Source organism: Pelodiscus sinensis, chromosome 1 (assembly GCF_052426305.1).
Source record: "Pelodiscus sinensis isolate ZL-2025 chromosome 1, ASM5242630v1, whole genome shotgun sequence".
NCBI lineage: Eukaryota > Metazoa > Chordata > Testudines > Trionychidae > Pelodiscus > Pelodiscus sinensis.
Window position 1 is genome coordinate 292,952,626 of NC_143052.1, and position 72,089 is coordinate 293,024,714.

The 72,089-nt window shown below is 41.3% G+C and overlaps 1 protein-coding gene across 1 annotated transcript; it reads right to left on the reverse strand.

Annotated features, from left to right (window-relative positions):
* Nucleotides 1-1,992: 1,992 nt before the first annotated feature.
* HTR2A (5-hydroxytryptamine receptor 2A) lies at nt 1,993-58,206 on the reverse strand. Its single transcript, XM_006122966.5, has 3 exons — nt 56,656-58,206; nt 52,384-52,584; nt 1,993-12,240 (listed from the first exon to the last, which is right to left on the reverse strand). The coding sequence occupies exons 1-3, from the start codon at nt 57,125-57,127 to the stop codon at nt 11,441-11,443; spliced, it is 1,473 nt and encodes a 490-aa protein (XP_006123028.3). The 5' UTR covers nt 57,128-58,206; the 3' UTR covers nt 1,993-11,440.
* Between the last annotated feature and the right edge of the window lie 13,883 nt (nt 58,207-72,089).

Consider the following 72,089-nt stretch of genomic DNA (forward strand, 5'->3'; position numbering starts at 1 on the left):
GCTTACCTTGAGTGGCTCCGGGTTAGCTGTGCAACAAGGGTGCTAAGGTAGGCTTCCTGACTGTCCTGGCACTGCAGGCCATGCTGCACCTCACAAGCAGCCAGCAGCAGGTTCTAGCCAATGGGAGGGAGGAGCTAGCGCTCAGGGCAGGAGCAGTGCACAAAGCCCTGTGAACTCTTCTGCTCCCTACCGTCACCTAGGAGCTGGTCCTGCTGCTGGCTGCTTCTGGGGAGCAGCCCAGACTGCAGTGCCAGGGGAGGCAGGAAGCTTGCCTTAGCACCCCCATTGGTCACCCTGCAGCAACGAGCCCCAGTGTCTGACATTCCAAGACCTAGTACTGTACTGAGTTGCAACCAATAGTTTGAAAACCACTGCACTAGAGGAATGTCAATGAGTTGTGAAAAAACCCCAGCAATCTCTTTCTTTAATTTTTATTCTATGCTTGCCATCACCTCATCGCTATCCTTGTAACCAAACTGTCTTCTGTTGATGAATGAGTTTCCCTGAAGACAAGATCAACTCCTAAGTTTTTTTCACAATGTCTTTGGCAGCAGTGATGAAATCTTCAAATTCATTGTCTCTCTAGGCCACAGCAAAATCAAGGCAACTTCTCAAATTAGCAGCAGTTGCAATACAGGCAGTCCCCGAGTTACGCGGATCCGACTTATGTTGGATCCGCAGTTACAAACGGGGCTTTTCTCACCCCGGAGGACGGGAGCGGCGGGACGCCCAGATGCGCCGCCCCCGTCCTCCGGGGCGAGAAAAACTGCTCCCCGTCTCCCTGGTCTGCAGGGAGACGGGGAGCAAAGCCCGGGAGCATGCCCGCAGCGGGACAGCCCGGCGCGCTTGAGCTGTCCCCCTGCGGGCATGCTCCGCGGCTTTGCTCCCCGTCTCCCGACCTGCAGACCAGGGAGACGGGGAGCAAAGCCTGGGAGCACGCCCGCAGCTCCCCGGGTTACGTACAAGATAGGGACTGTAGGTTTGTTCTTAAGTTGAATCTGTATGTAAGTCGGAACTGGCGTCAGCCGCTGCTGAAACTGATCAGTTTCAACCGCGGCTGAATCTGGATGCCAGTTCTGACTTACATACAGATTCAACTTAAGAAACCCAGGCGTCCCCAAGTCAGCTGCTGCTGAAACTGATCAGCGGCTGATTCCAGGAAGCCTGGGGCAGAGCAACTCTGCCTTGGGCTTCCTGTAGTCAGCCGCTGGTCAGTTTCAGCAATGGCTGACTTGGGGACGCCTGGGGCAAAGCAGCTGGGGTGCTGCTGGGTTGGTCCTGTAGCGCTGCACCTCGGCGCGTCTCGGCGGTCTGCTGGGGAGGGGGCGCAGCTACTTTGGGGTTCCCTCACCCCGTTCTTAAGTAGGAATCCGACGTAAGTTGGATCCACGTAACCTGGGGACTGCCTGTACTCACATGAATAAACACTGCAGGGCTAGGTACTATATACATACAACACAACAGAAATGCTACTATGCCTGGGATGGAAGGATGGAACCAACAGCATGTAAAATAATAATAAGTAGAGAAAATTCTGGAAATGGGCAAACCTCTATTCTTATGGGAAATGCTCTTTTTTTTTTTTTTTTTTTTTTTTTTTTAGTGTCCTCAAAGCAGTGAGAACCTGAATTGTAAAAGTGTTATATGAAACAATCTTCACACAGAATTGCATTGAACTAAAAATATCCACTTTAAAAAGATTAAGGTAGGCATCAACACCATTGGAATTTTAATGGGTCTGGGGCAAGTCCAGGCGTAAAAAGTGTGATACTGTGTCCTTGAAATCAATGACAGAACTCCCATTGACATCTGAAGTGCAGGGATGCACAATAAACCACTACTCCTTCTTAAGTGTGATTGCTAGGGAAAAAGTTGTGGGAGGGAAGTATTAGAGTTATCCATTATCCTTGCGGGTAACATTGTAACTAGCAGAGTGTGAATAAAAACAATCTTTTGTAGGAATGAATGAATGGGTGGCTGCCTGCCCCTTATCATGGGAGGTTATACCAATTACTAGTATTATGGCTGCAGTATTGCAAACCGAAAAGAAATTAATTAGGAGAAGAGCAGATTAAGGCCCTAATCTTTATTAGTTTACAAGCAAGCAATATGAAGTCAGATTTGAAATGATATATTGAACTATAGTGATAATGTTCTTCCTCAGCAATTAAAACAGCACATCACCATTTTAATAGAAGGCTTGTTCGACAAGTATAATTGCAAATGACTGTAAATAAAAAGGTCTAAGTGCCTGAACTTAGGTATTTCACTCCAAAGTTATGTAACATTCAAGTGTCCAGCTCTATACCTTGATTGCACTAGTTATTTTTTCTTCAGAGTGTATTTCTGAAACCTCGTTTAACAATATTTAAGCATAGTGGGTGAAGCTCTTCCTCTGTTAGGGCAGCTTTGTATCACTCTCCTTGTGTAAAGCTTCCCTAAAACCGGCTTAGCCAGTCACAGAAGCATCGCTCCATAGTAGAAATGATGGCCAGCACAATGAACTTGGTCAGGGAATGGCAGGATGGGCAGAGCATGCCTGCACTCAGATGATCCCTGGCTGCTATAACTGGGCTTTTGGGGCCATTGGTGGCTGGCACTAGTTGAATCAGATACCTGTTCCTGTTAAACACTCAGTCTGTGATCACCTAGAGGGTAATAAAGTTTTAAGCAATAACCACCTGGATTCAATCAGAATGAGTCATTCCAGACAAGCTTGATTTCCTTCTTTTTCAAGCCTACTGGATGGGGGAAGAAATAAATGTGATGTATCTTGATTTTTAATAAGGTTTATAACACAGTCCCATATGACAGTCATAACAATCCTGGGTTATTGTGGCCGAGATTAACTTACTAAAAGGTCGAGGTACAACTGGCTGCAATATCATACTCAAAGGCTAGTTATCAATAGCTCACTGTTGAATTAGGAGGACATACCTAGTAGGTTCCTAAAGGAGTAAGTCCTATGTCCAGTAGGAGTCAAAATTAATGACTTGGAGAGTATGCATATAAAATTTGCAGATGACATCAAGCTGGTCCGTTTTGTGCAAGTATATTTGACAACAGGTTTAGAATTCAAAATGACCTGGACAAAATAGGAAATTGTTTTTGAGCCAACAAGATTAAATCCAATCCAAGACACATGCAAATTACTAAGTAAGGAGAAATGAAATACACAGCTACAAAATGGAGAATAAGTCATAGAAGCATAAATGGATAGGTGATGAGCCTACTGAAAAGGATCTGGGAGTTATAACAGATCACAAATTGAAAAGGGGTCAATAAAACGATGGTAGCAAAAAAACCCTGATAACAGGACTATAATGTTTAAGAGTAATTTTCCTGCTGTACTTGGCACTGGTGAGGCCTCAGCTGGAGTATTGTGAGCCATTCTGGCTATCATACTTTAAGACCAATGTGGACAAATTGAAGGTAGTGCAGAAAAGACCAACAAAAATGAATTTATCTAAATCTTTTTAAAACTCTGTTATAGTCTTGACATTCATAGCCTCCTCAGGCAAAGAGTTCCAGAGGTTGACTCTGCATTGTAAGAAGAAATATTTCCTTTTATTGTTTTTTTAAAACCTGCTGCTTATTAATGTCATGGGGTGACCCCTAGAGCTTGTGGCATGTTAAGGATTAAATAACATTTCCTTATTCACTTTCTTCATACTAATCAAAAAATTGTAGACCTCTATCATATGCCCACTTAGTTGTCTTTTTTTCCAAGCTGAAAAGTGCTAGTAATTTTAATCTCCTCCTGTTTCCTACCTCTAATTATTTCAGTAGCCTTTCTCTATACCTTTTCCAATTCCAATATATTTGGGGTATAGGGGTGACCAGACTGCACACAATATTCAGGATGTGAGCATACCATGACTTTGTATAACAGCTTCATGATATTTTCCTGTCTTTGCTATTCCTTTCCTAATGGTTCTTAACACCCCATTAGCTTTTTTGACTGCTACTGCTCATTGTGGATGGTTTTCTGAAAATATCCACTTAATGATTCCAACTTCTTTTTCTTGAGTGGCTACTGCTAATTTAGACCCCAGCATTTTGTATCTATAGTTGGAAAACACAAACTCAATGTGCATGACTTTGCATTTATCATGCAACCCACCTTCACCTTGAGCCTCTCCTTTCATTGGTTTTGCCACCCACTTACCTCCTCCCTACATTCAAACTCCTCCCTCCCCCAATTTCAATCCTAAGGGAAAACACTGAATGGATGTTACAAATAAGTGAGCACAATGCATATATCTATAAGGCTATGTCTACACTGGTGGCTTCTTGTGCAAGAACATCTTGTGCAAGGGTTCTTGTGCAAGAACTCTTGCGCAAGAAAACGTCCACGCTACCATGTGCAAGCTGTGCTTTTGTGCAAGAGTGCCCAGGACAGTGTGGACGCTCTCTTGCACAAGAAAATTCTGATGGCCATTTTAGCCATAGGGGTTTCTTGCACAAGAAATCCCTGCCGAGTTTCCACACGGCCCTCTTGAGCAAGAGCTCCTGAGCAAGAGGGCTTACACCTAATAAAAAAGAGCATAGCGCTAGCGCAAGAAGCTCTCTCTTACCACGCCGTACTATAAATTTACTTGTGCAAGAGCAGGCAGGCAGTGTGGACACTCTGCGGATTCTTGTGCAAGAAGGGCTGTACTTGCGCAAGAAGCTGCGAATGTAGACATAGCCAAAGGGTCCTCTCTTGGGGAGGACTGCAACTCCTGATTGCTCAAGAGGCTTTGACATGACAAACCAGGCCATCCCACATCACCAAACAAGACTCCTTAAGGCTATCCTCCCTGGTCTTCATCCTCTCATCCATCCCCCTCTCCCAGGTCAGCTTAGGTCAAGGCTTTCCTGCGGTGTGGAAACCCAAACCACAATAAATAAAGGGGGTTTCCAACATTCAAATTCCACAAGATATTTCCTTCTCAGATCATCTCTTGGATGGGTCCAGCCTTCCCTCAGGGATGGCACCTTTGGTCAGCAGTGTCAGAGTCTTAGACCTCTGCTCAGCTACAGGCCTGCTCACCTCCAGCTCTGCCACCCAAATGAACTAATTCCCTGCCTTTTAATTCCTCCAGCAAAGAGGTCATTTACTGCAGGTGTGGTGGGGCAGAGCTGGCTGAACCCAAAATAATCCTTACCCCCTTGTTGTGAGGTTTATACATCCCACCACAGTATCCCATTATGTTGTAATAGCAAATATTTACATTTTATATATCCCTATAACTAAATAACCAATGGAATGAGAAAGAACCCTTGTATAATTCAAATGAAGAACTTCAATAGAAAAGTGCTAACTTTGGAGCAAGTGATCATCGTGTGTGGTCCTTAGAGACCCAAGGCCCTAATGCATTCTTCAGTCAACGTCATCCAAAGAAAAGCCCATGTGGAAGTGACTGTCAGCTTGTTTAATATGAGGAGAAGCTATAAGTGTGAATTCAGGAAAGATTCTTCATGTCTGGACTGTTTGGCTTCTAACAAGGTGGAATGACTGAAGAAAAAGTTAGAGATCCCTAAAGTTATTATAGATAGCCTGAGAGACTTTTGGGAACTGGCAGATCACTACATCTCTGCTACTCTTTGGACTGTGACTCGCTTGCGTGTAGGGGTGCTGGATTAATTTGTGTAGTGAGGGTACTGAGAGACAGTGAACCAAAGCATAAGCACTGTATACAACAGACAGAGCTGGCCTTATCATGAGGTGAACTGAGGTGGCAGCCTCAGGTGCCAGACTGTGGGGCGGTGTATGGGACTCTACTAGGACCCAGAGTGTAGAAAATTGTGTCTGCTGCTGGTGCATATGTATTCTTTCTGCTGTAGATAAAGAGCATGGGGTAGGTAGCAGAGCAGTACCATGAGAGGAGTAGAACAGGAAGAAGGCAGAATTGAGACCTTTCAAAGTTTTGGCCCAAGCAAAGGGGCATAGGGGCGTCATTTGAGCTCCCTGCCTCAGATGCCAAAATGTTGTGGGCTGGCCCTGGCAACAGAATCCACTTCAAGTCAGAGGTGAGGCAGTACCCGAGTTTTCCTAGTTCTGGCACCCATTTTTTTACCTGCTTTAACATCTCAATAACTCTCAGCCCTTTTTCTTAGATGACAAACCTTTAGGTAGTTTACTATAGAATTGGCTGCCAGCATTTTTTTGCTGTACTAATTGAGCTGGAGTGAGTGACTGGTTTTTAGGGACAAGGAGCAACCTGAATGTGGTATGATTTTTGGTGTAAGTGCCTGTTTACCACAAAGGCCAGTTTGTTTGGGAGCCCAAATAGACTGGAAACCCTCAAGGGATTGTCTGTGACGCCGTGGTAGACTGGAATTCTGATCCAGGAGTTCACATTTGTTACTGGCTTGGTGAAATCTAATTATGGAGTACATCACCAGTTGGATGTCTGCCCTGTTTTCTCCCAGTGTTGAGCCACTTCAGAGAGCATGGCACCCTTCACCAAAATGGATCCATTTGGCCCAGCTGCCTTAGGCCCCCAGAACCAATGCCGAGACCTCCGACTCTCCAGAAGTAGAATCATGCCATTTCTCAAAGCTCCAACCTTGCAGGCACTCTGGGTTTGCCAGATACCTCTTCAGAGACATAGCGGAATCAAACAGCCACTGGAATTTTGGAAAGGTTCCAAAACCAATCTTCTTTACTTTAGCCTAGGTAACACAAGAAATATTCATATTTACACAAAACAATAAAAAACCTGCATATGTTGTCTTGCATCTGTTTCCTCACTATTCTTGAGCATTCTTTGTGCTTTGGTCAGAGTCCTCCAATGCGTCCAGGATCTCCCGTCCTCCAAGTGACTTCTCCCACAAATTGTGGACTCTCCTCAGGCATTCAATGATATAGAAATTTGATAAGATCAACCAGAATCTCTATCTTCGTATGAACAAATAGGGTTGTAAAGGATGATTTACAGGTACAGTTAACCCAGTGTTGCCTCACTTTATTAAGGGGAAAGAAACCTCTTTTCCTTAGTTTGATAATTTGAGAACAACATGAGGATATATATTTTTTAACTACACATTGCATAGCCCACTGAAGGGCATTTTATTAACATGCATCCTATTTTAACACACACTACAGTTGTTAAAATCATATGTACTGTATAGAATAATGAAGAATTTGATAGTTTAGGAAGGTGTTTATTTTATGCAAACAGCAGGAAAACAAAGCATTAAATAACAGCACATTTTCATTTATGATGGTAATCGTCACTTAAAAACTACCACGAGATGGCACTGTGGTCATGCAGGTCAGGTAAAATTTATGTATATGCGAACTGCTCTTATATTGTAGTTTATTATGGCACTTAGTAATCTTAACCTTTATAATACTCCCCCGAGTCAAATGAATTTGGTAGGCTGATTAATACTGTAAGGAGCTTGTTGTCGGAGCTAAGATATTTACAGTCAGATATATATCACCCCTTCAAACAACATACATTTGTGTTGAAGAGAAATACATTCAGAAGAAAGGTAGAGTGATCATAATGGTCATGAGTTTATTAAAGGTCATAAAGTTCCTTGTGGTACTGTTTTGCTGTCTGACTCTCACAAGACATTTTAATATATTTTTCCTCTTTCAGCAAACATGGTTCTCTTAAAAATTACCAAAAACAAACAATCCCCAGCCCTTACTAGGTTAAAACAAACATCCAGTTTATGAAGGAATTGACATTTGAGTATTTCAGTATGCTTGGCCAGAAGTGGGATTTAAGAAAACAATAAAACTTTAGAGAACAATTTTACATTTAAAGTTTACAAAATACAACAAATATTCTTCTCATGTGTATTTACATAAACATATATATATTCAAAATAGAATGCATCTTACTATTAGGCACCAATTAAATATATACAGTACATGATTGGATGAACAGTGTAAAAATGGAGAATTTTTTGCTCTAGCACAGTAGTCACACACTGAGGAAATATTCTCTACAGAAGCTTAAAGTCACTGTGCATTTTTCAGATTTGGTAGAATTGTTACTGAACAGCAGCAGTTGGTTGAAACATTTTAATGAAAGAGTTTTTTTCTCCATCAAAATGCTATTAGATTGAAAATGCTTCTTATATCAGGGTGGACAATAACACAGCAGCAATTTGGGGCGGTTGCTGCTTTATTTACCTGCACCTCCACAGGTATGGCCACAGATTGGTATCCTCAGCCCATGGGAGCTGCAGGAAGCAGCATAGGGTGGAACACCACTTCCTGTAGCTCCCATTGGCCCAGAATGGCGATCCATGGCCAACGGCAACTGCAAGAGCCAAGACCTGCAGAGGTGCAGGTTAATACAGCAGCGGCAGCCTGCCAAGGGGTAACTCTGGTGAACCATGTCCAGCCTGCAGGCGGGTTATTGTCCACCAGTGTTTTAGATCCAGGATGGAAGAGAGACAGAAAGAGAGAGAGAGAGAGAAAGAGACCTTGAAGCCAGAATAGCTAACAGTTTGCTGATTAAGATCACAGAGACTTGAAATCGGGTTTCCCATATCCCAGATGAGAGCCCTAGAAGCTAAGATATGCTGCAGATAGGGGTGACACGTGTCTCTTATTTTTTCATGAAAAATGTCACGAAATCTCATGTTGCTCTGATGCATAACCAAAACGAATTTCAAAATCTCAATTTTTGTAATGAAGTGAAATAGCTTTTCCCCACAAGCACTAATAAGCAGTACTGCATTTCAGTTCAAACAGTGGCTAGATATCCTCAAGGTGCTATAAATTCTGGACTTGAAATTGCTAAATCCTGATGTGCACCAACAATATAATTTATCTTTTGTTGATATCGATTTATTAACTCCATTACTGCAAACTAGAGGTCTGTTGTCCTTACTCAGACAAAACTCATTGAAGTCTATGGGATTATTGCCAGAGTAAGGCTGCAGGATCAGATACCATAGCAATCAAATAGTCAGAGATATTTATGATGAGCCAGCGGCATTCATCTTTGTCTGTTGGGTATTCCATCATCTTTGTATGAGACACTTTTTGGACTAAAGTTGTTGATCTCTCAGCATAAACAACTACCTCAGAGCTAACAACAATAAACATCAAGAATCATATAACCATGCCTTGTACATTGCTTTCCAACAGAAATATTACTCAGAGTAATATTAATGTTAGATATTTTATTTTAATAAGTTTTGAAGTATCATATATTTAATAGGCTTCCTCTAATGAAAAGTAAAACAACTGAAAGAACTTTATAACATTTCCTATCAGTTTGCAAACTGAGCAATGTACAAGACATTGTACTAGAGTTAGTTACATACAGAAAATGAAATTTTCTAGAAAGGGTGAGTCTACTTTTGTTGGCCAATGTGAAAAGTTCAGAAAATAAAAGGTATAAATTGTGGCAATTAAATGCTCTGTTATAGCTGTTAAGCACACCCTGGTGGTAGTGATTGTATGAAGAAGCATTCACCCAATCAGGATCTTCAGAAAGTATTGTGATTCAGGTAACACCATAGCGCTCAGATCTCTCAGGTATGCACTAGCAGTGAATAATGATTGCACTGAAGTCAGTGTAGGTTGAAATGTGACATGTTCTTGACTCCCCCACCATGCACATAGTACAAGGCCATGACAGGCACTAAATTATATTTTTAGCATTGTTTCATTTTTCATCACTTATGGGAATTTGGATTGGGGCCAGATCCTAAAGTCCTCACTCAGTATTTACTCACTTCTTGTGCTGATGAAACTCAGTAACTTAATGAAGACATTAGGGTTTGGCTCATAATTTTTGACCTAATAGTGATCCTTTATTTTCAGTTGATAGGCTCTAAAACTGGACTGTACCTTGCTCTCCTTATATCTGTTTGTAAAGTCCATGTGTCTAATGTTTGGATGCAATCCTGCAGCTAGGAGCAACAGCTGTAATTTTACTCCCACACAGACATTCTGCCCATACAGAATCTAACTGTTTTCAGTGGAAATGCATACTGTACCTGGTTGTAAATGTCTGCATGATTAGGCCTTTTTATCAAAGTAGAATATTTGATGCTTTTAAAATGATCTAACTACTCTGTCATTCAATCTGGGCAGGTGAAATCCTACACTATTTTCAGAATCCCATTATTTTTAGGTGGGCTGATGGTGCCTCCGTCAACCCCGGTACTCCACGGGGTTCAAGGTGTCCCTTTGACTTCTTGCAGTGGGGATGTTGCAGAAATTTGACTTAAGGTATGTGGACTCTAGCTATGCTATTTTCATATCTGGAGTTGTGTAGCTTAGGTTGATTTTCTCACATAGTGTAGATCTGACAGTGAAAGGAGCCCAGAATTCCTGAGCAATCTTCTAACAGCAGCAAATTGTTAGGAACCATATTCTAGTAATAAAAATATTTTATTTTTAGTCTTCTAATTATTCTCTGTATGAAAACATTAAAACAAAATGAGAAAAACCCCATAGTAATGTCCTTTCTGATCAGGCAGAAATGGGGGAAATATTCTATTAAAGTCCACTCCTTACTCCTGCCAAACTACCACTGAAGTTAATTACATTTGAAACCTATGGGAGCTGTAAAGAGAAATGTCAACAGGATTAAGCCTGACATTAGTTAGCAACGTTGGGCATGATTTTCCAGGCTGTTACCTCACTGACACTGTCGTAAAAACAGTGTAATGGAGTAGAGAACCAAGCTCAATAAAGTCTTTTTGTAACAGTATATTTCAAAGTCTAAACCAGTGCATGTGAAACATTTGGAAGAGGGGGTAAAATGAAGAGAAAGTAGAGCTGAATAAAGTTTGTTGTGACAAAGGAACATTCAAATTTAATTGCTTTTGAAGAGAATTAACTTGGAGTACAGAACAAATGGCAGAAAGCCCAGCAATATTTCAGAATTGTAATTGGGAAGGAAAAATACCCATAAAACACATTTTTCACATAGTTGATCTATACATATTTTTATAGCATTTTCTTTCATATTTAATTAATTTAAAATATATATTCATAAATTAACTGACATTTTCTTTTCCTGTAAAATTCTGTAAAGTGCTCATTCAGTTAAGGATAATAAAATTACATTGTAGCAAGACAAACTAATTCAAACCTAACCAGCAAGTAAACCAAACAGTAGCTTTGTTTTCATTTGCAGAACAAAAAGAAACACATTAATTTTTTTCACAGCCCATGGTATAATAATACAATACATTGCATTTTTTCTTTAAGAAATATATTATTTAGAATACTAAAAAAATAAGTTTATTAAAGCCTGTGCTTAAAACAGCTGAAGTACCGTATGAAAAAAATGCACATTTGATAGCATTTTAACCCTGTTTGTCATCAACTGGATAACATGAGTATGTGATGTTATTGAAGTTCTCTTAGAGCTAATGTTCCTAAGCTATCAAAGCTTCTCACAGTTAGGTGAAGTTCTCTGAGTACATACCATTGGTTGCCATGGCAGCTGTTGACAGGCTGGCAGAGTCACACACAGCTAACCTTTTCACTGACTGGGCTAATACTGCCCTTTGAGGTACTATCTAAAGGATGTATTCCAATTGCAACCATAGAATAATCCTTGGCCATCATTTTAGCCTCTTTTTTTAAACTCTTCATTTGTGCTAGCTGGAGCTGGCTGGAGTTATATGCTAAAGCAGGTATAGTGTTCACTAATATCAGCTGTAAAGGCTTCTTCTCCTCCTTGTATCGACACTGAATATACCGTGAGAAAGCAGAACGGTAGGTTTTATTGAACAGTGTGTATACCAATGGGTTGACAGCTGATGAAAGGTAGCCAATCCAGACAAATACATTAAGCAGTACTCCGATGACTTTTTCATTGCAAGACTTCTTGCAAATGACTGCCATCACATTGGTGATGAAAAAGGGGCACCACATCACAACAAAGAGAAAGAAGACGATACCAAGTACCTTGGAAGCTTTTTGTTCATTACTGATAGACTGCATAGTCCTCCTTCCTGAGTTCCTCAGGTCTCTGTTCAAAGAGCGTTGAAAGAGTTTCTCTGATGACAGAGAACTTTGAGGGAAAAAACTAAATGAAGCAAACTTGGTCTTTGTGCCTAGGTCATTAATGCATAAGGTAGCTTCTTTCTGGAGTGATTTTATAGTTAAAAAATAGGTGACCACCATGATGGTTAAAGGAATGAAGAACGCCACAAACGAGCCTATTAAGACAAAGCTCTCATCAGCCAGCAGGCAGCTACATTTCTTGAACACTTTGGAATCATCTTGTAGTCCAAACACAGGGACTGGCATTGAGATACCTGAAGATTGATTAGAAAAAAGAAACAGAAAATGTCATGCACATTAATGATAATAAATAGCAAAAGTGCACATTAATTGACAAAGCATGAAGAAGCGCGGTATGCAGTTACTGAGCATAACCTATAACTGATACAAAGATGTTAAATTAAAAGACACTCTAAAACTAATTCAAGTATTTAGAAACCACTCCCCAGTGTCTCCAATTCACGTGCAACACTGCTGATCCCCTTACTGTCTCACCCTTTGCGCGAGGTCTTCAGGGGTTACCACAGGGAAATAATGCTGATTGTATGTTTGGTCTTGGAGCATGTCTTTTTTTGGGAGAGAAGCCTCAGGATGGTCGCTATTGTCCCCCAAGCTGGACACTCACCAAACTGCTGGGTTTGGGTCCCACTGTACTCAACTTTCCCATGGCCTAAGCAGGCTGCAGCACTGTCTCTTTCCCATATCTGTTCGTGGCAATAGGGCATGAGATCCCAGTTAGCTTAGGCCACCAGGACCTGTACTGACCCGCTACTGGTCTGGAGCTTGAACTTTGGGACTCTCACCAAGTCTGAGAGCTTGGTCTGGAACCTGAGCCCCAGCAACTTCATAGCAATTTTTCAGCCATGAGCCCAAATGTAGACACACTCTCAGGCTCTGTGATAAAGACCCAGTATTAAAAACTGATCTCTTAATTCTTTTGTCTGGGGATTTTCCACTCTCCCAATTCCAGTCCTCTACAAAGAAATTGGAGAAAACTGGCTTAATCTAGGCAGGAGTTGCTTTCCAGGTAAGATCTGTTTAGCTCCTGATAGACTATAGCAATTAGACTATTCATGAATAGATGTGTTACCTCCACTCCCCTTTCTCCTTAGCACAAGATAGAAGATAGTCATAAAACGTGAGGGTGCAGGCAATTTATAAAATCAAACTGGAATCCATAAATTGTATACAGATTCCCCAAATTGTCACAACTACCCTATGAAGTGGCTGCAGTTTTTACCCTACAGAGACCCGATTGAGAGGTTGGGGAGAGAGAACAGGACTTTAAAGTGATTGTTGTGTTTGCTGTCCCCCACTAGTGCTGGGGTTGGGGTGATCTTTGGCCAGATAGGGCCACATCCTCTCTTCCTGGCTGACAGATCCAATTTGGTTGTTTTTGCACCACACAACCCCCTTCATAAAACCTGTCCCTGGTGCAGGACTGAATATTGCTTCTCCTATGAACTGTGGACTTAATGGGCTTGAGGGAGGAGAAGAGGCCCAAGAGGAATGGAGTTTACAACTTGGCTCGGTACTTTATTTACATGACTGTAATTCAACATATATTTCAAGGAAAGACACCTAATGTTTGCATTTCTGTCCTTTCTTCTCAGGGGTTCTGCTGGGATATAGCAGCTTTAAATTGCTTATAGTGCTCCAAAAGAGCCCCATAGGTCTAAGGCAGTGGTTCTCCAATTTTAGTTCTAGACCCTAGTGGTCCCTTTCACATAGCAAATCTCTGAATACAACACCCTTTATAAATATATAAGTAAGTTTTTCATTTAACACCATTTTAAATGCTGGAGGGAAAGTGGGATTTGAGGTGGGGAATGACAGCTCACAACTTCCCATGTAGCAACACCTTGCAATCCTTTGGGGGGAGTGTCCTACCCCCAGTTTGAGAATCTCTGGCCAAAGGCGTCGGGGGGATGCACGAATCCAGGCTGACTTACTGTTTGCAAACCAGTGGAGCACAGTGCTTGTATCATTGATATAGATCACCCTTCTTTGATTATTACGATTATCTCTGCCAAGGTTGACTTGAACTTGAACTGTAGCAAAAACTTCAGACATTTAAAGAAAAAGACCCTCAGGCCTCCTACAAAGGACTTATCTGACCCCATGGATCGTTTGTAGCTGGGTGTTTGTAGCTTAGTCAGAAGCTATAAGCCAGAGCACTTTAAATTTCCAACTGAAAAAAGGCCCAGCTGAAGCCTGAACTCCCTATAGCAGTCCCAGAAGAAAGGGGGAGGCAATGTGGATTGTAGCTGATAAAAGCATTTAAGAGAGCAGCTGGAGATGGGCAACGGGAGATGGTGGTAATTTTGAACGTGATGACAAGAGATCCCGGGCTTCAGAAGCAGGATCACTGCTATCATTGTTGATATCAAGTCTTTTTTGACACAATTTCATACATGTAAATGTACCCTACTGTGGGTTTTCTGAAGGAGTTTAAGGGTATGTCTACTCTGCGGTGCTATTTTGGGATACTTCTGATATCCCAAAATAGCTATTTCATGTCTTTCAAAATATCTTTCATAATAATGGATGCGCCATTCCGATGTCCCTATAAACCTAGGAAGGGACATTTCGGTATAGACAGTGCCAAATTACTAAATAAGCTATTTCAAAATATACTCAAAATAAGCTACATAATTTGCATAGTGCAAATTGTGCAGCTTTTTTCGAGGTAAGGGTGCTGTGTAGATGCTGGAGGGATTTCAACCCCAAGGTGGTTGAAATTCCCAGATCCTATTGAGTTTCAATGTGATTTGTGCACCTAATTCCCCTGGGTATGTTCCACGAGGTGTACAGATAGTTCGGAATGGCTAGCTAGTTCGAACTATCTAGCCCGTGCCGCATGTAGCCGCGCGGCACGGGGTTCGCACTAGCCGGCTTTTAAAAATGGCGGTGCTGGCTTTATGCTAATGAAGCCCGGGAAATTCAAATCCCGGGCTTCATTAGCAAGTGCGGTATGCATACATTACCCCGCTAGTTCAAACTAGCGGGGTAGTGTAGACATACCCCCGGAAAGAAATCCTAGTCTCTCAACTTCTTCAAGTAGAAAAATGGAGGTAAAGAATTGTCCTGTATTTTGAGACCATTTCTGCCCCCCCTCCTCCTAGAAAAGTTCTTCTTGGCTAGCAGGTAGTGTGCTCTGTCTGCTACTCATTAGTCCCTGGATTGTTACGTTGTCCTCCCACTCGTTTGTCCAGCTAGTTATCTGTTATCCTGTGCTTACACTGCGAGTTCCTTAGTGCCATTGTAAACCACACACCTAAAGTGTGCATCTAGACTGGCAAGATTTTGTGCATAAGCACTTGCTTTTGCACAAAAACTTGCTAGCTGTCTACACTGGCCGCTTGAATTTGCGCAAGAGCACTGACGTTCTAATGTAAGAATTCAGTGCTTCTTGCGCAAATACTTTGACGTTCCCACTCAGGGATAAGCCCTCTTGCACAAGAATACTTGCGCAAGAGGGCCAGTGTAGACAGACACCTTAATTTTTTGCACAAGAAAGCCCAATGGCTAAAATGGCCATCGGAGCTTTCTTGCGCAAAAGTGCATCTATACTGGGCACAGATGCTTTTGCGCAAAAGCACTTTTTGTGCAAAAGCATCCGTGCCAATCTAGACGCTCTTTTGCGGAAATACTTTTAACTGAAAAACTTTTCCGTTAAAAGTATTTCCGCAAAATCATACCAGTCTAGATGCAGCCCTAGTGTGGTTCACTATCCCATGCAATGGCACTTAGAACACAGCAACAGTTAAGAACAAGAGATCCATTACAGCAGGGACTGAGAAGAAGTGGGCTTTTAGCTCAAAGTGTAGAGGCTCCTACACTAAGCTCTTGAAGTCCTAAGTTCAAATCTGCATGGTGGTGGTTACACCATAACAGTCTCTTTAGTTCATGTGTGTACAGTGTCTAGCACTGTGGAGCTCCGATACATGGTTTGAACATAGAGGTGCGACCACAGTCCACATTGATAATAGTATTTAACAACAGAATGTAACACATTAACATTCATTCTGTTGTTTGGAATTATCAATGCCTGTAATAACACAATCATGCTCTTTATTATGTTAATACTATAGTTATGTATTTTCTCAGCTCAAAATTGAGAGTCACAGTGACAGCATCAGCCATGTTACAAAAAAAGTGCCACTCTTATCTGTGCAGAGCAGAATTTGGTGGCCGGCTTGTGGTGTAGCCCAAACTATTTCTGTTGTTCCGTTGCAGAAACCAACACAGAGTTACTGTCAGAAACATCCACCTCCTGGAGAATTTTACATCATGGGACCAATACAATGAGAACCCCATGCAACCCAACTGAAATTACAGGCTGTGTAACCCAGAATGTATTTCTGACCCACAATCTAGTCAATTCTACACAAATAGGCATCTACTAGAAATATATTTGTATGTGATATCTGAGTAATTACGTGCCCAGATGTATGAGGTGCTGACTACCTGTTGTGAGATGCTGAGCTCTCTCAATTCCAATTGACTTCATTGGCAAACTGAATGACGGTTGAGGAAACTCAACTGCTCACTGTATTAGGCTTTAGGCATGTGCAAAAATATAACAATCAGAGCAATACCATAAGTTCCCCCAGCCAGTTCTGCCTTGTATAGATAACAGCAGTGCTCTTTTTCTCACTTGATTCAAGAAACTACTGTGAGCTGTGTAGATAAAATACAAAATGTTATCGTCAGGATAGAGTTCTTGCATTGCTACAGAGCATAATGATTCAAAAGGGCAGGAGTGCTATTAAGATGGTTAACAGTCCTAGAAAGTTGTCAATCTCAGAATAATTACAGGATTTTTCAAGTACAAAGCCAAAGTGAAACCTGTGAAAAGATAAAACATCATGAAGAAATAATCCAGTCATTCTAGGCTCCCTTAAATGAGCATCATAAAATGCCCAAGATCCACTCATGAGAACTGGGATAAAGGCACTGGTGGATATCCAGTGTTACTGTTTACTGCTTCAGTGATTGGTAAGGTATTTAATTATCCATCCATTTTGTTTGCTGTTGGTAATTTCTAGAGCATTGAGATCTTAAATTCAGATTTCTTGCTTTTAAATAACCTCATCACTGTGACTGAGTGGACACTATCTTCCGTTTTTAACTGCAGTTTTTCAATTTCATTACAATTCCCTTACCAAGTGTAATAAATAGAGTTCACAATATAGATTTGGCATTGGCAGATATAGCTGTTACATCTGTATTGTGCAAAATTGATTTTCAATTGAAATGATTCTCCAGTCAAGTGGAAAATGGTTGTGCTATGTTCTACTGTATGGGAAACCCCAAGTTTGAGTCCCAATTCTGTTCTTTTTCTTCTGCGTTGACAGAGGCTGGAATTGCTGCCAGATCTTAAGAAGCAGGAAGTCTTACATTGCTTAACAATGTGCTTTCTGGTTAATTAAAGAGTGGGAATAACAGAAACTAATTAGGCAAAGAGACCAAATTCAAAAGCAACACATTTAAAATGATTAATAAAAAGAGATTCTTTTAAAAAATACAATATATAATTAACCTGTGAAGCTTACAGCTAAGGCAATTATTTTAATAGGAGTTTGAAACAGAATTACATGTTTATATGATTAAGAATGCCATCCATGGTTACCCTAACTGGGTTATCACTATAAAGAATATCCACACTCATGATTCTGGCATGCATAAGGGATCAGCTCTGGCCTATATTTTAATTTATTTATTGATTGATATATAAAATATGCATGTGTTTAGATAAGTTAACAATCATACATTAAAAAAAAAAGAATTGATAAAAGTCAACTCAGAAATAGTTCCTTCTCCCCCCGTAGGATGCTTACTATGGAAAAGCCTGAGGAAATGGCAATGCAGCATATCCTAAAAAACAATACATTTAAACTTTTTGGAACCAAAGGGGAAGCAAATTCCAGACTTTAGGCTCCCCCTTTGAAAATGTGCCTCTGAGGCAGTGTCTCTTCAACTGTGTTTCGTGGCACACCGGTGTACTGCAAGGCAGTTGGAGGTGTGCCGCTGAGAATAACAGAGTTAAAAATGGCCACCCTTAAGGGGGCAGGCGACCTTTTTTTTCCCCCTCAATAACTTTCCCCCTGATCCTTTTTCCCCCAACCGTTCCCCCCCCAACAAAAAATACTTGGTATTCCTCATAAAAAAAATTATTGTTTGGTGTTCCTCTGTCTTAAAAAGTTTAAGAAACACTGCTCTGAGGGATGGTTAGAAAGCATATTCCAGTATGTGTTTGGACAAATAAGGATGCATCTTATTCACTGAAACCAATGGCAAAACTCCCATTGACTTAAATGGCCGTAAAGTAGCTCCTCTCCCTCCCCCCCCCCCCCCAAAAAAAAACCACAGGACTTTATAAAACTGGACTTTGAACAGGGCTTTATAGGGTTCTGCTTTCAGAAACAAATGGGCAGTCAGTGCAATAAATAAGACACAGATGATACTCCCATATGAAGAATACCCTTAAGTAAGGGCCTGATCCAAAGCCCTTTGAAATCAGTGAAAAGACTCCTATTGATGAATATTGGATCAAGCCTTAACTGGGTGACCAGATTCCATATAAACCATGGGTTCTTCAAGGATCATTCCCAGGAGTGTATGTTACAGTAATTCACACCTAGCACTGACGGAACACTTTACATGGGATCTGTATCTGATAACAAAAAGTCAACTTTATCATGCATTACAGGAACTCACTGAATTCATTCCATAGAATGAAGACCTATTTGTTTATTTCTGCTTGCCGATCCAGATGTGAAGAGCCTCACACCTTACAATGTTCTTGCTCCCATATCTTTGCTCTTGATGTCTCTGTGGCTTTATGTTAGGAGGGCATAAGGGACGTCCTGAATTTTCACATTTCAGGAGCAGAGAAATCAGTTTCAAAGCTCAAGATGTAATCACTGATATAGAAACTCTCCCAATACTACTAGCTGGCAAAGAGGGCAATCTTTTGAAAACTGAATATGTGTTATAAATAAGAGATTCTAAATGTTATACTTCCTGTGGTTTAAGGAGAATTATGTATGATTTAAACATAAGTAAAATGTGACTGTCCAAAACTCTTGATGCTTTTAACTAACCATGAAACATAACACATACACAAGCAATAAGTAATAAATCTTCAACTACATGGCACAACTTAGACCAACAAAAATACTCTTTCAATATATCATATTTAAATTACTAGAAATCAGAATAATACCAACCCTGGTGCATTTCTGCCCCAAAGCCCTTATAAAATTATTAAAGGGCTTGTTTTACTGGTTATTCTCTGATTGCTTTGAAGACACACAACAACCAGAAACCCAGTTTAAATGGACAAGTAAACTTGAGCTTATGGCTGCTTTGCAAAATCAGCATAGCACAAAGCAGCTGGAGTGTGCCTGTGAATCTCTGCTGGAATTTGCAACATGTTCTGAAGATCAGAAAATTTAAGTTATCCTGAATAAAGAGGTGGAGACTGGAGCAAATTGTAAAACCAAACTCCACTCAACATTTTGCCATCAATTACTTCCCATTTAACTCTGGGAACTCCAGCTCATGGTCCTTCTCTGCAGAACTGTTAATTGGTTTGGATACTGTACAAGGACTAATACTATAAATACGTTTTAAAATTTGGTTAAATGTTATCTATTATAAAATTTTGCCCCTTTGCTCACCTCTAAATTAAAAAAAAAAAATCACCTGCCCAAATCTTGGCCATCACCATATTTCAGACTTATTCAAGCTATGGGCCAACATGTGGTTTGGGTTGGGGACCTGCAGAATCGCACTGCCTGGAGGGACCTCAGGAAAGTAATGTTACTCAGGGAAGTGCAATCTGTCCTTCAAGTAGCTAAGGGTATGTCCACACTGAGTGGCTATTTCGGAATACCTTCAGTGGAAATAGTTACTCCACATCTTAACCAGCCGCCCGTTATTTGAAATATTTTTTGAAATAAGGAGCATGCTGTTTCGGCATGCTCAGCCAGGCTGCCGCGTGGGAGCAAGTGGTGCAAGCGACCATTTGGGCTCCGCGCTCTCCATGCAGCATGGTCCACCAAGTAAGAGGCAGGAGGGGCAGAAGAAGAGAAAGAGAGAGAGGCAGAGGAGAGCTGAGAGAGAGAGAGAGAGAGAGTAGGAGGCAGTAGGAGGAGGAGAGAGAGAGACCGGAGGCTCAGGAGAGAAGACTGACGTGGAGGAGAGACCTGAAAATCCCGTCTTATGATGGGCTAATTGGCTAGTTCACTAAGTTTTAACAAAAAAGGGCTACAGCCCATTTTTTTCCAATGACATTTTCTTCTAGTTTTCAAACTTTAAGCATTAATTTAGTTGTGTCAAAACAAAACACTACTTCACTTTTCTCCATTTCATCTCCTTTCTGTAAAGTTTATTGAAAAGCACCCCTATTTCAGGTTCATCCTATTTTTCTGGCTCATCTTGGTTGAGTCTCTTTCAATCGTTCCATTATGTGAATTTTGAGGACCGTACTTGATTTGGCATTTGTCTAATTTCTGTTTGGTTTTATGAGAAGCAGTCCCATTGCAGGCACTTCTCATTTTCTTGACACAACTAAATTCTACCATTGCTTTAAGTTATGAAAAGAGGAAGCTGTATATGGAATTTGGTAGTCCTAGCTCCTATCGTTTAGGACAGGGGTGGTAAAAAATTTTCATGGGGAGGTACTTAATGAATTTTGATATGTAGTTAGGAGCCAGTTCTACCCCCAGAAAGGGCATGGCCTAGGGTGGAAGGGCTGGGGATGAGGACTAGCTTCCCGCCCCCACCAGAGTTTTCTGGAGCCAGAGGCTTTGAATTAAAAATACAGCAAAGGGCTCCCAGCTCCTAGTCTTCTACTACTACTGCATTGGCTAGCAGCTGCCTCGGGTTGCTGCAGGTATTTAAAGAGCTCATGGCTCTGACCCCTGCCATGATAGCACTGTGATTGGGAGCCATGAACCATTTAAATAAGATCCTGCTACCTGAGTCACCACCTGGAAATGTGGTGGCATGGCAGCAGGATGTAAATAGAAAGCAGCCTGATGCAGTCTGTGGGCCGGATCAAAGTGTCAGAAAGCCTGGATCCAGCCCCCAGGCCACATCTTGCCCAGCCCTGGTTTAGGAGGAGTTGTTGGTCAGACAAACAAGCTCTCTAAAATATATAGTAGATTTAATCTCTGCACAAAAACTTCCAGTCTTATATTAACTCTAGTTCCAGCAATGCCCTTCTCTTTCTTAGAACAAAAGCATCTAGTCTAGCCTTAGAGGGCAGGGTATGCTTCAAGTCTATTCTCTGTCACACTGCACCAAATCCCACTCTGTACCAGCTAATTAATACAGCTTAACATTGACAATCACATCTCTTTGCACTTGGTTGGCAATACCTTGACATCACAGGTTCTAATCCTATTCAGGCTACTTGATCCCTCCCTCATAAAGAGCAAGTTCTACAAAGTTCATGTTTAGTTCAAACCATGAAAACTGAGGTGAAAATTTTCAAAGCTGCCTATGGGATTCTCATGGGAACTGGGTGTCCAAAATCCCTTGATGATTTGAAAATCTCCACCTGAGATTCTGTCTGATCTGTGTGAAACCTTAAACATTTTAAGGCTATTTAAGGTAAGTGTAGTGTAAATTTCTTCTGACTCACTGTGGACAGTAGTTGCCACTCTACCCTAGGAAGTGGCTATGTGTGTATGTGTGTGTATTTATTATTTCTTTCACAAATCCATAGAAAATATAATCTTTCAGATGGATTTTATATACAGCTAGTAGGACACAATTCCCAATACTATTTTCTTTTTATATTTTAATATTCAGTACAGAGACACTGGACAAGTATTCCCTGACATCCTCCCCTAAGGCATTGTCTACACAGGCATATGTACAATGCAGAACAATGTTGCATCTAAATTTTCCATATTACTCCCTGTAGTCATAACTTCTTTTTATTTACAAGTACACATGACTGGTTTTGTCTGACTGACTTGGAACATTTTATGAGTTCATATAAATCATTTAATGCAACTGACAGAGCATATTACTTTTGATTTTTCTTACCCCCTTTTACTTGCACTTAGGTAACCTGATTCCAACTGGAATATATCACATCACATAGCTACTGAAGGAACTCTTCTCATGGATACAGAAAACACTTTCAGAAAGCATATTATTTAGCCCAACAAAAGACACATACATTTACTTTTCTTTGAGGCTTGAAGAGATTGTCTTTGTTGCAATATATTGCTATATATTATGGAGCAAGTAAAGACAGAGTGTGTGTCTAAACTGCTATCAGGAAGTGAGATTGGCACACATGGGTGAAATTAGCCCATGCCACAGTTGATGCTTTCAGTGTTTTTTCTGCTATTGTTACCTAAGCTAATAAGTCTGCATGTGCTACAGTTATACCTTCAGATTGTACTGTAGACATATCTTGAGTCTCTGCCCCAAAACATTTACAGACTGTGTTTACAGTCTGTGTCAGGCAGGTACAGAAGTACTTGCATAGAGTAGTTTGTAGGACTAGGACATGTGGTAACGAAGAACAAATCAGGAGAAGATGACTGTCACAGGAGTTAGAGAAGAGCAAAGACAATTGGGATGACTAATGCATGCATTTTGCGGTTTACAATTTAAATATTCACAAATAGACTGAAGTCTATAAATCTCTTAAAGAAGGTTTGAGAAGGGATTTAAAGGAGGAGGGTTCTCTGTGAATTGGAAATAAGCACATCGCACAAACAGAGTCAGGGTCTAAATCAAACCCCAGTGACGTAATTGGAAAGACTTCTCTAGCCTTAGGGAGTTGAAATACAGAGTGCAAATATCTTCTGATATGGCCACATTAGGATTTGAGTTCAGATATATTTGGAGATATTCACAGTTATTGGCAATTTGATCGACATTCTTTGTTACTTGTCAGTATCCTTTTGAAAACTGAAGCCCTAAAGCACTTCAGTCTCTGGAGGGTTTAAAAAAAAATCATGCTACTTGGAGTTAGTAGTATGGTGACTTGTACATCTAGGGTCATTATCACCAGGTGCATAGCCCAAGTCAGAGAAATGGAAACAGTTCCCCCTTGATAAGATGCAACTGCTGAAAAAAATAGAAGGTTCCATCAAGGGGAAGGATTGCTGTGGCAATTTTCATTTTGAGGACACGTCTTTACTGGGGAGTGATTTCAAAGTAACTTCCCTTATTTTGAAATAACAAGCAGAGCATCCACATTTTGGCTACATCTAGACTACATCCCTCTGTCAGGAGAGGGATGTAAATGAAGGACTTCGAAAGTGCAAATGAAGCAGGGATTTAAATATCCCACACTTCATTTGCATAATCACGTAAGGGTGCTCTTTCGAAAAAGCACTATTTCAAAATTGAAACTGCAGTCTAAATCCTGTAAACGTCTAGGCTGTGGTTTCAATTTCGAAATGGCGCTTTTTCGAAAGAGCGCCATTACATCATTATGCAAATGAAGCACGAGATATTTAAATCCCGGCTTCATTTGCACTTTCGAAGTGCTTCATTTACATCCCTCTGCTCACAGAGGGATGTAGTCTAGACACCCTATTTTGAAATAAGGGGCTGATTATTTTGAAATAATTCCTGCTTGTGAAGAGGAATAAGCTTATTTTGAAATAGTTATTTTGGGAGTTATTATTTTGAAATAACTTATTTAAAAAAACTGGTAGTGTGACATAACCTGACATGCATTTTTGATTTCCTGCTGCTGGTTTATTACAGCACCTATTTCTGCAGATGCATAGTACATTTTCTGAATAGATATGAAGTATGATTTATCTAGCAAAATTCATCCATGGTTTCTATAAAGATTAAAATCATGTACATTGCAGTTAAGGATTTAGACCTCCCTTTTATAGTAGAAGGTACATGGATAATTTAAATTCTGCCTCCTGTAATTCCAACTCATTTGGGTTAAGGAGCATATGGGTAAAGTTTCCTCTAAGAAAAATTTCCTTGAATAAATATTTCCTTTAAGTTCCACTCTCTGTGAGGTTCTCTGTACATGTGTGGAACTTTCTTTATTACAGATATATTCCCTTTTACTAGCTGGTTCTAGTCAATTAATACTCTAGAGACTGTGAGCACTTCTTGCTCTAAGGACATTAAAGTTAATGAAACTTCTACTGTAAACATTTTTCTCAGAACAAACTTGTCTAAACTATATTGAGACAGTATTATATGGTCCTCTGGGCAGAATGGCTAATCTAATGGAAGCTTATAATGGAGGATAGGGACATAATTCAAAATGACCTTAGCAAGTTAGAGAAATGGTCAGAGGTAAACAGGATGAAGTTTAATAAAGAGAAATGCAAAGTACTCCACTTAGGAAGGAACAATCAGTTCCATACATACAAGATGGGAAGCGACTGTCTAGGAAGGAGCATGGCAGAAAGGGATCTAGGGGTCATAGTGGACCACAAGTTGAATATGAGTCAACAATGTGATGCTGTTGCAAATAAAGCAAATATGATTCTAGGTTGTATCAACAGGTGTGTTGTAAGCAAAACTCGTGAAGTCATTCTGCCGCTCTACTCTGCTCTAGTTATGCCTCAGCTGGAGTACTGTGTCCAGTTCTGGGCGCCACATTTCAAGAAAGATGTGGAGAAATTGGAAAGGGTACAGAGAAGAGCAACAAGAATGAATAAAGGTTTAGAGAACATGACCTATGAAGCCAGGCTACATGAACTGGGCTTGTTTAGTTTGGAAAAAAGAAGATTAAGGGGAGACATGATAGCGGTTTTCAAATATCTAAAAGGGTGTCACAAGGAGGAAGGAGAAAATTTGTTCCTGTTGGTTTCTGAGGACAGGACAAGGAGTAATGGGCTTAAAGTGCAGCAAGGGAGGTTTAGATTGGACATTAGGAAAAAATTCCTAACTGTCAGGGTGGTCAAATATTGGAATAAATTGCCAAGGGAGGTGGTGGAATCTCCCTCTCTGGAGATATTTAAGAACAGGTTAGATAGACATCTGTTAGGGATGGTGTAGACGGAGCTTGGTCCTCCCTTGAGGGCGGGGGGCTGGACTCGATGACCTCTCGAGGTCCCTTCCAGTCGTATGATTCTATGATTCTATGAATCACAATTAAATTCTTTATCACAGATATTGTTAAATGTTTCATAGAATCTTAGAAGTCTAGCATAAAAATGGAACTTAGTAGGTCATCTACTCCAGTCACCTGCATTCAAGACAGGACTAAGTAATAACTAATCAGTCAGCTTTTCTGAGTTAAGTAATTTACAATAATAAAAGCAGGGTAAGGCATAGTATGTGTATGATTGAGATACATTTGGGCTTAGAATAAGAGCTCCTGAATGTACTTAAAATAATCTTTCAGGGCCTTCCTTTAACAGCAGTCTGTAAAGAAACACTCTTTCCCACATTTGTTTCCCTTTAAATCACCTCTTTAAATCTGTCCCCAGCGTTGCCCCTTCTTTCCGAGGCTCTGCTCCTTCCTGGAGCATGGAGCTGGGCCCTCCCCAGCTTTGTCCAGGGGCCTGGCAAGTCTGTGGGTGCCCCTGACACCACACAACTATCACATGGTAATAACTTTCAGCCAATACTGGTCATGATTGGATTAGATTTGAAGTGGTGACAGGCTCAGTTTTTCATACCAATCCTTTGAGCCAACTAGGTGCAAAGTCTTTTTAAACTGCTTAAAGAAACAAAGGGGAGAATGATCTGCATGAGAAAAGTGGTCTTCATTCTGATAGCAGATGATACATGTAAAAAATCTGACAGGATAAAATACAATACAAAGAGAATCTGTATAGTCATGTTCCAGGCCAGTTATCTCAGAAAAATATGGGTTCAAATAGCATTGCTGCTCCTTGTAGGGAAGTACTCAAAGATACATGGGGCTAAAAATAATCAGAAGTTTGAAACAAATACACAAAAAATGAACAAAGGTTACAGATACAGTAGAATTCTTTTAAATAACTGAATTACAGATGGGTAGGAATGATGTCCCTAGCCTCTGTCTGGAAATGGGTGACGGGAGGGATCATATGAGGATTACCTGTTGTGTTCCCTCCCTCCGGGGCATCTGGTATTGGCCACTGTCGGCAGACAGGATACTGGGCTAGATGGACTTTTGCTCTGACCCAGTATGACTGTTCTTATTTTCAGATACTGTATTCTTGATTAGTAGTCATCTGTTGGCTCTTTTACTACTTAAATCAGACTTATTCCTACAACAGCCCTTGAAATGATTAAAAATGATTAGCTTTCCCTTCAGGACCGCATAGGTCAGAGGCTGGCAACTTTCACCTTCAGTTTGACAATAGTTTGACACATTTACCCAATCAATAGTTTTAGCCAGTAGGGGAAGGTTGGTGAAATTTAATAACCAGTTGGTTTACCTAGTGGTATTAAATTTTCATTTGAGTGTGACAATAGACCTGTTACTACCACTCTCAGCTGTGATGGCAGCACTGTATCTGCTCTCAGTTCCTCTAGACCCTCTCCATGCTTCAGCCCTGTTACCTGCAACCTCTCATGCATTTGTGTTCCTACACCCTGCTTTGTACCCTGTTAGGTCTCTGTGAAAGGTTAAGGGCAGCATGTAGTGGAAATGAAAATTATAGCTTCAATATCTGTGTGTGGAAACATTTCAAACTTTATTTTGTGTAATAATTAAAACAAACTTTAATCACTTTGTATAAAGAGTTTGTTATCTGATTGGAAGTAGCCTCCTCCCTTTGAACCTGAAGAAAATGAGGTTTGAAGCTAGAAATGAGATCTAGAAGCTTACTTTTATGGAGTTGAGTGGGTCAGAATTTTCAGAGCAGTCAGAAAGCAACTACAGTTCTGTTGTTCTTTCAGAGACTTGATCAGAGCTGGGCTGCTATATTTAAAAAAAAAAAATCTACCATACAGATGGAAGTATGTTTTTAATTTTTACTCTCCAGGACAGATATTGTGCAATGATGGCCACATAATCAATTAATGAGTAAATCAATGGTTCCTTGTCAGGTTCCTTTAAACTTAAAAGTTTATCTTAACATTGAGAGATTGTTGATTAGTTTGAAATCCATCAAGAAATGCAGATATTACAGCTGTTGATGAGTGGCACCATTAATTAGTCATTTCTCACAGCTTGGAAATATATTACTAATTCTTATTTAAAGATGACAGTGACATCTTATTTCAAGAATAAAAATTGTTAGACACATAGATGAACATACTTTGTTGGGGGAAGTCAACATGGTTTCTGTAAAGGGAAATCATGCCTTACTAATCTGCTAGAGTTCTTTGAGGGTGTCAACAAACATGTGGACAAGGGGGATCCAGTGGATACACTATACTTAGATTTCCAGAAAGCCTTTGACAAGGTCCCTCACCAAAAGCTCTTGAGTAAAGTAAGTTGTCATGGGATAAGAGGGAAGATCCTTTCATGGACTGATAACTGGTTAAAAGACAGGAAACAAAGGGTAGGAATAAATGGTACATTTTCAAAATGGAGAGAGGAAACAAGTGGTGTCCCCCAAGAGTCCGTATTGGGGCCAATCCTATTCAACTTATTTATAAATGATCTGGAAAAAGAGGTAAACAGTGAGGTGGCAAACTTTTCAGATGATACTAAACTGCTCAAGATAGTTAAGACCAAAGCAGACTTGAAGAACTTAAAAAAGATCTCACCAAACTAAGTGATTGGGCAACAAAATGGCAAATGAAATGTAAGGTTGATAAATATAAAGTAATGTACATTGGAAAAAAAAATCCCACCTAGTACAGGATCTTTCAAAAAAGCCTGCCGTTTTCAACAGAACCGTGTCTAGACTGCAGTTTTACTTCCAAATTGGTGCTTTTTTGAAAGAGCACCATTACGCAATTATGCAAATGAGGTGCAGGATATTTAAATCCTTGCTTCATTTGCAATTTCGAAGTGTCTAATTTACATCCCTCTGTTGAAAGAGGGATGTAGTTTAGACACAGCCTAAGTGATTGGGCAACAAAATGGCAAATGAAATTTAATGCTGATAAATGTAAAGTAATGCACATTGGAAAAAATAATCCCAACCATTCATACAAAGTGATGGGGAATAATTTAGCTACTACTACACAAGAGAAAGATCTTGGAGCTATTGTGCATAATTCTCTGAAAATATTTATTCAGTGTGCAGCAGCTGTCAAAAAAGCAAATAGAATGTTAGGAATCATTAAAAAAAAAAGAGACAGACAATAAGATGGAGAATATCTTATTGCCTCTATATAAAACCATGATACACCCACAGCTTGAATACTGCGTAGAGATGTAGTCGCCTCATCTCAAAAATGATATATTAGCATTAAAAAAGATTCAGAAAAAGGCAACAAAAATTATTAGGGGTTTGGAACAGGTCCCATATGAAGAGAGATTAAAAAGACTTGGACTTTTCAGCTTAGAAAATAGGAAACTAAGGGGGGATATGATAGAGGTCTATAAAATCATGACTGGTATGGAAAAAGTGAATAAGGAAAAGTTATTTACTTATTCCCACAATATAAAAACTAGGGGTTACCAAATGAAATTAATAGGCAGAATGTTTAAAACAAACAAAAGGAAGTTTTTCTTCACTCAGTGCACAGTCAACATGTGGAACTCCTTGCCAGAGGATGTGGTGACTGGGACTTTAACAGGGTTCAAAAAAGAGCTAGATAGATTCATGAAGGTTAGGTCCATCAGTGGCTATTAGCCAGGATGGGTAGGAATGGTATCCCTAGCCTCTGTTTGTCTGGAAATGGGTGACAGGAGAGGGATCACATTAGGATTACCTGTTGTGTTCCCTCCCTCTGGGGCATTTGGTATTGGCCACTGTCAGGAGACAGGATACTGGGCTAGATGGAACGTTGGTCTGACCCAGTGTGGCTGTTCTTATGTTAAGCCAAAGATTAACTAGAAGGCCTTATTCAGTTTCAACAACAGCAACAAAAATTATTGTGAAATATACTGTTTGTGTGTTCAATTAATGCCATTTAACTTCTTTAGATGTTTGCATGTTCCCTGCAGCAATGGTTACATTTCTGCTTACAAGTAGTTATTGTTTTGTAGTTGACATTGTTTCAGGTAAAATATATTTTTGCAATAGTTCCTCTTACTCTAGCAATTGATTTTAACTGAGTTTTACATTTTACTAGGATTTTTTTGTCTTCCTTGCAGGGTGGCTGCTTTCCTGCAACATTCATCATTCAAGTGTCTGGGGGAATAAAATTGTGTACAATTGAACTTCATGAAATACACATATACATATGCCTCCCCCTGGCAAATGGGATATAAAAAATTAACAGGGGCAATGTCCTCCTCTGGGTATCCTAGTTGTATGTGTCTGACTTTTAGCCTTTAGATTTCTTAGGGCTGGGACTAGCTTTATGTATGCATTGTACAATGCTGAATACAGTCAACATTTTATAAATAATAGCAACCTAACCAATTATTAAAAGCCCCTAGATATTCTGGTGCCATGAACAATTAATGATCTGACTCCCCCCGGCAGTCTAAACCACAAGATCCTCTACTATGTCTGATTTCCTTCCTCTGGGCTTATAATTATTATAATTTATTGAGAGTTAAATGCTGGCAGTGTATTTAAGCTTAGGTTTAATGCTCCATTGAAGTGAATAGTAGTTTCCAAGGGACTAGATTTTTCTGAATTTCTCCAGCAGTATATTTGGGCTCCTTAGGTGATACTACAATTTAACAGTTATTTTCAGTCTACTAATGGATTACACTGATACACATTGAAATCAGTATTGAAATTTCCATCGAGGCATTTAGTAGCCTTATTGGTATACTCTTCCTCTGTAAATTGCACTGATATGGAGTAGAACTTCACTAGCCTTGGGCATGTGGACCTCCAATGCCCCCAAACCACTGATCAGTGGTAGAGAAGAGACAGAACTTTGTTGCAAACTCTGCAACTTTGGGAAGTAAATCAGCCCTTGAGCATGGGAGTGATTCCCAACTGGAAATATCATTACTATGTCGAGGTTAGATACAAAATCATAACAAGGGGTATTTTGCAGCTTCAAAAAAAACCCCAAACCAATGGATGTGATTTAATTGCTGTTTAAAACTTTGAATACTGTGAAAGTTACAGCTCTAATGAGCTATTACAAAAAATTTCCTTGTGTCAGAATGCAATTTTGCACTAAGTAGAGGTGTTTTATTAGTGATGCCCCCTCAAACTGTTTTTATGCAGACAGAAGAGTCTGGTTTTGTTTCAATTGGTGGTTCTGGAGAACTTTGTAAGGAACAGGTGACAAGTATTTCTAAATTTGTCATAGGTAAGTAGAAAGATGTTGCAAAAACTTTGAAAAATAATGACTTTTATTAGCTGATTTGTCTTCTGCCTAGAAATTGTACTAGCTAGGCAGAATAGGAAATGAACAAGGCAAAGTTAGATGAAATATGAGTATTTGACAGCTTGCAATATTCATGCTAAATAGAGTAAAATCCCTGTTTCTATAACATAAGTGTTAAGATTAACTTCCCAGTTTTAATGGCTTAAAATGTAAAATGTGGGTGTAATAAAGTATAATTCTTTAAAGTGCATGATATTTCACAGAATCTCTCTCTACACAATTTTAAATTTATTTTAAAAATTCTGTGTTCTTGAAATTTATAAGAGAAGAGCACAGCTTTAATGACACTATTTTTAATTTCTGGGGCAATTAAATTACAATTATAAAGCCCAGATGACAGAATTTATAAACCTCAACATGGTTTCTTTTGATCTTCTTTTGGCTCACATATTTCCTGAGGCTTCTGCTATATAAAACTCTCCTATTGTAGATGTTTACTTAATTGATACATTTTCTAGCATTTGAGAATCTGATTTCCTCAGTGGCCAGGAGTGCTTCTGGGCAGCTTCAGCTGATCTGCCAGTTGTGACACTTCCTGAGTTAGAATGACCTGGCTACAATGATTCATACTCGTCACATCCCCATTGGACTACTGCCATGCACTTTATGTGGGGCTGCCTTTGAAGAGTCTTTGGAAGTTTCAGCTGGTCCAGAATGTGTCTGCTCAAGTTCTAACTAACACTTGCTATATGGTGTATATTATGCCAGTGCTCCAGTAACTGCACTGGCTTCTGGTATGTTTTTTGGGCACAATTCTAGGACTTGGTTATGACCTATAAACCCCGAAATGGTTTAGGACTGGGGTACTTGAAGGACCGTCTCCTTCAGTATAAACCTGCCCGGGAATAAGGTAAACTGGAGAGGCTCTGCTCCGTGTTCCTTCATTTATGGAGATAAGGCTGACGTATACACAGAGCAGGACTTGTCAGTCTTTGCTCCCAAGCTATGGAATGCCCTCCCCCGAGACATTCACCTGGTGCCAATCCTGGCATTGTTTTGGTGCCAGGCTTAAGCCCACCTGTACTTTTATTGATGCTTGAGTTTGTGTGTGTGTGTTTGTGTATGTTTATGTGTCCCCCTCCTCTCAATGTGTCTTAGCAGGTTTTATGCTTGTGTTATATGCCATTGTGTTTTATAATGCTATAATATTTTAAATAGAGAGGTGGGGTAAAATATTTTAAAATAAATGAATAAAATAAATGTCTTCATCCATAAGGGAGTCCCACTTCACCATAGAATAGATCTACTGGAACAGTTTCATGCCAGACTATTTACCCTTTCTGAATTTCATACACTGTATGTAAAACTTTCTGCACTGGAGCTTCCATGCTCTCTTCCAATTCCAATGAAGTCCATTTTGGATTCCCTTATGTAACACATATCTTGCTGTATCATACAGTATCACCTTTTAGAGAGAGGAATAAATAAATACATGGCACCATAGTATGACTGTATAATGCCTTAAAACAAATTTTAATTTATTACTGTGAATTATTGCACAAAGAGAATTCAGGATTTATTGCAAACCAAGAGCAGTTACTAATTTTTGCTCAGACATTCATGTGTTTTGTTTGCCTTCCCGCTTTGTGTGGCTTTGAAGATTTGGCCCTAAGGATTATTTTATGATGTTTGTAACAATTAGTGCAAATGACAGTTCTCCTAGTAAGTGATGTATTCATCTTAGTGCTAAGTTTTGTGTGTGTGTTTATTGGGAATTTTAGTTACTCCTGTGGTCATGGAGTTGTTACTTGCAATGTTGCAATAAATCCTCTGAATTTTATATGTGAATATTACAGTTTCTTTGTCTTCACATTATCAAATTTAAAGATTCTGTAAAATGTTTCAATCAATATCAATTGTTTTCACAGTTTTCAAAATGGATAATAGACAGGATGAGATTTATATTACTGCAGTAAAACTCTTCTAACTGAAGACTACTACAACATTAAAATGAAAAAAATGCTTTAAACTGCACACTCTTGTGAAGGGAGAGATATTTGTGATAAGATTTTAGTCTAGTAGTGGGTGAAAAAAATAAATCTAAGCAAAGAAATCTCTTAAGTGGGAAATGGGGAATAATTTATCTTCAAAACCAGATTTAGGTGTGGTTTTGATGTGCCTCATCCCCATATTAGTGGACATTTTTGACCATAAACTCTGTCCCTAAATCAGTATATATGCTTACTATATACAGGTACTTGGAAACAGACTGTACTGCAGTTAATAATTTTGTCTTTTCACAGGACCATTTATGAATTAAGTCAGCGTTAACTCCTCATTAGCCAGTTTTGATGAATTATACTGCTAAAGTAATGAATTATATATTGGTATAATTATTATTGATTGATAGGCCCTACATACAACATTGTGTATCAACACAACAAATAAGGTTCTAATTCAACAGGATGCAGACAACCCTCATCTTCTATTATTGTTGTTGTTTATTTGTATTCCTGTAGCACCTAGGACCATTGGTCATGGACCAATGGTACCTAATAGGAATGGATGGCTCTTCGCGCCTCAGATGATGGAGCCTCAACACCATGTTTATGTAATCTAGGATTTCTGGAGTGGATTTTAAATGCAGTTATGATGTTTTTAATTGGCTCCGCATTTTACGTTACAGTGTTTGATAGTATCCTTTATTTTTATTATGGTTTCATTGATAAATCCCAATCAGGAACAGTTCCCATTGTGCTGGGAGCTACAACAAACACACAAGAAAATGAAGTGCCTGCTTTGGAGAACTTACAATCAAAGATGCAACAAAACATATCAGCCAGGGCAGAGAGAGATACAATCAAAATATGTAGGATTTATATACCTATTACATCTGAAAATAAAGTCAAAAGAACATTAAATAACCTTAATTTGGTTCCTTTGTGCAGACACATTATGATATAATATAATATAAATATATCACATACTATTTTTTCCTCACGATCACTGCCTAAGTCAGTGAACAGGATGCTCTGGGGATGAATCAGGATTGTGCTTGAAGGAGGCTGCTATTTGTAGGACCCAATTTCATTTGATGGCAAAGTTGGAAGGTGTGTGGTGAATGAGGTAGATGACTGCAAGATGACAAAAGATGATTTTGTAGAACTGTAGAAATTTAGGGCCCCAGAAGCAGCCCTCTTCTATACCAATATTCCACCCACCATGTAGCTCTAGCCATGGCCGGGGCCTTTGGAGCATCTGCCAGGACCTCAGAAGGTCATCTAGTCCAGCTCGCTGCACGGAGGCAAGACTAAGAGAGCATCCCTCATCAGTGTTCCCTCTAAGATTTTCCATCCATGAGCGGAGTGAGTTTTGTCTTGTGCGCCTGTATTGAGGTCATGGGCGCTTGTCTGGATGTGTGCCTCTGTGGCACCCACCAGAGGCGCTGCTCCCCAAGAGATTCTCCCAGTGCCCAGGGTTTGCAAGGAGTGGGGGGGCTTGGGCATGGGAAGCCAGAGGGGGGAAGCTGGCAGGGGACTCTGACAGCCAGAGGGCAGTGGGAGGAGGGGGAAAGAGGGATGCAGCTGCTGCTCAGAGCCAGAGGGAACTTAGTATATAATGAAGTCAATGACAGAAAATGTCAATAAGGATTGGTTCCTGATAATGAGCTATTGGGGGGGTATTCTTTGTGTTTATTTAAAGGTATCTGTGCTTCAGTCACAAGCACCCCCTTTCTTGTGGTTCATTCTAGTTTTGCAGGTTGGCTAGAAGGAAGTAAAATATTCAGAGCAAATAGTTCTGACCTTGTCCTTTAACAATCCTTGTTTGCTGAGGGGATGGCTTCCTGCTTCCCCCACCTCCAGCACTTTATAATCTCCTATTGAACTCAGTATTTTCATAGAATAGACATACCAATAATAGGCCTACCTACATTATTACAGAGAAGCTAATTTTGTAGTTTAAAAACAATTGTTTTTAATTGTCTTACCCATTTTTTGGATAAATTACTGGCATAGTACTAGATTTCTGCTACTGTATATAGCAATTTCCTCAAACTATGCTAGAGATCAGATAGCTCTTTACAATAAAAAGCACATTCCATTACAGACAACTTACCAGGTGTGGAGTGCAGGGGTGAAGTTGGCCAGAGGACCAGTGAGGAAAGGGACGCAGGAGGTTGCAGCTCCTTGGGGGTGCTCGAGCAGGGGGATGGGGAAGCTGGGGGGAGGTAACGGGGAGGAAGAGTGGCATGAGGTAGCAGTTAGGCTGAGGCAGGCAGAATGAGTGCAGGCAGGGCAGCAGCTTGAACCACTGGCTCTGAATGAGCTGCCCACACACTCAACCAACAAATTGAGCTGGGCTGCCTCCCTGCCGAACTCTGCAGGCTCTCAGCCTTGTTCTCCCCACTCAGCACTGCAGCCCCTGCCCAATCCACTGGCTAGTCCCCCACTGCCATCAATGCTTTAACTGTCTTTGAGCCACCTGGCGCCTTCCACTTGGGGAGTGAGGAGAGTGCTCCACACTCGACACTCCCAGCTGCACAGTCCCAACCAAGGAGTAGTGCACCTCTGGCCATGGCTCCAACTCTGACAGTCACCACACAGCCCGCCCCAGGAGCAACCAGGCAGCTACCCAGCAGTTCCTGGGGTGAGCCACAGGGCGGATGGCTGCCAGGGCTGCAGTGTGGTTGATCCTGGCCCTGGGGCCACCCTGGCCTGGCCCCAGAAGCAGCCCTCTTCTATACCAATATTCCACCCACCATGTAGCTCTGGCCCTGGCCGGGGCCTTTGGCGCATCTGCCAGCCACAAGCCATGCGACTCCAGCTCTGGCCCAGAGGAAGGGTTGAAGCTAGGGCCAGGGCTGCATGGTGGTTGCCCTGCTATTCTTGGGGTGGGGCAGCCATCTGCCACGTGGTCCCACCCTGGAGCAGCCGAGCAGCCACTCTTTGCTGAGGAGGTGAGCAGGCCTCAAATTGTTGGTGAGTGCCCATGCAGGTGCAGACCGTAGAGGGAACCCTGTCCTATATTTAAAATCCTGCAGCGAGGGGGATTCCACAACCTCCCTAGTGATTTGTTCCAGTATTTATCTACCCTACAATTAAGTTTTTGCTAATGTCTAACCTAACTCTCCCTTGCTGTCATTCGTTCTTGTCCTGACCTCAGTAGATAAACTGTTCTCCTTATCACTCTTCTATTATGTACTTGAAGACTCTTATTATACCCCTCCCCCCAGGACTTGCTGGGCCCCTAAGACAGGTGTGTGTGTGGGGTTTGGGGAGGGTTGAAGGGCTGGCTCTTGCTCCCAGCAGGGGCAGGGCCTCAGGCAGAAGGGTGGAGTGGGGACAGCCAGCCCTCAGTGTCACTGAGCATACTGGGCTGGCTGCTCCCTAGCTCTCAGAGCTGGCCAGAGTTTACTAAATGGTGCGCCAGCAGCAATTTAAAGGGCCCGATAGCAGTGGCAGGGAGCTCCAGGCCCTTTTGAATTGTCAGGCTCTAGGACAACTGCCCTCTTCCTCCTTCTGTCTCCTCCCCTGTCAGTGGCCTTGCCCCTCTGTCTTGTCCTGACAATGCATCTCAGAACGATGTTCATTTTTTGCAACAGTGTTACTCTATTGATTCATATTTAGTGTGTGATCATCAATATAATCCCACATCCTTTTCTGCAACACTCCTTCCACAGCAGTCATTTCCTGTTTCATAGAATCATAGAATACTAGGACTGGAAGGGACCTCAAGAGGTCATTGAGTCCAGTCCCCTGCCCCCATGGCAGGACCCAGTACTGTCTAGACCATCCCTGATAGACATTTATCTAACCTACTCTTAAATATCTCCAGAGATGGAGATTCCACAACCTCCCTGGGCAATTTATTCCAGTGTTTGACCACCCTGACAGTTAGGAACTTTTTCCTAATGTCCAACCTAAACCTCCCTTGCTGCAGTTTAAGCCCATTGTTTCTTGTCCTAGCCCCAGAGACCAAGATGAACACGTTTTCTCCCTCCTCCTCCTGACACATTTTTACTTTCAAAAAAGCAAGCCGCTTTTTTTTTTTTGGTTTTTTTTTTTGAAAGAGAGCACCCAGACAGTCTGGATGCTCTCTTTCAAAAAAGCACAGTTTGCATTACATAGTGCCTTTTTTTTTCTTCGAAAGAGCACTTTCGAAAAAAGGTATTCCTTGTAAAATGAGGTTTCCTCAGTGGAAAAAATGCCGTGTTCTTTCAATTTACTTTCAAAAGAATGTGGCAGCAGTCTAGACGCAGGGGAAGTTTTTCGAAAAAAGGCCACTTTAAAAAAAAAAACCCTGTAGTCTAGACACACCTAAGTGTATTACTTAGCATTTCAGACCATTTCTCCAGTTAGTCAAGATTACTCTCTATACATTTATGAAGATATTGAATAGAACTGAACCCAGATTACTGTGTGACCCCATGTGATAAGCCCTTTGAGACTGACTGTGAACCATTGATAACTATAGTTTTCCTAATAGTTGTGTGCCCATCTTCTAATAGGTTCTTTTAGACTATGTTTCACTACTTTGCTTATGAGAAGGTCCTGTAAGAAGTACCAAAAAAGACTCACTAAAGTCAAGATATATCCAATCTATGGCTTCCCCCAGGCGCAAGTCTTATCTTATCAAAGAAGGACATTGGGTTGGTCTGAAATGATTTGTTCTTGACAGATCCATATTGATTGTTATCTTATCTTCTAGATGCTTACAAACTGATTGTTTGATTTGTTACTTTGATTATTTGCTCCATTATTTTTCTGGGTATCAACATTTAACTAACTGGTCTATAATTTCCTGAGTTGTTTTTATTTCCCTTTTTATAGATAGGTACAATATTTTCCCTTTTCCTGTCCTTTTGAGATCGCTCCCTTCTGCCACAAGTTCTCAAAGATAATTGCTTGTGGTTCAGAGACCTCTTCAACCACTTTTCAATATTAACTTGTTCTTTCCCTATTTTAACCTCAGAGCCCATCCCATTTACACTGATGTTCACTATGGTAGTCTTCTGATCACTTCTATTTTTTTTGCTGAAAACTGAAACTAAAAAGGCATTTAAGATTCCAGTCATTGCTGTGTTTTCTGATATTGTCTTTTTTCCTAGTCGAGTAATGGACCTACCCTGTCCTTGTTCTTCCTCTTGCCTCTAATACATTTGTAAAATGTTTTCTTTACGTCCCTGGCTAGTTTAATCTCATTATGTGTCTTGTCCTTTCTAATGGCATTGGTTTTGGTTTTTTTAAAATCATCCTTTATAATTTGACCAAGTTTCTGCTTTTTGTCTGACTCTTTTTTGAGTTTCAGGTTGTTGAAATTCTCCTGGTTAATCCATGATGATCTCTTGCCATACTTCCTATCTTTTCTATGCACTTGGACACTTTGCTCTAGTGCCCTTAATGTTTTTTGAGAAATTACCAACCCCCCAAAACTCTTTTTCCCCCCATAGACTTCTTCCCGTGGAATCTTTTCTACCATTTATCTGAGTTTGCTAAAGTCTTCCTTTTTGAAATCCATGGCCTTTGTTCTATTGTATTCACTCCCACTATTCCTTAGAATAATGAATTCTGCCATTTTATGATCCCTTTTATCCACACTGCATTCCACTTTAGAATTCTTAACCAGTTCCTTCCCATTTGTCAGAATCAAATCTAGAACAGCCTCCCCTCTGGTTGTTTTCTTTACCTTCTGCAATGAAAAGTTGTGTACAATGCATTCCAAGAACTTGTTGGATAACCTGTGCCCTGATATGTTATTTTCCCAGCCGATGTCTGGTAGTTGAAGTTTCCTATCACCATGGTCTGGCCACGGGATGGAGTTGTTAGCCTCAAACACCCTCTTCTTCCTGATTTGGTGGTCGATAGTAGACCCCTACAATGACACCACTCTTTTTTAAATCCCTTTCATCCTTACCCAGAAGCTTTCAACAGGTCTACCTCAATGCCAGTGCAAGTGTATTCATCTTTGATATTCAAGGCAATTAATCCTCCTTTTTTTGTCCCCTGCCTGAATGTCCTGAATGTTCTATACCAATATTCCAGTCACAGGAATTATCCCAAATCTCTGTGCTGCCAATTATGTCATAATTATGATTATTCAGTAGTGTTTCTAGTTCCTCCTTTATATTCCTCATTCTTCTTGCATTAATATATAGACATCTAAAATGTTCATCGGATGTCCCCTCTACATTCCCTCTTGTCTCTCCTTTGTCCCTGCTATGATTGCCCATGTTCCCCTCAGATTCCAACTCCTCACTCAGATCTCCATTTTCTGGACTTACCTGGGGGCAGGCATCAAAAGCCCACATTTAAGGCAATTAGATGCTGACCTAGAGAACTGGACTCTTCCCTGCCTCTGCCACAGAGCCCTTGTGTGATGCTAGTCAACTTGCTTATCAAACTTTTCAGAAGTTTTCACTAGCTGTGTGTTTCTTATTTTCTGCATTGCTGACTTGAGACCATGGGGTCTGATTTGCAGAAGTGTTGAGTGCTCTCAGCTGAAACTGAAGTCAATGGGAGCAGTGCTTTGAACATAAAAAAGTGCTATCTGATGCTAAGTACTCTGAAAAATCCCATTCTAAACATCTCACACTGGGCGCTTGAAATTAATAGCTTTTTTGGCTTTAATTTCTTTGTCTCAGCTCCCCATCTGTGAAATGTGGATATTACCCACTCATCATTGTGAAAATACACTCATTAATATTTGTGAAGCACCCAGATACTATAGTGATGTGCGCCAAAGAAAAGTGCATGAGAAAATTAATAATTCTACCTATGTAGCAGGATTTGAATAGTCTGAAGTAAATAGGGCCACACGCTGAGCAATGAGGAGAAAACAAAACACTGAATATTGAATATAGCTGTTCATCAAGTAAGTGCTTTCCATCCTGGGTACGAAGTGAGGCAGTGATCCTGTGCGATAATTAGTATGTGATCATGGAGAGGGCAGGGCTGGGGGTACTCCAGCCAGGGCATCCCACTATATACCAGGCTCCAGCTGCTAGTTCTGGCTGGACTGGGGAGGGAGAGAACTTCCCCTACCCCTGCAAGGGCCCTGGCTGCTGGAAGCTCTGCAGCTGTGCTGCCTTCAGAACCCAGCTGGAAGGAACTTCCTGCAGCCAGGAGAGGTTCACAGAGGTGGGTCTGATTGAGCCCCAGATCCTTTCCCATCCCCACCAGGACTAGCAGTGAGAGCCTGGCACATGGTAGAAGCCCCCAGCTGGAGTGACCCCCAGCCTTGCACCTCCTTGGCTCATGGCCTAGCACTTAGAGACTAGGGCCTTGGGCTGGCTGGGGTTGGAGAGACCATGATGTCCCCCAACTATGGGGCTTTGGGCAGTCTTCCAACTGTAAGGAAGCCCTCCTCCCACAAAGTGACAACCCCTCTATGCCCTCTGATCCTCATATCTGTGCTGTTTTTACAGCCGGGCACAGAAGTAAGGGTGGCAATCCTTCAAACTCCCCCCATAATTGCTTTTTGACACCCACCCCCGACTGTCTTTTGGATCAGGATCCCCATGGTTACACCACTGTGAAATTTCAGAGGTAAACATTTGAAACCATGAAACTGAACATTTAAAAGAGTCCTATGACTGTGAAAGTGACCGAAGTGGACCATGAATACGGTGGAGTTCTAATCAAAATGCATACAAACAAAAGGGGGCTGAGTTTAAGATAAATGGACAATTTTAGTTCTGGCTAACCTAACCTTGCATCCTTAATAATGGTCTTTTAGCATAGCTTGATAAATTTATGAAGTTTTAACAATTTTCAAAGTTCTTATATTATGCCCAGTTGCCCCTTAATGTGCCTTTAATTAGTTGGCTGAGTATGTGTAGCCATCATGGAAGAAGTACTATGGGGGGAAGAGGGGGATAATGCCCTGTTTGCATCTGCCAGTTCTTCAGGTGTGTTCTTTACCATGCAGTGGGGGATCTTTGGATAAAGCTCCTGACCTAGATGCTTGTGCCAGCTCCACGTTGCAGGTGATATTGCCTCTCTCCTTCAATTCCCTACCTGATCCAGTGTTTATAATACATCCGAGGAGTGAAGAGACTTGCCGAGTCCTAGAGGAAGAGGGGTGGGGATGAGGAGAGGAGTTGGGGTCTCCATACTCCTGGAAGGGGCAGGGCCTCAGACGAAGAGTGGGACTGAAGGCTAGCTTCTTCCCACCAGCCCTTCAGCATTGCCTGGAGCACACTTCCTGGGGCTGACAGAGATTTAAAGGGCCTGGGGTGCCAGCCAGTGCTGTAGTAGTGGCTGTGGCCAAGATCGCTGGGCCCTGGGCAGTTACTCCCTTTGGCAGGCCTGAATACATCACTGACCTGAAGATGACTATTTAACTTGCTCTGTTCCTAAGAGCTGCTGTGGTACTTGGCACAAAAGTTTCAAAAGAAGAGTGGATTATACAGCTGAGATCCAAGAAAAATGGGGAGTTTCTACATCAGCACTTCCCTAGCTTCTGAGAGCTGAGTCACAAGCAAGACAAAACCAGTTACATTTCCTTTCAGCTTAGTCGTATTGGCTAGGCAGTATAGAGGAAAGTTACATTTCTGCTTTTCCATGCCCCCTAGACTGTTCCTTCCTGTAGCCATCTCCCCTCAGGGAAGATATGGACTCCACCCTCTTAGTGCGAGCAGAGCAGGAAACAGTTGTATCGCTTGCCACTCCGGACTAGGGCTATCAACAGTTGTTTAGCCACTGGCTTTGGTGGGGCAAGGCAGGGAATAGTCTAAGGCTCACAGCCTCTTGGCTGAAGCCATCACTAACGGTTTGGGCTCTGGCCCCATGGATGTGGAAGTTCTGGGAAACAACTGTCCCTTCTTCGTGTAGGCCTTCTGGCCTTAGGTGAGTTGGTGGACTCCTCAGTTGTTGGATGGCAACAGGTGCTTAGAAGATCCTGGCCCACCCATGCCTACCAGATCCCAGTTCATGCCTCTAAAAGTGGTGGATAGTCCTGCCACTGGGTCTGTGAGGAAACAACTTGCTACCTCCCTTCCAGCAAGTGATCTGATTTCCTTCGGCTACTTTCAACCACTCTTGGTGAGAGATGCTCCATCACTGCTGGGGTCGGTTTTTCAAACCAGTGGCCAGTAACACTTCCTGCGGTTGCTGTCTATCTCCAGTGGTTGAGATAGGGAGCTAGTAGCCAGGTGATAGTTCTGTTGAGGGCTTGGAGAGATGTCTGCCTCTTTCCCTGGTTCAGACACAACTGAACTCCAGGCCCTGCTCTTTACTTTGTCCCTGCATTTCCTGAAAAGGGAAGATGGGGTGGGTCTGACCATGCCCACCAAGGGGCATTAACTCCTTCAAAACTGAAGGGGCAATCTTTGGTCTTACTATTCTTCTGCTTTGGGAAATGCTCATCTACATTTTGCAGTAATCACAATTTTGAAGTCTCCAAAACTATGGAAAAGGAATTGGCAAAAGTTTTGTTAGAAATGTGGCAAAAAGACTGTTTTCATCAGCTCTGACCAACCCTATTTGGGATCCTTCTGGGGGAAGATTACTATATAAATCTATGTGGTTGCTGACTAGAGAGAGCTCAGAGTACCTGAAGGCAGTGAACAGATGTATAGGCTGAGGAAGGAAGAATAAGGGTATGTCTACACTAGCCCTCTCGTTTGAACTAGGGAGGCTAGTGTAGGCATTCGAAGTTGCAAATCAAGCCTGGGATTTAAATATCCTGCGCTTGATTTGCATCTTCCTGGCCGGTCGCCATTTTTGAATTTTACAAGTCCGGACTAAGTGCCTGTGTCTATACGCGGCAGGGACCCGGTAGTTCGAAATAAAGCCCTAGTTCGAACTACCTGTTAAACCTCATTTCAGGAGGAACAATAGATAGTTCGAACTAGGGCTTTATTTTGAACTACCAGGTCCTTGCTGCGGGCAGTTAGTCCGGACTTGTAAATTTAAAAAATGGCGACCGGCCGGGAAGATGCAAATCAAACACAGGATATTTAAATTCCGGGTTTGATTTGCAACTTCGAATGCCTACATTAGCCTCCCTAGTTCGAGCTATGGGGCTAGTGTAAACATACCCTAAGAGAAGAGAGAAACTACAGCTAAGAGGATTTATGCTTCATCAAGCTTCACATGACTTGGACCATAATAGAAAGGTGAATCCTGTAACAAAGAGGGGTAAGAACTGAAGAATGATACAAGTAAAACCATAACATTTGTTATTCTAACCTTTATTTTTTGTATTGTTTTCAAAGGTCTTCTAAATGGAGAAAAGATTGGTTTCTGGCCCTTTTATAGAGGTTTGTGTTTCTTAGGCAGGTTTAGATTCCAAAACTTCTCAAAAGCAGTCAACTAAATGAATTTTATTGAGCTTGTATGGAGTTTTTCAGTGCAGGTATTATTTATAGCATCACATATGCTAGCTGAATGTTATCAGACTGGGTTTCACATAGACAACTTTAATACCTTTCAAGAACTGATAATGTCTAGTTTTGACACCTATTTTCAGAGTTCACCTCTATGCTCTAAAATAAATTGAATCATTTTCAGTGTTTAGACATTTAAGATTTCTAGAATAACAGGCCTGCCCCTGCACCAGCCACATATAACCTAATTATCCAGCCACTTTGGGTACTGTATGAATTAAGAATTAAAGACAGAATTAGAATCTGTTACAGTAATTAGATTCTATCTTAAACCAATTGCCCTTGGCGCTTTATGCTCTAGAGAAATAAAGGTTGCTGGCTTAATGTTCTGTTCTGAAATATAAAAATTCATTTTAATACAAAATTTAGATTGAAAACATCAAGATTTTCAGAAGTCAGGTAAATCACAGTTCCTATCTTATATTGTTATGTAATACATCCTGAGCCCAGTCCAAAGCTCACAAAAGTAGATGGAAAAATTGTAATTAACATCAATTTATTTAGATCAGGCCCTTATAAAACAATAGTGCACTAATGTTTCTATTTAACCAGGAACAAAAAATAATGTGTCATGTTGATAGACTTTTGGAATTTTATGACTTTGAAATGCTTGATTTTTCAACCTCAGTGTTTAATTAGTTTTAATGTTTATTTTTCTTGCCAAAAATTTTCATATGTATCTAGTGACTATCACTGCTGTCATTTTTGGGTTCCCAACATAACACACCTTCCAAAAAAGCCCAGAGGCCCTGACATCATGTCTTTCATACTTAGTACTATAATGAGCATGATATTTAAGTCTCCAGGAAAAGAGAAGAGTTTGTGCATATGCCATTTTGCCTTCCTCATCACGCAGCTTTGTTTTATTTTCACATACTACAGTTCAGTTCTCAAATGGCTCAGATTTTGTTTTATTCATAAATCACAGCATTATACCAACACTGATTTGTCTTGGCTGTGCCTATTCAACAACCCCTCATCTTGCCCTCCTGCTTCCAATCTAGCTTGTGCTTTTCTCTCCCAAGGAAAAACATTGCCTGAACTATTAAAAGGAGGTAAAACTACAGAAATGACATGATGCTACTAACAGTACCCTGACTTCCACTTACTGCAAATAGAAGAGGGACACTCTGGGCCTGATTCTCTCCTGTTACTCCTACTGCTCTATTCCACTCAGGTGAGGTTAGAATCTCACCTCAGCAGGCCTGCTGAGAATTTCCTTGGCATGGCTCAGGTCTATGTTGACATGGAGCCAGCACAGCCAACTCCTATACTAGCTACACCCCAACAGCGAGGACATGGTACCTGAGCTTCACCAGTTCTTACCTGCCGCATGGTGCCTTCGGGAGCACAGTCAGCTAGCATCAATCACAACAGCCACTGATTTATGCCAGAGCTGTTGGTCTAATTTACACCGGGGCTGGGAGCAGAGTAATTTGACAATCAGGGGCTGTGTCTAGACTGGCCCCTTTTTCTGGAAAATCATATGCTTTTCCAGAAAAACTTGCCAGCTGTCTACACTGGCCGCTTGAATTTCCGCAAAAGCACTGACGATCTCATGTAAGATTGTCAGTGCTTTTGCAGAAATACTATGCTGCTCCCGTTCGGGCAAAAGTCTTTTTCCGAAAAACTTTTGTGCAAAAGGGCCAGTGTAGACAGCAGAGATTTGTTTTCCGCAAAAAAGCCCCGATCACGAAAATGGCGATCGGGGCTTTTTTGCAGAAAAGCACGTCTAGATTGGCCACGGAGCTTTTCCGCAAAAAGTGTTTTTGCGGAAAAGCGTCTTGCCAATCTAGACGCGCTTTTCCGAAAATGCTTTTAACGGAAAAGTTTTCTGTTAAAAGCATTTCCGGAAAATCATGCCAGTCTAGACGTAGCCAGGCTGCTGTAACTGGCTCTCTGATTGGTGTGAGCCCCCACTTAACCTGTGATGAGAAAAGGTCAGTGAAGGAGAATATCAAGGCCTTAATCACTTCCTTTATCCCTAAACCCCTAAGAGAGATAACAAAAATTCCTCAAAGCAACAGAGGTCATGCAAGCCAGGAAGCAGAGTGCAGCAGAATGATAAAAAGGGGTGGGGAGGGAAGAGGACCCAGAATGCAGTCTCAAGGCCATGATAAATCTCTTCTCTCCTGACAGAATCCCATAATGAAGTTACATTAAACTGTATTTTTAGGTTTGCCGGTGCTAATTGCACCTGTGTGGAACTGCAAAGACTTAAATAATGAATAGACCAAGTACTATAAGTAGCACCAGGAGCCTTGAGATTGGTAAATGATAGATAAAGCATTTCTTTGTTCATAAGCCATTGCCTAACTTTGCTGTGGCAGATTTTTGCAGGCAAGGGAGTGCTGGAGGAGGACAGGGTTATGTTACATTGACAATTAGTTACACGTATGGGCGGAGACCATTAGGATTCTTTATCAGCCTGGCATATTTCTTTGTCCCTTTTATGTGGCAATCTGTCATGATGCACATTCGCTCTGCCTTGGAGATGAGGGAAAATCAGATGCCATGCTGCTGCTCTACTGGTTGTTGTGCAACTGCCGACTTCCCTCTTTCCCAGAGCACATCATGGTCAAGACACATTCAGCATCTGCGGGGCTTGAATCACCTGCCTTCAGCTGGTCTCTCCATTCGGCATGATGCACCAGTACTCACAAAACAACTGAGCACCATTCCATTCCTCTCCCTGCTCAGTGTGTTAGCTGGATCTATATAACCATATATTTCATTTAACAGCTATTATCTTTAGGTATGGTATGTAAATGAGAGAAACAGGTCTCCCCGTATCATCCTGTCTGACTTCCAAGATTGTATCACAGGTGTTGTTATCAAAACATAACAAAGCAAGATTCTAGAGGGACAAGGTAGATGAGGTAATATCTTTTTTGGACTAATTTGTGAAGGTGAGAGATCTCCTTTAAGTCTGGGAAAGGCACTCACAGCATTGCAGCTAAATACAAGGCAGAACAGATTGCATAGGAGGTTAGCATTTATTCTAAGGAACCATTCAAAGTGGAGTAGGGCCTGTTTAAACTCTTCACTCAGAAGACTTGAATGGGGCTTAGTGGGTTACAGATTGTTTTAAAAAGCCATAAATCCCGTGACTCTGTTTAGTTCATGGCTTTTAGTGTCCAGCAGTGTTATGACTATAAGCTCCCAGGCTCAGCTTTTGACCACATTGTGCAGGTTTCCTTTGAGGATAAGTCCTGAAAAGTTAGAGACATTGGGAGGTTGTTTAAAGGCCAGAAGGAGGGATTCAGAAAAGATTTTTTTCAGGATGGAAACCCTATCAAATATGGGTTGTAGTTTTTTTTATGATACCCCGTATGGGTTCCAGTATATGATTGTAGGAGTTTGCAATAGAAGGGGATTTTATTTCAATATTGAAGCAGGTTTTCTTGTGGTATCTGAGTAGACCATTCTATGCGTTCTACCTCTCTGGGGGTATGTCTACACTACAGCACTAATTTGAACTAACTTAGTTTGAATTAGTTAATTCGAACTAAGCTAATTCAAATTAGCGCATCTAGACTTAAAAACTAGTTCGAATTAGCGTTTTGCTAATTCGAACTAGCATGTCCACATTGAGTGGACCCTGAACTGGGGTTAAGGATAGCCAGAAGCAGTGCCGGCAGGGCATCAGATTAGGACTTAGAGCATGGAGCTGCTGTCTCAGGCTAGCCGAGGGCTGTGGTTAAAGGGACCCGACCTCCATCTGGGACAGACATTTCTCAGGGGTTCCCCGCTTGCAAAGCAGTCCTGGCTTGGAGTGCCCTGAGTGCCCACTCTCGGCACATCACAGCACTTGGCCATCAGCCCAGCTGCACTTGCTGCAGGCTGCCATCCGGAGGGGGGGGTCAATCAAGGGGCTTCAGGAGAGCTTCCACCCCGAGGAGCCCGCAGAGCCAGCCCAGTCCTCCCCATTGGGGGCTCGTACCCCATTCCTCCCTCACCTCCTTCCACTTACCCCTCCCTAACCCCCCTTCCTGATGTACAAAATAAAGGACACGTGTGTTCAAAAATAGAAACTCTCTTTATTGAACAAAACTCGGGGAGACTGGGAAAAGGAGGTGGGAGAGGGGAAGAGAGAGGGTGGGAGAGGGGAGGGCAACTAAAATGATCAGGGGTTTGGAACAGGACCCATATGAAGAGAGGCTAAAGAGACTGGGACTTTTTAGCTTAGAAAAGAGGAGACCGAGGGGGGATATGATAGAGGTCTATAAAAGCATGAGTGGTGTGGAGAGGGAGCATAAAGAAAAGTTCTTCATTAGTTCCCATAATAGAAGGACTAAAGGACACCAAATGAAATGAATGGGTAGCAGGCTTCAAACTAACAACAGAAAGTTCTTCTTCACAAAGCAAATAGTCAACCTGTGGAACTCCTTGCTGCAGGAGGCTGTGAAGGCTAGAACTAGAACAGAGTTGAAAGAGAAATGAGATAAAGTCATGGAGGTTGGGTCCATGGAGTGCTATTAGCTAGGGGGTAGAAATGGTGTCCCTGGCCTCTGTTTGTGGAAGGCTGGAGATGGATGGCACGAGACAAATGGCTTGGTCATTGTCTTCAGTCCATCCCCTCCAGGGTCCCTAGTGTTGGCCACTGTCAGCAGACAGGCTACTGGGCTAGATGGACCTTTGGTCTGACCCAGTACGGCCATTGTAAGCTCAGGGCTCAGGGTCGGGGGTCTCAGTGGACCACCTTGATTTTCATGTCAACCTGCTCCTGGGTGGCCAGGCTGGCAGCTATCCTGCCCTAGACGGCCACTTTCCTGTGCCTAGTGCGGAGGTCCGCACTAGACCAGGCAGGCGCTCGCCTCTTGAGGACCCGGGCAGGCTCCCGGGAGCCACCAGCCTGGTCCCGGGAAGAGGCGGAGGGCTGGGTGGCAGCGGGTGGCTGGGTCGAGCTGTGCCAGGTGCAGGGTCTGCTGGCTGGGTGCTGGCAGGCTTGCACCTGGCACGGGCACCGTAGCCAGACCGTGCCCCTTTAAGGGCTCCGGGGCCGGGAGGGGGGCCGAAGGGTTTCCCTGGTAGTGCCCAGAATGGCCACCAGGCCAAGCTGGGGAGGGCTAGCCTCCCACTAGTTCGAATTAAGTGGCTACACAGCCCTTAATTTGAACTAGTTAATTCGAACTAGGCGTTAGTCCTCGTGGAATGAGGTTTACCTTGTTCGAATTAAGCGCTCTGCTTGTTCGAATTAAGTTCGAACTAGCGGATCGCTAGTGTAGCGCCTATCAAAGTTAATTCGAACTAATGTCTGTTAGTTCGAATTAACTTTGTAGTGTAGACATACCCTGGTGGAGTATCTTTGCTTAGTGAAAGCAGTTTTATGTGTTTTATGGTGTATATCCCAAATTTTATCCTCACAGCATATTCTGTGGTATCTGAGAGCCTAGCTATAGGTAACAGATTTGTTAGTGTATTTGGGATTGTGACTAGATCTATGAATGTAGATATGGTGAGCCGTGAGTTTCTTGTATATGGTTGTCTGTAGGGTTTCATTGATGAAGCTGATCATGGTATCCAGAACGTTGATACTAGTGCAGAGATGTTCCAGAGAGAGTTTACTCTTACTATATATTTTAGAAATATGCATCTCTCTGTCCATCAATCTGTGAATCCATTTGTCCAAGAACACCTCCTAAATGCTTAGAGCTAGGGCCACCAAATTTGATATGAAGCTTCCTCTTATCATAACTTAAAAGCAAGGTAAGGATTTCGTTGCACCAGGACAATGGGATGTGCCTGGAATTCAATTGTTTCTCATAAAATGAAAAGGGAGGGGCTTGGCAGGAGGAACAGTTATACTGCAGAATGACCTGGGGAGGAGGGGGAGAGGTATCAAGGGGGCAGAGATGGGGATCTGGACAGCTATAACCCCATTGGGCCAGCAGGGGGCAGAAGTAGAGAAAGGAACAGCTATCTACTATATATTTCAGAGAGTTTGTGTGTCTGTCTGTCCCCCATCTGGGGGCACGCACCTCTTCCTCAGCTGTGCCTGTTTCAGTGGCTTTGGACAGGGGCCTCTCACCTGGCTCCAAGCTGCTGCAGTGAGAGAGGGCTGGGGTTGTCCTCTCTCCCTGGCGCATTCTGCATACTGAAACCCTCATCCCCAATCCCACTCCAGAACAATGATTTATATGAATAATAACAAAACTTATTTGAGTTAAGGATTCAAGCAACACCAGGTAAATCTGCTAGTGGATGATAGATGTTTGTTGAAGTTATGATAGACATCTATGAGGAAGTTTAAGTCACCTGTGCAAAGAATAAAAATATCATTGATATATGTCATTGGTCTCATGGTGCATTTGCCCAGAAATAGGTTGCCTAGTAAGGGGCCATCCTAGTACCAATGGCTATTTCTATAATCTGGATAAAGAGTTTGTTGTCAAATGTACGGTGGTTCTAGGTGAAGATGAAAAGGGATGACAATATGTTTGAGGTGGATATTTGAAGGTTGTCCAGTATGATGAAAGTATTTGTAAATACTGGATCCTACAAATGCCTATCACAACATGTGGTGTAACTCATTCAATACATTAAGGCTACGTCTAGACTGGCATGATTTTCCGCAAATGCTTTTCACTGAAAAGTTTTCCGTGAAAAGCATTTGCGGAAAAGAGCGTCTAGATTGGCACGGACGTTTTTCCGCAAAAGCACATCGGGGATTTTTTTGTGCAAAACAAATCTGAGCTGTCTACACTGGCCATTTTGCACAAAAGGACTTTTGCCTGAATGGGAGCAGCATAGTATTTCCGCAAGAAGCACTGATTTCTTACATGAGATTGTCAGTGTTCTTGCGGAAATTCAAGCGGCCAGTGTAGACAGCTGGCAAGTGTAGACAGCTGCTTTTGCGGAAAAAGTTGCCAGTCTAGACACAGCCTAAGGCTATGTCTACACTGGCAGCTTCTTGTCAGTGTTTTGCAGAAGAGTTCTTCCTGTTTTGCGGAAGAATTCTTGCGCAAAAAGTCTTCCACAAGAGCACATCTACACTGGCATGTGCTTTTGTGCAAGAGCATCCATGGCAGTGCGGACGCTCTCTTGCACAAGAAAGCTCTGATGGCCATTTTAGCCATAGGGGCTTCTTGCACAAGAAATTCATGTTGCCTGTCTACACTGCCCTTTTCTGGAAGAGCTCTTGTGCAAGAGGGCTTATTCCTCATGGGGAGAGGAATAACTCTTCTGGAAGAAGCCCTGTTTTACAACGCTATACTGTAAATTTACTTGCGCAAGAATGCACGTGCAATGTAGACAGCAGGTAAGTTTTTGCGCAAGAATAGCTGTTTTTAAGCAAGAAGCTGCCAGTGTAGACATAGCCTAAATATTCCAATAATACCTATTGTGACAGGATCAGGTCAGAGATATAAAAGAGTGCTAGAAGGGAAGTATGTGAGCCCTAGATTAAGTAGATCTCTGCTCCCTGAATAAACTGGGAGGAGCTGGCCTAGAACCAGCAGGAACTTTCCAGAAGCAGTCTGGACAAGCAAGTGAGTTAGAACACCTGGAGCTAATTAGGAACCTTACAGAACCAAAGAAGTCTGGCTAATCAGACCACCTGGGGCCAATCAAAGACCAGTTGAGACTGGTTTAAAAGGGCTCCTCCTCTGTTAGTTGAGAGGGGCATGAGGAGGAAAGAAGGAACTGAGGTGCTGAGAGGAGTTTGGGTGGGAGCTGCAAGGCAGGAAGAGTGTGTTGGAGGAGCAGGTACCAGAGGAAAGGTCTTGGGAGGGATTATTTGGGGAAATGGTCCAGGGAAATAGCTGCCAGACAAGGAATAGAACAAACCCCACCTGTTGCCCCTGCTTTCAAGTCTCTGGGCCAGAACCTGGGTTCCACCCAACCTTCCCCGCACCACCACAGAGTCTCCCCCTGGATAGCGAGACCAGGACTACAGAGGGTCTCATGTCCATAATATGGACTAGCTGTGATGAGTATGGCTCAGTAGGCCATGAACCCTGCCTACTAGTAAAAAGGAGGCTGTGTGGCAGGACATAGCAAGCCTCTGAGGCTGAACACTATCCACCAGAAGTGCAGGACCCACAGGAACAGCCAAAGCTTTGCCACACTATGTGGGTGAAACCAGACAATCATTATGCTCTTGCATGAATTCACACAGGAAAATGAAAAAGACAAAAACAATCCTAACAAGTCAATCTGACTAAAGTCTCATCTTCCAAGGAAACCTTCACAACACTTCCAAAAGACAAGCCTGGGAATTTACACTCATAACTAGAATTCATGGACAGAACAGAGCTATGGGATTTATGGCAATCTGTAACCTACTAACCCTGTCCTTTTTTTTTTTTTGGTCCTATGACTGCAGAGGTTTTAACAGGCCCCTCCACCTTGAAAGGTCTCTTAGAATATGTGCTTCCTACGTGTGCAAAACAATCTGTTCTACCTTGTATTTAGCTCTGACACTACAAGTACCTTTCCCAGACCTGAAGAAGGGCTCTGTGTAGCTCAAAAAGCTCCCCTCTCTCACCAACAGAATTTGGTGCCATAAAAGACATTGCTTCACCCATAGTCTTTCCAATATCCTAGCTACAATGCTGCATAAAGCAAGATTCTATCATTTAGAATCATGCCATACTTCACTGCTTTCTAATAAACATAGACATAATCTTATACAGAGAATAAAGGACATATTATCAGTCATTATTAGTACACTATCACAACATAGCAAATGTGTGGATATACGGATCGTGAGTGGGAGGAAACACTCTAGATGGTTAAATGCTACTGAAATTTTTATTTGTACAGTGCTTTCTATTGCCACGATGGGTGTTCATAATTCTTGAAACTGAATGATAGAAAGGAAACAAAGAAACAAAAATCCTTCCAAGAATTTTGAAAGGGACTTATTCCCTTGTGTTTCAGGGCATAAACAAACCTCTAACGGGGAGCAAGAAGAAGTTTTCTATGTGAGCATTTAATTTCACAATTGCCTTCTTTGTGAAACAACTGGTATTGGCGACTGTTAGTCAGAATATTGGACTATATGGGTCACTGGCCTGACCCAGTCTGACAATTACTATGTTCCTGTGAATTTATGAGTAATACAATTCAAAATGTGCACTTTTCTGTGCATTCTGTGCACATAGGTGGGTAGGTGACACTCAAGATCCAGGAGGAACCCCTCACACTGCTAGGCACAAAGGTCCAGATTCTACCCACTCAGTGGCAGTGGCTTTGCACTAGACCATGGTGTCTCATAACCTTGGTGACCAAGGTGGAACAGATACGATGTGCTCCAAAAACAAACACACACACCCCAAAAATCCACTCATCTGCAAACAAATAATAGTGGTAAGGTGGTGGCAGGAACAACTGAATTTTAGCTAAATGAGAGAGATCTTTTTTCAGCCATTATCTATTGCTCTTTTCTGGTGTCAAGAAGGTAGGGATATCAACCTTGAAAACATGCACATCTGTAGAAGAAACTTGACTACAACTATTTTAACTTTATTGTGCATTCTTTCACTGCATAGGGCTGCTCAATATTTCTCCACTTGCCAGTGTCTCTGGTGATTTTTATCAAATAATTACTACCTTATGCCACATCTAATATTATGGCAAACAAAATCTTGCAGTCCAGGATATACTTTTAATCTGCAATATATGTGTCAAATTTCCCACAAAAAAGTATTTCAAAATTTACAAGTACGTGTCAGAATGTTGCCTCACTTACCAACTGATATGGTCCAAACAGCAATTATTTTTGCGAAAGCTTTAGTTCTGGAGTTAAAGCGGCTGTGATGGATGGGATTTCGTATGGCAATATAGCGATCCAGAGAGATGGCGCAGAGGTGCATGATGGAGGCAGTGGAGAAAAGCACATCCAAATAGATCCAGACAGCACAGAGTTTTGTAGGCAGAGGCCATGTATATCCTACAAAAAAGAAAGAAGAGTATAAAAGGATGGATTTTACTATTGATTATAACTTTACCACACTTGACCATTGAGCTGAGCTGTTCTTGGCTTGCTTTCTGCCTCAGTGTTTCCTTTTCTGGAAAAGATTTTAGAGAAAAATATGTAGTTTTCTCAATGTAAACACATTTTTTCCAGTTTTCTTTGAAGAACTCTAGCATCACCACAGTTCAGAGCAGGAACCTTAAATTTAATGGGGGATTGGGCCTGAGAGCAAAGAAGTGCATTTTGTTTTCCATGCAAAAAAGATGTGACCAAATTATAAGAAAATAGCTGTTTGCTCATGCTTTGTAGAGCTTATGCAAGACCTGATGCTAAAATCTCTGAAAGTTCCATGTGCACTGAGCATGCTGCAGTCCCACAACTCTCTCTCTGTGATAGCCACACTGAAAGTCCCGGGCAGTGAATTAGAGCATCAGATGGGGATAATGTGGAAGTAATAGCAGCAGCTACTGCCATCACTGTGGGACAGGACAGTTTCCTAAAGTGTGTCTGGTATTTGAAGGACCTGTTGGGGGAGGGAGGTTGAGCAGGGGCAGTGCCAGTTTTCCCATCTTGTCCTGCTAACATGACAGGTTAGAAGGGGAATGAGATTGGCCTAATTTTTCTGAAGTGTTTCTCAGCTTTTGGTCTGAAAATACTAGCCAAAGTGTATAAAGTGAGAGGAAGCAGAAGGGAGTATGGCTCCCTCTTCTGCTAAAACCTTAGGGAAAACTCCTCTGTTCTCCCTCTTTCTTGGCTGGAGCAGCGAGAGGTCTCCGGCCTGTTTCAATGTGCTCTATGCTAGGGAAGCTGTGCTGAGTGCTAGGAGAAGACATGAAGTTCTAGTCTCAGCTTTTTATGGCCCTTATTAATAAACAAGGCCTGCCACATCCTGAATGATCCTAAGTATCGTTCCTCTATCTTATAGATGGGATATCTGAGAAGTATCACAAGTTCTTTTATGACAGAGTTGGGAGTGGAACCAAGATTCCAGATTCTGTGCTGTGCTTCTCAGAAAGTCTAGTATGGAGAAATGGGAAGGAAAGCTGATTTTAAGCAAGCTTTGTGCCTCCCAGAGTCTGGGCTGATCTAAGAGTTGGTTCCATCCCCAGCATAAATTAGGAGTCCCAAAGGCTGCTCTAATTTACAGCCTTACACAGATGCCCATAAGATTCTTCACAACTGCTGGAGCACAGAGTTTCACCTCCTTCACCTGGCATGCCCCTATGCTGAGGGTTGGAAGAGTGTGAAGTGTTGGGCCAGGGGGAATTCCCCAAGTGGTCAACGTGCATCCCATACCGTCTTTCCATACCATCTGGGGGACCACAGTTAGTCCTAAATTTCCAATATAGTAGACCTAAGTTTCATCCACAATTCTTTTCTGAATTGATGTGCAAAATTTATGCACTTGACTGTGCACAATCCTCTCCACAGCCAGGAATATAATCCAAGTTTATGGATTCCCAATATTCCCTTGCTGTCCAGCAAACAGTTATATAACATTGGAAAAAAGTCACATTCTTCTGCAGTGGCTGGCTCCAATAGACAATAACATTCCTGCTACTGCTGCTTCTACCCATTACTCCTTCAGCTGAAGCAATAGACTTCCCAGGGAATGTTGGACAAAATGTTGTTGTAATAATTATGTACAAGGAGGTTGAGTTAAAGTTGCAGGGGCAGAATTAATTTTTGTCCTTTTCTATCTTTTTAATCCTTGACTTTGTAACCTTAACATTCTTTAATGGATTTTGGGAGTATGAATATACAGAAAATCAGAGAATGGCCATTTTTTAAACCTAGATGTTTGCATAGCACTAGTATAAAAGACATCCTGTTTAGGTCCTAGTCAATACTGAAATACAAATAATATACTATGTATATTAATACACATACATACACATACACACACTTCAAGCGGAGTCCCAAGCCACATTCAAACCTGTTTTTCAACCATTTCAGTAACACTCTAAAGTTCAGTGTGTTTGTATTCTGGGGTTTTGATCTGGGTGCTATTAATTTGAATATAAAGGAGACATTTAGACCTCAAGGATCATTTTTGCTCCCACTTACACCAATGATGAAACTCTTACTGACGTAATGTGGAATTAGATGAGACTCTAATAGCCTGATGTAGAGTTGAGCAATTCTCCAGATGCTGAATGCCTCAAGGATAGGATTTGAAGGAGCCAACACTTTTTAGGATTGAGTTAATCAAGCCAGGATTATCAAAGGTATTTTTGTGCCTAATCCCCATTGATTTTGAGGATCTGGGCCATAATGACTTCTGGGTTTTGTTCAGTGCAAACAGCACAAGAAGTGCTATAATGGATGGGATAAGATGATCACAAGTTAATGGAAGTCTGAAATTGCGCTGATTCCTGACCTTTTGCCCCTGGTAGTTGGGGTCAAGTTCTTAGTTCCGCTGGAAGAGGGAGGGATTTCTAGAATCAACTATTTGCTGGTCATTGTGATGCTGATAATGTATCAGGCTAATGCTGCATTTCTAGGAAAGCTTATGCCAGAATGACAGAGTGATTTTTCAAATGCATGTATCCTGGAAAGGCATTGTTCCTCTGGCAAAAGACATTGCAGTGCAATGGGTTGGGGAGAGGAGAGAAAAACAGAAGCAAACCAAGAGTCCTTCCTCTGTCAAATGGAGAGAATGGAGTTTTTCTCTTTTTCAGTGACCATGCAGCTGCCCTCCTATCGCTGTGTGTGTAGTAAGGGTGTATTTGACCATGTAAATACTACAATTAAAATAAATGAATGTCTTCATACTTTTGCAGCCTTCACACACCAGGAGAAGGAGGTGAAGCTCTGTGCTCCTTATGAATTTCTGAGCAGGGGCAGGGATTGGCCAGCAGGAGTCCCTATTGCATGTGTCATTGAACCATCCAGAGCTTGAGTCTTTCACTTTTATCTCACAAAACAAGCAATTACTGCTTCTATGGCACTATTTTGGATTAGCTTCCCTATTACCAAAGGTAATGATACTACTGATAAAATCAGTCACAGTCCCATGCCAATTACTAACCTAATGTGATAATACCATTGAGGTAGTTTGTCTGCAACACACAGGCAAAGTGAAAAAAGCAGCATACTCTTACATTACTGTTTCCTAATAAAATCATCCTAAAGTTACAGTTTAGTGGTGGATGATTTAGCCTATTGAAACAGGCTTAAAAGCTATTTAATCTCATAGCTCTTCTCTTCTTGTATTATGGCAATAGGTAGTTTTGTAAGTTTTGAAGAAAAACTATTAGGCTGCTGCTTTTCAACCGTCTCTGCTGTGTAACAGGGATTACTAAGGATTTTGATCAAAATGACAAACTTCCAATACCTATCACAATAAACAGTGTCACAATTCAGTTTACATTTTCAAACTACTCATTAGAATAAAAAACAAATGTCTTGATATTTTGGTTGTTAATTGGTAAATGTTGCTAGCAGTTGAGTACCATTAACTCTATTCACTTTTCAGCCTCCTTAAGAAACACTTATTTCCACATTTCATAGTAGCTAATCAAATTTAAAAGATAAACATATAAATAAGGATCACAGTGGAAAGAAAATTATTTAAAATTGCAATGCTTGATTTAAAAAAATAAAAAAATAAGTAGAGGCAGGCTATTTTAAACAGAGAGTATCAAGATATTAATGTTTCTTTGCATATTTGCAGAGGAAATTAATTGACAGGAAGTTACTTCCCTAATAGATACACTGAAAACTGTGTCAAAGACAACATTGATTCAAAAGAGAAATTATAAAACAATTCCATAAAAATCAAAGTGGTAAATTGCCACTTTGGACTGTTTAAAATGTCCATTCTTAGAAGTTAAAAGTTAATAAACACATACATATTTCATCTGTTCTTTATATACATTTACCTCTATAGTTATTTTTCACCTTGCATAGGGAGGTGGCAAGTGAATACCCTAAAACTAGCATATATTTACATTTTCCTTATCAAGCTGAAATAATAACAGTGTGCGCATACAATTTTTTAAAAGCTACTCAATACGTGTAATAGGTTAGACTAGTGATACTTACCATACAGTATGGTTAACATTGACACAGGCATGACAAGGAAACCCAACAGCATATCAGCTATTGCGAGTGACATTAGAAAATAATTAGTGGCATTCTGTAGCTTTTTCTCCAGTGACACAGCCATGATAACAAGAATATTTCCAGCAATGGTTAGAACAATCACAATAACTGTCAGCAGAGCTGGCCAGTTTTTCTCTGAAAGATGAAATAGTGAGGAATGGCACGGTGGAGTCACTCTACCGTCACATGAAAGATTAGTTAGGTTTTCGGAGTCCATAGTCAAATTAAACAGATGAGATGTATTAACCTCTCCAGGCCAAAAAACATTTTTGTAGAATCTTCTTTCATGATTTAATTGGATTAAAGAATTCACAGTTGGGTTCTCCTCATCACAAAGACTATCCATTGCTAAGTCTGAAACCGGGGCAGATGTACAGTGAAAAAACAAAAAATTATAACCCTTTGTCACCATCAGGCTTTATATTCCTCTGTTGTTCAAAGCTGAAGCTGATGAAAAGGAGGTACTCTTTATGATTGATTGTATTTTCATCTTTAACATAACACTGAGAAAATGGATGGAGTTATTCTGGATCCTCAGATACTTTTGTTTTCAGTTCCACGTGGAGTCCAATCGCTGCATATGTTAAAAAATCCAGTTGAAAAGCAAAACTCACAGGCTAGAAAATGTGGACTGGAGGCTTCAGAGAGGAAAAACATTGGCCAAAAAACTTTTGCATCCACCAGGATTCCCTTTTGTAGCTACATCCTATTGCTATTGGTAACTGTAATCACACAGTTTTAAACACAGCAGTATGAAAGTAGCTTGCTATACAAAGCAAGAGAACTCTTTGCACTCTGTATTAAGAAAGTTGATTAAAGATTCCATTCAGCATCTTAGTCTCACAATAATTAGATATGTTGTTACTTATAGTTCATCTTCGATATTACAGTTGATAGTCTCTGACTTCTGTCATATGACAATATCATTTTAAGTCTCATACCAAGATTACAAGTAATGTTCCATATTGATTTTAATATGTAATTGTAATAATTACTTTTTGGCCCAGCATGGCTTGAAAATAGAAATAAAATTATTATGTACTAACAGTTTTTAAAAATACAAGATAAGGCAAGACTTACATTGTACTTCAGAGCCCACACTCAAAGTGCATTAGAGTCACTTTATACCCTGATTTCTTGTATCCTTTACTGTGTTATCCACTTTTGTCTTCTTTCTTTTCAGTCTCTACAAAAATGATTTTGAGTACAGCTTTGTTGACTTCTACTCTGTATGTTAGAGTGATGCCAGTTCCTGTGCTGTGAATCTTGTTCTTTTCTTCTGAGAGATGGGCAGCTTGCTGTCTCTGTTCCTGTGCATCCCCCCCTCCCCAAGCTATATTTAAAATAATAACAATAACCATAGAGCCCACCTCCAAGTGACACGAAAGAAATCACACAAACTAGACGTAGCAGTCTCCACAAAGGGATTACTGATTTCAACAGGAATGTAATTTCTTGCTCACTGCCTTGTTCAGTTTGTCAGACCTCCCACTAGCTAGATGTCATAAACTGCAAGGTAGCAACAGCAAAAGAGGGCAGACCAAATAGGGTCTTTTTTATACATAAAACCCAGCTTTCTCGCTTTATCACTTTGAGGGCTTAGGGTTTTTTTTTTTAATTATGATTTTCGTTTGTAAAGGATGCTGGGCAAAGCAGCTGCACGTGCTGATAATATTTCACAGGGTGAAGTTTTAAGAAAGGCAATAAATAAGCCTTGCAATGGTACATGCTGGTAAAATTGTAAACATGCAGATTTTTCTATCCTAAAGGTTGCAGCTTTTATGCTAACCCTAAGATGAATTACTAACATTTAGATTTTTATTATTTTATTTTTGGCTCTTCACTGATGTCATAAACAACTTGCCAAGATATATCTTCTGATAATAAATATAATACTTGTAACATATTATAATACATATATACTCTCCTGATGACCATACTGCATATATACCCGGATGTCATTTTTAATTTGTCAAGAGCATGATGTTACAATTAACCCCAATAAGCTGTGTGAAAGAGAAGCATCCTAAGTGAAGTAATCCAATCAGATAACACAATCTCAATGAAGAAGAGAAAATAAATGCTCTTCCAGGATTATTGCCTATTCCCTTGTAACATTGGTGCCAGGATGCCTGTGGGAAAACTAGCTAACAGATAATGAGACGTTTGAGAGTAACTGAGAATAATGTATGTGTTATATTGACAATAAAACAAGCTACCCATTGTTAGGGCCAATTACAACCTTACCAATATAAAACATCTCTCCCCACTCTTCTCTGTCTAAAGACTGAGCTCCTTCACCTTCTTCTATCTAGGTTCTTACCTTGCCTTTATCATCATGCTATCTGAATGCCTTACAATCATGGACCAATTTTATCCTCACAGCATGCTGTTTTACAAAAGGGAGACTGAGGCACAGAGTAGATTAAGTGTTTTGTTCAAGGTTGCACAAGAAGCCTGTAGCTGAGCTCTAATTTGCACTCAGCTCTTTTAAGTCATAACCCAGTATCTTAGCCCCAAGACGACCCTTCATTCCCACTTCCCTGTTTGGAAGTGCCACTGGGAATGTATTGATCCTCATTTTACATAAGAACATAAGAACGGCCGTACTGGGTCAGACCAAAGGTCCATCTAGCCCAGTAGCCTGTCTGCCGACAGTGGCCAACACCAGGTGCCCCAGAGAGGATGGACCGAAGATAATGATCAGCGATTTGTCTCCTGCCATCCTTCTCCAGCTTCTAACAAACAAGGCCAGGGACACCACTTCTATCCTCTGGCTAATAGCCCTTTATGGACCTAATCTCCATGAAATTATCTAGCTTCTCTTTAAACTCTGTTATAGTCCTAGCCTTCACAGCCTCCTCTGGCAAGGAGTTCCACAGGTTGACTATATGCTGTGTGAAGAAGAACTTTCTTTTATTAGTTCTAAACCTGCTACCCATTAATTTCATTTGGTGTCCTCTAGTTCTTCTATTATGGGAACTAATAAATAACTTTTCTTTATCCACCCTCTCCACACCACTCATGATTTTATATACCTCTATCATATCCCCCCTCAGTCTCCTCTTTTCTAAACTGAAAAGTCCCAGTGGCTTTAGCCTCTCTTCATATGGGACCCGTTCCAAACCCCTTATCATTTTAGTTGCCCTTTTCTGAACTCCCCCTTCTTTTTGAAGGATTCTTTAGATTTTGAATCTAAAGATAACTTAGATTATTTATCTGAAGACCTCTGGCTTCCTTTACATTTGTTAAAATCATGCGAACTGTTCCCGTGTGGCAACAGAGAGCCTTTGTTAACGTGGATCTTGATGGAATCGAGGGTACTTGCACTTCTTGGAGACGCTCATCCTTCAGAAATTGGGCCTATATTTTGTCCTGGTAATAGAGGCCAAATTGTGTTGTAAGGACTACATATAATTCACTGATTTCTAGTGTATGGCAACCTTCATGTTTCATACAGAAGAGTAACCTCTGGAAGCTAAGGGTCTGAACATGTAAACATTCATTTTGAAATGAGCAAACCTCCACTTAGGGGTGTTGGAATAATTTGCACAGTGGAGGTTCTGAGAACCATTGAACCAAACTGCAAGTTCTGTTTATAATGGAAACCACTTCAGGCCAGGGGGTGCAGTAGTGCCCCTAGTTCCAGCACGTATGGCTCCACTCAGCTAAAAGTAGAGCCCTTCTTACTTTAAATCTATGCAATAAACTTACAGTATTGACTACAGCTGCAAAACCCATCTGTTTTCTTGGATATTTTGGTAAGGTGTGGGTGGCATTTGGAGGCTTTTTTACTTTGATCTAGGTTGCTACTAAATTGGGATTTATTATGATTTTTATTAGTGGTTGTTGGAGCAGTCTATTCCTGTTGTTGTGGAGAACTGATAGCTGTGAATTACAAATTCTTACAATTACAAATCAAACCAAATAGTTAAATAGCACTGATATGTCTTCGCCATAATCTCCAGAGTGTAGTGAGTTTCTGTATCCCTAAACACCTTATTTCCTCTTTCTTTTGTACTGAGGGGAGATCATCAAAGGTTAGATGTTTCAGTTCAGAAAAAGTATTCTTAGGGATTGACTACACTACAGAGATGGACACAGCTGCAGTCGATCTTCTGGGGTGTGAATTTGAACTGAGAGTGCTCCCTTGTTGGTGCCAGTACTCCTGCTCCTTGCAAGGAGTAAGGGAAGTCAATACAAGTGTGTGCTTCCATTGACCTTCCACTGTTTGGACATTGCAAAACCCAATTTAAGATACTTTGACTCCAGCTATATAATTAACATAGCTGGAGTTGTGTATCTTAAGTTGACTTTCCCCTTTACTGCATAAGAGGCCTTAAAGTTTTGCTTTCTTTTCTTCATATAATTGGACTCCAATTCATATGAGAACATTTTTATGAGGTTTTTGGCTAGTCACACTTCCAGCCTGGCCACAAATACCCCATAAACACTCTTTGTAATAGGATATTGACTCCTCCTCTTCTAATTTTGTCTGAAACCAGGAAATGCAGCAGAAAATACATACCTACAAGAATTTAAATAAACTCTTCCAACCCCAAATGTTTGAATCGGTTTTATTTAATTATGGATTAAATTTTGGATCAGATATTCCTTTGTCCCGAATGATTCACTACTCCCTGCATTTTGGATTGATGTACACTATTTGTAATGTTGACTTGATAGATTGTTCCACATTCTGTTATTTATATACCTCAAAAAGTGTGCTGGTTATCCTAGCCCCCCTCCCCAACCAGTTCCTGCAGTGAACATATTAAAATTTAAGAGGAGACAAGACACCTAACAAACTAAAAAGAAAGTTTAAAAAGAAGAGGAAGTACAAGGAAATGTATTTAGGTAGTTATACGCACATCTTGGAGGGCTATATATTAATGAGCTTTCTTTTTTATTATTGTTCTGGGAATTCATTTCTAAAAGAAGTGAGTCTAGTTTTATGTATGCACTTTCTATAATTATTTGCTTGACATGTATATATTCTAGCTTCACATTCAGTCCTCAGTTATGGTTTATGACCTCTTGGGTTTTGTATACATGATGAAATTGACCAGCACAGTTGTAGAACAATAAAAACAGAGTAATCATTCCAGAATAAAGTCACTTTTATTCCAGAATAAAGTGTGAGCCCAAATGAGTAATATCAGAATAGCAATAGCATAATAGTTGTTATGCTTTAGCTTTGCTGATGAATTTCCCTTTTCAGGCAAGTTCTTGTATCTGTATCTGAAAAGGCTCAGCTCGCTAGCCAGAGTGCTACTTTGAATGGGCCAGGAACACTGAAGAAGGAGAAAAGGTCTGAACCAGGAGCATCGAAGGCAGTACACAATGGTGTCTGAGGATGGGCAGACCTGAGAATGAAAGGAGGCATGAGCTTCCCCTCCATCTGTAACAAAAATGTTTATTTTAGTATTGGTTAGAAGAATATAAGTATGATACATAATGATTTAATATATAATGACTTGCTTGTAAGTTCTGTATACTTCTATTTCACCCTGTCTCTCATAATTAAGCCTCAATTGGAGTATTGTCTCCCGTTTGGGCACCACATTTCAAGAAAGATGTGGAGAAATTGGAGAAGGTACAGAAAAGAGCAACAAAAATGATTAAAGGAGAAAGCATGAGCTATGAGGCAAGACTGAAGGAATTGGGCTTGTTTAGTTTGGAAAAAAGGAACCTGAGATGGAACATGATAGTGATTTTCAGGGATCTAAAAGGGTGACACAAAGGTGTGTGTGTGGGGAGGGAGGGGATATTGTTCTCCTTGGCATCTGAGAATAGGACAAGAAACAATGGGCTTAAATTGCAGCAAGGGAGGTTTAGGTTGGACAGTAGGAAAAATTTCCTGTCAGGGTAGTTAAACACTGGAATAACTTGCCTAGGGAGGTTGTAGAATCTCTATTACTGGAGATATTTAAGAGTAGGTTAGACAGACATCTATCAGGGATTATCTAGACCATGGTTGGTCCTGCCATGAAGGCAGGAAACTGGACTTGATGCTCTCTCAAGGTCCCTTCAAGTTCTAGTATTCTATGATTAGACAATGTTTCCTGTAAGGTCTGCTTCCCATTAGCATTACAAATTAAGCTGGACTCCTTGTCTGCATCACAAACGAAGTTGTGCAAGATTCCTTTCTTTCTGTTATTCCTTTAGTAACTATTAATCTTGTCTGAAACTCTGCAGAATTGTTTGGTGTAAGTGTAGGATGTGTGTAAGTGTGAAAGTATTTTCTCCAGTCATCTGAAGAAGTGGGCTGTGCCCACGAAAGCTCATGATTCCATCTTCATATTTTGTTAGTCTATAAAGCGCTACCAGACTATTTGTTGTTTTTTAAGTTTAAGAGATAATGAAGCTTGACCAAAAACATCAAAGGAAAAATTCTGATTTGGAAATATGTTGATGTTTTGTTTTGCTTTTTTAAAACTTGTAAATTAAACATTTAAAAATTCTGATGCTGTAGTATCTGATGACAACTGTAAATCCTCTTGCCCTTATTCTGGACTCCATGGGTGGATTACATCTCCTCTGATGCACCACAGCATCCTGGCAAGTTGTAGTTTCATGTTGAACTGACTTGCGAGAAAATATTTCAAGTCAGTTGAATAAACCAAATATTTTGATTCAGGTGAAACCAAGGGTAAAGGTAGTATTTTGGTTGGATTTTCCCAATTGAGAAATCAAATAATATCAGGAAAATAAATTTTTTCCACTGAAAATTTGATTTTGCAGAAACTGCATTTTCTTGGCAAAATATTATTTTAATAGAGATTTCCCAACCAGTTCTAGTGCGTAGCACTGTTCTATTTTTTTTTCAACCGTGTGTGGAATAAATTTTGTTAGTGCACCAAGGCAAGTGTGGATATGCACCGCCAGTAAAACACATGCTGCCAGCAGCTGTGGGCACTCTGCTAATCAGCGGGGTGACATTTGAATTTCCCTGGGTGGCTACCCATGTGCTCAGTTTACAGGGAACACTGGCTGAGGCATTGAATCATTTCTTGCTTACTGTTATAGGGACTAATTTTGCAGCCTTTATTTAGGGAAAGTTCTCTTAAAATCAAAGCTAGTTTTTCCATAGTGAAGAATAAAGGATCAGTCTCTTTGTCACATCTTTCAGGCTTTGAATATTAAATATCTATCTAAAGATAGTTTTCATATAACCAGGGGCCTGTGCACACATTTGAGTTACTAAAACACATTTTGCTTTAGCTAGTCTCATTTTAATTTAGGAAGAAACAGGTTGGCAGCTTGGCTTGTTCATTGAAAATGCAGTGATATGTTCTTACAATCTGAGTTACAGATCTGTCACTTTGCCTGAAGGTAAAATTTTATTTCATCCACACATATATCTCTGTCAGGCCTATGACATGAAGTCCCATGCTCCAGTATTAGTATCAGTATGTGCAGTGGTAATGTCTCTTTTGTTTCTTAATTGAAATAACCTTTAGTAGCCTCAAACAGAATTAATCATTCTCTATTTGATTTGCTCCAGTCTATTGTCCAAAGATGTAGCACCTCCTTTACTTGCCCCAAATTAATACTGGTCATTCTCCAACCCCTGAATCATCTGGAGAGTGCTCCAGTAAACAATGTTCTTTTAGTGTGATGATCAGAATTGCATGTAATATTGCAAATGTGGCATCATTAGAGTTTTCTACTGTATCAGACTAATTTGTGGGGATTCATACTTTACTATGTGCACCTCAGAAATGCTGCATGTTTTCCTCCACTCACTGTCCATTATAGAGAAAGGTCAGTGCACATTCACAACTATACCTCAACTTTTACTGATCAAGGAAAGCTACCTAAATAGTTTTGAATTTTTCTTCAACTCCTGTTAATTTGCTTGTGCTCTTTTGCAATTTGTATCTCTAATAGGTTCAACCAGCATTTAAATTATGCCCTTTTCAAGGTCAATGGATTTACCATAGTCAAAAAAAAGTAGTTCTAATATTTCAACTCACTGTTAACAATTTGTAGCCTCTATTTCTGGTAGTGCTTGCATATCTTTGGTTAATCAAAGCATATTCCATAAGGAATGCTGCACTTGGAATGCCAATGCCTTTGTAACTCACAAACCTGCTGGGTATGCATATGTTGCATTGTCCCATCCAGTGGCACTGAAACCATTCACAGAGGGAATGAGTCGTCTCTGCAACCTTAGCTATCAGCCAGCTGGCTTTTAGTTCCTGTAGTAGAAGCTCATGCATTAAGCTCCAGAGGTCCCAGGTTCACTTCTGCCTGCAGATGGCTGGGGTCTACTGGCCTTACAACTGCAGAAGAGCTGAAAGCAAAAATCGCTTTTAAGAGTTGCAGGGTTTGATGAATCCCTACTGATTTAGGCTGCAAAATAGCTGGTAGAAAAACAGGTGGAGTCTCCACATCTCACCTGCATGAGTAGTTCTGTGAGGGGAGGGGGAAGAGCCTGACAGTCTCTGCTATATTTCCTAAGGCAGTGTTAATAACTTTTACCACTATGCTGGACAGCTGTGCACCCATCAGCAAAGAAGGTGTTAAAGTTGCTTCACTCATTTGTAATTAAATTTCTCTTACAATTTGTTTTGTTTCTTTGAGAGATAATGTGTAAATACCAAGGATGGAGAGGAATTATTTAGCAAGGTGAAAAGAGGAAACACTAAGATGGGGAATACTTAAATGGAATATCGGGGAAAATTCTTGACAATATTTACCTAACTTTCAAAGAATCACCTAACAATGGATGAAACATATATTGCTTAGAAAAACTAAAACTAGATAGGACAAAACACTAGCTGACGTTGCAAGAAACAATCTTGTAGGTGTATCAATTAGATTGTTTAAAAACCTTTTTCTGTGGCTAATTTTTATGAAAATACAATGCTAAAATTTGACTTTCTTCCAGTGGTGTAAATGTAATATGCAACACTTAGAAACAGTCCCTCTAGGATGCTTTTGTTTAGTTTTCAATTCCTATTCTAACTCTTCCCGAAGTGGGGTTATCCTTTTGCAGGATGTTTTTATCCTAACCTGCTTTTCTAACCCTTTAAATATGGCAAAGCTAAAAACCCTGCAGCCCTGAAGTGGGCTTCTTAAAAACATCTGTTACATATCGAACTCATCTGCTTCAGTCTAGTAGGTAATGTGGTTATATTCTTCCTTTCTTATTGCTGAGAGGCATTTTTCCTATACATTAAATACACTGTTCTTTATATCTACTGAGACTGAAAATACTATGCACTGTATATCAATATAAATATCTGTTATCTGTGTTATATTTCCAAAGGCTTGGCATCATAGTCACTGGTAGTTGGTGGAGGTAGGATTGGTGCTGGCAATTTTTGTTTAATTAAATTTAATCAAGACTACTGTAATGGCCCATCCACAATGGGCCTGATCCTTTGTGTGGAACTAAATAAGAGCATGGGTTCCTTCTTACAAATCCCTTCCAGTGTTAAAGCAGGCTGACATGGGAACTCTGGATTGGGAGGAAGGCACAGATCTATAATAAATGGGGACTTCAATCAACATTATGCCTGAAAACTAATGGTCCTAAATTATGAGGTAAAATAAGATTTACCTGGCATTGCTTGTGTCCTTAATTCAATTAATTTTTGTGGTTTTGGAAAATAAAATGGAAATGTAAATGCTTCATTTAAATCATTGCTCTGGCATGGGACTTGGGATGAGGGGTTCAGTATACAGGCTGCCCTGGGGCGAGAGGACTACCCCAGCTTCACTGCAGCAGCAGGGGGCAGGCATGGTGAGAAGCATGTTTCCATGGCGACTGCAGCTCCAGCAGGTCCAGCTGGGGTAAAAAATTTTAAAAATTAATTAATGGAGATTGCCCATCTCCTAGAACTGGAAGGGACCTTGAAAGGTCATCCAGTCCAGTCCCCTGCCTTCACAGCAGGACCAAGTACCATCCCTGACAAAGAGGGGGGTAGAGGTGCATATCCCCCGATTAGGGCAGGTCCATATTTGTCTGCCACCTGAACAACCCAACTGGCATGAGGAATGCAGCCAACTGCACTTTCCCCTTACTTCATGATGAAGGGAAACAGCCAGCAATATTTCTGCATGAATATATGAATGAGAGGGGGGAAGTTTAATTCCCCTTGTTCTCCCTAAAGGGCATCTGAAGGTTAGGAAGTTAGAAGCTGAGGCAGACCTGGCTGGAGGAGTTGATGCACCAGCAGCCAGCCCCTTTCCCTTGGCTGGTGATTCTGTTTCTTTTCTGTATGGTTTTGTGGGAAGCAATCCCATTACAGCAACATCACATTTTCCTGGCACAACCAAACCCTTACCTCGCTTTAAGTTATGAGGGGAAAGTGTACTCCAAATTTGGTGGTCCTAGCACTTACCATTTAGGAGTTCTTGAACAGACACATAGACATACAGAGAAATTCAAATACACAAAAGATAATATACTGAGTTTATTTATGTGAATGAGATTTTGTACCATCCATGCCACATAATCCATAGTATGATGCTTGACATAACATGATAATGCTTAGCACTTATGTTAAACTGTACCTGTTTCTTAAAATAACCAAAATGAAGGTTATTGGAGCTGCAAAAAGATATTAAAATATTGTGCTATCAAGGCATAGGTTATGACAATGAGCTGTCAGCTGGGAGGAAGAAAATACATCCAAGCTGACTCTAATTAATTAGGCTTCTCAGAGGCTGTTGGGAGTGGGAGGAGCCTGGGACCTCTATAAGGGTGACCCAACTCACTTGAAATGAGACTTAGTGCATGCATCTAAGAAGACTGGAGGAAAATAGCTGTTATCATCATCACCTTTTTGAGAGGAAAATGTACTGAGAGGTAAGTGATTCTATGGGGAAATGGGATAAAAGACATTAGATGTAGATGATAAGCTGAATATTAGTATATGCCTTTCATAAAAGAATGTGTGGTCTCTCTAGTGTCCTTTCTCTGCTGCTCTGCATGGGATGGTCAGGTAATCCTGTCCCACTAGGCATCGACTTGATGATTTTTGGAGCTGTGGGATTGGAATCTTAGCCAGGGGATCAAATCAGCTTCATGGTCATTTGTGGAGCTCCCTAGAGCTTGACAGAGTCTACCAGTTGATACAGGCAAACTCAAGAGCATGTGATGTATATGTTGCAGTCTCCGAATTAGTTAAATTTCTATCTACACATGTTCTAATAGAATATTAATGTTGTACTTCAAGAGCAATAGTTACACTTCATCAAAACACCTAAAAATAAATGTATTCTCCTACTGGTTAACAGTGAAATCCCTTAATTATGCCGTCTTCTTTTAGTTTGGAAATAGGTGTTCTTTATAGTGCAAATGAACACCCTTAAAGACTCTACTATGATTTCTCCCTCCCCCACCCACCTTCTGGGAAGGTTATAGTAGTTGAAAACTTGAATCATTAAATAATTATTTATTATCTAGTTTTAAAATATAGTGCTTTCTCTGTATTTTAGTTCTTGGATACAGTTGGAATCAAAATGTTTACTTTACAATACCTGAAGCAATCAATCTAGCTGTGTAGGAATGACTGTAGGAAGTAAGTGGAGAACCACTAAAATATTATTCAGTGAATGTTATTATATTCATGAAAATGTTTAGACTTTATTGTATCACTCATCTCTGCTTTTCACAACCTTCTTTCTTTCCAGCTGGCATTGTGATCCTCCTCTACACAGCTACCTCACTTTATCTACCTACAAAAACTCTGGTCATCTGAAGAAGTGGGCTGTGCCCAGGAAAGCTCATGATCCCATCTACATGTTTTGTTAGTCTATAAAGTGCTACCAGACCAGTTTTTGTTTTTTAAGTTTCTCTACCTTGACAGTTTTTGGTTATCCTCTGTGAGAAGAAACATGGAGACCTATTGTCATCGTGTAGTAGAGAAAGCAAGTGAGAGGCTTTATTGGTATATTAATGGGTTATAATCCATTTCTTCCTCTTGTGATGTCCTCCATTCTCGATTTCTGTTGTAGCAAGTACTCCAAAATCAACCTTTCATTGGCTTCCCCTATGCATGCTGGGACTGTTTGCGGCGGTCAAAGCAAAGAGGTCAGTAGCTCTCAATAAAGTAACAGCTCTCCAAAATTCTACTAATCTATGGTGGGCTTCCTTCTCTGTGCAGAGGGTTCGGACAAAGCCTGTTCCATTTAAATCCCACTTGAACCTTATTTAGTAATCTGAGTAGTGGCCTTTGTGTAGGTAGCTTGAATTGGACTGAATTTGACTCATAAACTCACTAGCCCTTTCTTTATGGATAAGCTATATTAGCACTGGATTTCCCATTTCATCAAAAATCTTGGTAAAACACAAATAGCCTTTCCACTTGGAAAGTAATAATGACATTTTCAATGCGTGTGTGTGTGTGTGTGTGTGTGTGTGTGTGTGTGTGTGTGTGTGGACATTACTGCAAGAAGCCTGGTTTATCTCCATTAAAGTGAATTAAGCCATCTCTTTCAGTTGTGATGGTTCAAAAGTCTTCAGTTGCTTATGTAAAGTAGGGTTAGAAGAATTGGCTTCCCTATTTAAAAGTAACAGAATTCTGAGAGTTAAGTCTTCTGATTTCTTTTAAATACAGGCAGTCCCCGGGTTACGTGGATCCGACTTACGTCATATCCCTACTTAAGAACGGGGTGAGGGAACCCCGAACTAGCTGCGCCCCCCCCAGCAGACCGCCGAGACGCGCTGCGGCGGTCCCGCCGCCCACGTCCTCCACGGCGAGAAAAGCCGCTCCGCGTCTCCCTAGTCTGCTGGGGGGGCTCCCCCAGCAGACCAGGGAGACGCGGAGAAAAGCCGCGGAGGACACGGGCGGAGGGACTGCGGCGCATCTCGGCGGTCCCGCCACCCGCGTCCTCGGTGGTGAGAAAAGCCTGGTCTGCTGGGGGTGGGGTGCAGCTAGTGTGCCCCCCCCCCCCCAGCAGACCTGGCTTTTCTCGCCACTGGTCAGTTTCAGCAGTGGCTGAATCAGGACGCCTGGGTTAGAGCAGGTGGGGGGCTGCCGGGTTGGTCCCACAGTGCCGAGGTGCGGCGCTGTAGTGACCTACCCAGCAGTGCCCCAGCTGCTCTGTCCCAGGCATCCAGATTCAGCCGCTGTTGAAACTGATCAGTGGCTGATTCCAGGAAGCCCAGGGCAGAGCAGCTCTGCCTCGGGCTTCCTGTAGTCAGCCGCTCGTCAGTTTTAGCAGCGGCTGACTTGGGGACACCTGGGGCAGAGCAGCTGGGGTGCTGCTGGGTTGATCCAGTAGCGCCGAGGAGCGGTGCTGCGGGACCAACCCAGCAGCACCCCAGCTGCTTTGCCCCAGGCATCCCCAAGAGCAGCTGGGATGCTGCCGGGTTGGTCCCGCCGCACCAAGGGTCTGCGCTACCAGACCAACCCAGCAGCACTCCAGCTGCTCTGCCCCAGGCGTATCCGATTCAGCTGCTGCTGGTCAGTTTCAACAGCGGCTGAATCTGGACGCCTGGGACAGAGCAGCTGGGGCGCTGCCGGGTTGGTCTCCGCAGCGCCACACCTTGGCGCTGCGGGGACCAACCTGGCAGCACCCCAGCTGCTCTACCCCAGGTGTCCCCAAGTCAGCTGCTGCTGAAACTGATCAGCGGCTGATTCCAGGAAGCCCGGGGCAAAGCAGCTCTGCCTCGGGCTTCCTGTAGTCAGCCGCTGGTCAGTTTCAGCAGCGGCTGAATCGGGGACACCTGGGGTACAATATGTACCAGTTCCGACTTACATACAAATTCAACTTAAGAACAAACCTACAGTCCCTATTTTGTACGTAACCCGGGGACTGCCTGTATACTTTTTGATATCTCCTATCAATGCATTACCTGTACGGCAAATCTTATTTTTTACAGTATGAATGAAAGACTGTATCTGTTATCGCTTCTTACACAATTAAATAAGAAAATAGCAAGGGAAAGAGCACAAAGGAGAAAGTGTTTTCAAGTGATATTTGAAAACAGATGTTCAGTGTTGATGAGGCACAGAGAACCAAGCTAAGAAGGCTGTTCCAAATGGCAAGAACTGCAGTACTGAAGGCTCTTGCAAGCAAAAATGTGTGATCTGGAGATGTGGCTGAGGCTAACTGAAAGAAGGGCGGGGAGAAGGGAGAGAAGAATGAAGCAAAGTCTGTCAAGTTATGGTTGGCTGGGCAAAACTTGGTATATTCCATGTTTACACATCTGTTTTTTTAAACGTACCAGTCACTTAGGCTTTGTCTACACTGTCAATTGAGTGACAAAGCTTTTGTTATTCTCAGGTGCTTAATGTCTCCTCCAACTGCAAAAGTGTTGCAGTGGCAAGTTCTTGTGTAAACAGTGCAAAATCTGTTCCTAACGAGTGGAAGTTGTTGGGTTTTTTAAAAGCAAAAGTGTGGACAAATGGTCTGTGATGCTAAATCAGACATTGTAAACAATATGTCGACATAGCCTTGTCACTAAAAGCTGCGTAATGTAGACACATCCTTAGTTTTACATGGAAACACAGGTTTCACGTACTCCAGGGATTTTTCATACTTCCACTAGCTCTGTAACCTAGTGGCTGGAGAGAGAGCCCCTTCATGAATGGGGGCAGAATTTGACCCTGAGTAACCAAAGAGGCTTCCTGCTGTTTCATTACATTGCAGCAGTAGAGTGTGCTAAGTGATTCTTGGTACCTCTGATACTGGAAAACTAGTTGAGACTAGAGTTGCAACTGAAGAGTGAAGGCAGAGTTGCTGTATGTGTAAAAGGTTCGGAACAAACAGAAATGTCTGGAGGAACTGTGGGTGGGATAGAATCATAATGACTGGTAATTATAGATTAAAATAATGAGTGTAGTGGCAGCAGAATTTACTATCCACTGCCTGCAGAGCCAGCCTTCTGGCAATCCAAGTAGGACTGGATTAGTGTGTTCCATATGGGTTAGATTGGTGTGTTAAGCAGCTGGTTTACTAATAAATTTTCTATTTCATCCCCACTTGAAGAAGGCAAAGAAAGTGTGCATCCTCTCCTTGTTGCCTTGGTAGGCAGAGTTATTATTAGTATAACTGACTCACAAGCCTCCTGTAAAATACTGAAGGCCCAGAGCTAAGATTACAGTGACAGTCTTAAATTTAAAGGGACAGGAGCAAATAAAGATTTACATGCACCTGTGAGAGCTACTTCTAATCTGTCTTCTACAACCACTTGGATGCCTCCTGTCAAAAGGAACAAAGCACTCTGAGGGGGAACAGAAATTCAATGTTTCTGTGAAAACTGAACCTTGAGTGCTGGAAAATTTCAGATGTCTGTGCTATAACTAAAGGATACTAAGTGAAATCAATAAATCCCAAGGAAGTTTGAGCACTGGACTGCTTCTCGGCTACTGATTTAAGTTAAGTGGCATATTAAACACTCCTCCTTCACT

What these genes read in the sequence shown, in the direction of transcription:
- HTR2A (XM_006122966.5), bottom strand. Translation starts at nt 57,127, where the DNA reads ATGGTGACAAAGGGTTATAATTTTTTGTTTTTTCACTGTACATCTGCC. An exon ending in AATGTTAACCATACTGTATG is followed by an intron (nt 52,585 to 56,655) that starts GTAAGTATCACT and finishes TCTTTTTTGTAG; the next exon opens with GATATACATGGCCTCTGCCT. An exon ending in TGTTTGGACCATATCAGTTG is followed by an intron (nt 12,241 to 52,383) that starts GTAAGTGAGGCA and finishes ATCAATCTTCAG; the next exon opens with GTATCTCAATGCCAGTCCCT.